The 72,089-nt window shown below is 45.6% G+C and overlaps 1 long non-coding RNA gene across 1 annotated transcript; it reads right to left on the reverse strand.

Annotated features, from left to right (window-relative positions):
• Window positions 1–14,127: 14,127 nt before the first annotated feature.
• Window positions 14,128–49,119, reverse strand: LOC136591271 (uncharacterized). Its single transcript, XR_010787949.1, has 5 exons — window positions 49,020–49,119; window positions 45,955–46,248; window positions 43,469–43,754; window positions 30,025–30,084; window positions 14,128–14,170 (listed from the first exon to the last, which is right to left on the reverse strand). It is a non-coding gene; the product is annotated as an uncharacterized lncRNA (long non-coding RNA).
• Between the last annotated feature and the right edge of the window lie 22,970 nt (window positions 49,120–72,089).

Genomic DNA, 72,089 nt, shown 5'->3' on the forward strand with positions numbered 1-72,089 from the left:
GCGCTTGCGCAGTCCGGGTCTTCTTCTTTTATCAATGGGGCTCCATGTAGCTCCGCCCCGTCACGTGCCGATTCCAGCCAATCAGGAGGCTGGAATCGGCAATGGACCGCACAGAAGCCCTGCGGTCCACCGAGGGAGAAGATCCCGGCGGCCATATTCAGCAGGTAAGTAAGAAGTCACTGGAGCGCGGGGATTCAGGTAAGCGCTGTCCGGTGTTCTTTTTTAACCCCTGCATCGGGGTTGTCTCGCGCCGAACGGGGGGGGGGGGGGGTTGTAAAAAAAAAAACCCGTTTCGGCGTGGGACAACCCCTTTAAACATGACATTACCTCAGCTGTGATGGGCAATGCAATGGGATATATTTATGTACCGCCGTTGGCTTCCTGGCACCCACCCATGCTGTCGGCAGATGGCACACAGCAGAGCGGAGTAGACACTGGAGGAAGTAAGACGTGAGGGTCACTGCAGGAGCACGGCTCGCATCCCACTGTGAGAATTCTCGCAGCGGAATCCGACCCAGCACTCTGCATGAGGCCTGATCATCGCTCAGTGAATGGAGGTGTAGGCAGCTGGGGATCTTTCCGGCCCACGCGCCTCCATTCACAGTAAATATGCAGTAATTCATAAATGTCGGTGCATGCACGTACACTGAACGATAAGCGCCAAAATACTCACCAATGTACTACAACACCCAGACAGATGGAAATATCTAACAAGTTAGTACACACAAGGGATTGTATTTTGGCCAGAATACGTAAGCCCAAAAAACCACGTTGTCTATATGGTGACAGGCAGGAACACACACTGAACTGGACAATTCACACCTAATGTGTAAACACCTACATACAGACTTTGAACATGTCACTGTTCACACAAACAAAGAGACAAGGGAATCCTACCCAGAACCTCATGTGTGCAATAACACCAAAGCAGAACGTGCATGATGCCAAGCTCCACAGTTCTGAGAGGGAATGATATAAATGACAAATTACTAGAACCCTCTAGTAAGAGGGGCTGGTATATATGTGCAACAGACCGATGGAGGTTGGCTAGCTGGAGCAATATACACCCAGCCAGCTCAATCATCCCACACTTCTGGAAACGTGCTGCTGGAAACCCGTAGCACTACAGGTCCCAGTAGCACAACATGACAGACGCATGCCGGTGTCAATATAGGTAATTCCTGCACTCCAGTATAGTAGTGCATTAGAAAGCCTATGAGGTTAGTAGAGGCTGAGCCTCCTCGGCCACAGACCTGGAGGCTACATCCAAGCTTCTGGGTTCCATAGCAACCCACTGAGACCTCGTAATCACATTACGGGGGTCCAATGGGTGACAGAGGGAGCCCCCTTCCTTTTTCTGCTTCTTATATTCCGCGGTTACACTGCAACGTGCAAAGAGTTAAATAGCGTGTAACAAAAGGTATCTTCAGTCCCCACTGTTAGAACAAATGCTCAGCCATTATCTGACAGCTGAGCACCCGCTCCCTCTGGCAGAAGAGACCTGCGACGGACTTCTAATGCAGCGCCATATTTCTACGGCGCTGAAGAGAAATAAAACAGCTTTAAATGGCTGTATCTGGAAGCGGGAATGCTGCATAATTTGCCACATTCCACAGCATTTCCGCCAAGTATAAACATAACCTAAGTCAGCTTAAGGTATTCTGCAAAGTGGCATCAATAGTAATAGTGCTTGCCCTATATCAGCCCCAGTAGTAATATTGTCCCCCACAATGGCCTCAGTAGTAATATTGTCCCCCACAATGGCCTCAGTAGTAATATTGTCCCCTATATCAGCCCCAGGAGTAATAGTGACCTCCACAGTGGCTTCAGTAGCAATAATGTCACCTTTATTGGCCCCAGCAGTAACAGTAGCCTCCACAGTGGCCTCATTAGTAATACTGTCCTCTGTATCGACATCAGTAGTAATAGTGACCCCCACAGAGGCCTGAGTAGTAATACTGTCCCCTGTGTTGGCCTCAGTGGTAATAGTGACCCTCATAGTGGCGTCAGTAGTAAAAGTGTCCGCTACATCAGCCTCAGTAGTAATAGTGTCCCTTATATCAGCCCCAGTAATAATAGTGACCCCCGCAGTGGCTTCAGTAGTAATAATGTTATATATATATATATATATATATATATATATATACCGTGTTTCCCCGAAAGTAAGACAGTGTCTTACTTTCTTTTTATCCCCAAAAGCCAGACTATGTCTTACTTTCGGGGTATGTCTTATAATAAAAAAAAATCATTACTCACCTCCCCCGGCGTTCTGTCGCGCTCCGGCAGGATGTCGCTCGCTCCTCGTCCCCGGCGCAGCATTGCTTTCTGAATGCGGGGCTTGAAATCCCTGCCTCCAGAAAGCTAATACACACGCCGTCAGCCAGTTACAGCCATTCAATGACAGCATTGAATGGCTGTGATTGGCTGAAGGCACACGTGGCTTCAGCCAATCACACTATTCAATGACATCATTGAATGGGTGTGATTGGCTGAAGCCACGTGCGCCTTCAGCCAATCACAGCCATTCTGTAACTGGCTGACGGCGTGTGTATTAGCTTTCTGGAGGCGGGGATTTCAAGCCCCCGCATTCAGAAAGCAATGCTGCGCCGGGGACGAGGAGCGAGCGACATCCTGCCGGAGCGCGACGGAGCGCCGGGGGAGGTGAGTAATGATTTTTTTTTTCTACGGTATGTCTTACTTTCGGGGTACGGCTTACATTGGCCGACCCCCCTGACACCCCCAATACGTCTTACAATCGGGGGTGTCTTACTATCGGGGAAACACGGTATATATATATATATTGGCCTCAGCAGTAACGGTAACCCGCACAGTGGCCTCAGTAGTAATACTGTCCTCTATATTGACATCAGTAGTAATAGTGACCTCCACAGAGGCCTGAGTAGTAATACTGTCCCCTCTACTGTCGCGCTTAGTAATAACAGTGACCCTCAGTGGCCTCAGAAGTAATACTGTCCCCTCTATTGGCCTCAGTAATAATAGTGACCCTCAGTGGCCTCAGTAGTAATACTGTCCCCTGTATTGGTCTCAGTAATAATAGTGACTCCCCACAGTGGCCTCAGTAATAACAGTGACCCGCACAGAGGCCTCAATAGTAATACTATTACTGCTGGGGCTGATACAGGGGACACAATGACTAATGAGAATGTTTAGAATTTTAAGAATCATAAGATTTTTTGGTGACCTTTAAAAAAGAAAAGAATTGGTCACTAATTGTATTTAAAAAAAAAATCCCTAAAATCCTATATTTTCATACTGATCATCAGCCCAATTTTTCCTGTTCTGTACGGAAAACTTTTCAGCAGTCACTATTATCACAGGCAGGATTGCAATGAAAGGTAACACCTACAATACATGTAGATAAAACAGGGTGTACCATTTAAAATAGGTAATGGTCACAGCTCACCTCTTCCCCCTCCCTGCGAAATTACCTTTGAACATATCAAAGCACATGTCTAGAACAGTCTCCCATAGAAGCAATGAGTCCCCTTCTGTCCGTTGTGTAAATGATCCATGAGGCTGCTGTAAAGAGTATCTCTAAATGCTGTTGAATGCAGAATGGGCACCCCCATAGTCATGCACTGATAATAGAATTGAAGAAAAATCTACAAATCGGAAAATAAAAACAGATTACAAAAATAAAATGTGCTATTATTGGGTTTTAATTAGTAAAACCCTTTAAGGAACAGGCTGTTATGCACCTTAGGGACCAGACACTTTTTAAGGAATTTACCCATGTGCTGGTTTTACTGCCCTATTGTTTTTCCTTCAGCTACCAACATAATTTTTCCCCTGACATATAGGGCTATTTTTATATCTTTTTTCAATGACTTTTTTTTTCTATTTTTTTTTTTGTTTTATTGGCGGTAAAAATCTAAAAAAATGATTTCTTGAAATTTATACCTGTTTTTTTCTTAGTATATTTACGCTTAAATAAAGTACAGGAATGGGTTCCTCATTTTGTTTTGGATGTTTAGATATATATTTTTTGTATAGCTTCGGATTACAGGATGCATACGATGACGGTTTGGGTTGGTGTCGGCTTTGGGTCATTTTCTTTTTTACGTGTATAATTTTATTGTATTGTTTTGTTCTTTTACCAATTTTTAAAATAATTTTTGTTTACTATCTATGATAGCCATGCGTCGTGTTCACGACCGGCGGATATATGCTACCATCTGAGCTGTCTTCCACTTTCCCTCCCCCTTCCCGACTCACGCCCTCTCCTCTCCTCCGGCTGTTTGCAATGGCTGTGGAGAACAGGTGGGGAGGGGGCAGCAGCTTAGCTCCACCTCCGTCTCACCCCTCCCATTGCAAACAGTCAGAAGGGAGTAGAGATGTAGAGAGCCGGTGAGAGGGAGGAAAAGGGGAAGAAAGCTCAGATGGTAGTGTATATCGCCGGCCGTGAAAACGGCGGCCGATATACGCTCCTGTGAATTTTTTTTGCTCGTACCAATGGTGAAGATTAAAAATATTGCAGCAGGTTCTATTTTGAGTGATTTTGTTTAAGAATGCCCACTATTTTCTGTGGGTGCATGAAAAAAAGGCCTCTGGCTTCCATGACACCTGGACGGCTCCAGCTAAGATTGTCAGAGCAGAGGCGTATTCTAAAGTGATAATGCGCTAAAGGTCAGTTTATTTGACGGTCACATACCTTGCAACCTTTGCATCACATTTGCGATGTCCCTGGTGCTTCTGTTCGCGAGCCGTGAGGTGGCCATGTTGACTCTTCAGGGTATCCTTAGCTATAGGAATGTTGACTCCAAGTTTAGCTCTTAAGATGTCACACCATATCTTGCACGGCTCTCCTGAAGCATGCTCTACCTCCTATTCCCACTAGGCGGCTGATGCTTGAGTCACTGGCACCAAAACAACAGCAGACCACTCACGACTGCACTGCCGCTTTCAATCTCTTCTCATGGGTCCTGTCCTTAAGCTGCCTGAAAAGACAGAGAGGTAGGATTTAGAAGAGACTTGCATGCTTTCTTGCAATGCTAAAACCTGTAAATCTCATTAGCAATTCTGACAAAGATTGGCAGGCCAGGATATGCAGTATTATTTATGCCAAGCAGACAATTACTGTTGAAAGCGCATTTCCTGCAGCCGCGGTGTATAGAGTGAAATATCCGTAAATATAGTCATCCGTGTGAGCGATGCGCCAGTACTTTATATATCGAAGACGTAACTGCTACCTAGTACTATCCAAGATGCTTCTAATATACTCTAACCCCGGACTTGTACGAAAGGCAACAAAACCATCAGCAAGAACACTATAAACGTTCTAAACAGGTAAATGCTGTATAATGGGTTTAATCATTTCAAGCCTAATGCCCTCTAAGATGATTAAATACTGCAAATATATATACACCGAGGGTGTGAGAGCAGTGATCCCCGTAGAGGGACTGTCCATATAGCTGCTGTATGATCCGCGCCGGGAAAAGTCATTCTACACGCCAATATCCCGGTCTTCTGCTGTGTTAGGGCATGTAAGGGGTGTAAAAGATATTAAAGACCTCTGTGCAGGAAGATATGGGTAACTTCTAAGATATGATTAAAGGGAATGTCCTAGGGATAAAGAATAAGCATCTGATTGGCAAGGGTCTGACTGCGTGGATCCCAATGATAAAGAAATCAGGAACTTTCACATGTCCATGAATGTTCGGACCGGTGGTCATGCGTGTGCACTACCTCTCCATTCATGACAGCCAAAGATACTAGAGCGATTGGCTTGTCGATGTGACTACCACAGCCATGTGACCACTACAACCAATCACTGGCCTCGCTAGCATGTATGGCACATGTCTACTGAGGCCTCGGATTGGCTGAGGTTGTTAACCAGAAGTATAGTGCATCACTGCACCAGGAGAATAAAGAATGGCTGGGACCCCAGGAGCATCGGCACCAGAGCGCTGGGTGATTTAACGGAAGTGTAATGATTGCTATTTTTATAACATTTTACTGTTAGCTTTATTTCTTAAATTCTTGGACAATCCCTTTAAGAGACTGCAAAAGTGAAATTGACCAAACATAAACCCCTGACTATAATCTCTATGGATGTCATAGAAGGTGGCTCCCGGCTCCGGATCCTTCTGTATGTGTGTCGCTGTATAAGATCAATTTCTGCATTGGCAGCACAACCCATAAATACATGACATTACCGGGCATCAGAGCAGCCGGATCAGGGCTGATCACAATTGATTTCTATAAAAAAAAAAAAAAAGGGATAGTCTACCGAAGACAGATGTTTTAAAATTGAACACCTTCACCATAAAGGGCGTATATATACGCCCTCCTGGGGAAGGTTTGTGTGGAGCGGGACTGGGAGCCAATTTTACTCCAGAGATGGTGAATACCGACTTTTTTTGACAGCTGATAATTCACCACAACTGCCATGATCAGCGTGAGCGCTAACACCGACGGTTAACCCTATAAATATCCAATCGGAGATTGAGAGTCCCGAACGGCGCCCTCGTGATGAGATTGCGAGGTGCTGTTCGCTTGTCATGGCAGCCCAAGGCCTTTTGAAGCCCTCAGGGCTCCCTGTGGCCCGTCATAATAGAATGCTGATAAAAATATCATATACAGCAATAAGTATTCCATCAAATGTTAAAGTCGATTAAACAACCTCAAGTTCAAGTACCCTAAGGGGACAAAAAAAAATTTATTGTAAAAAACATACTAAAAGTTAAAAAAAAAACAACTTTTCTTGTATTTATAATTAAAAAATACAAGCAAAAAAAAAAACCCAAATATATTTGGTACCGCCACTGATGTAAAAGTCTGATCTAAAAAATAATGCATTATCTATCCTGCAGGGTGGACGCGGTCAGAAAAAAGAAATTACACAATGCCACAATTGCGCCTTTTTGGTCACTCTATGTCCAAGAAAAAATCACTCTGCATTTCATCTAACATTTTATTTTCTTGTGTGAATGCACTGGGGAATAAACCTTTTAACAGATTTGCTTTCTCCCCATCACCCTCTACCATTCTTACAGGGCCTACACATTCCATTTTAATCTGTTTATATACTGTTTATAGGAGAAGGGGCTAATAGATCCATTTTGGTGCACAGATGAATTATTGATTTACTTGTACTTGTAACACATAATCGTGTTATTACTAGTTGGGAATATTACCAGACTTGGCAGTCCTGGAGGTCACTGTTTGGCCTCAACCCATTAGTCCAGCCGTGAATCAACTCATCCACTCGCTGACGATTTGTGTCAGTGGTCGCAGCTGATGGTCTCCCACTGTGTGGTTTGTCTTCAGTGCTGGTTTCACCTTCTGTAAACCTCTTCATCCACCTGTGAACATTCCTCTTGTCAATGGTGTCATTCTGCAGCCTTTTGTGGATGTCGGACAGCCTTCATCCTTCCTTCATCAAGAACTCTATGACAGCACGTTGTTTCTGTTTGGAATCCATTACTGACCTGCAAGGAAGAACAAGATTCTGAAGGCCCCGTATAGAGGAAGAGTCCCTCCAACTACATGTGCAAGTTGAACAATCTACATCAATTAATAAAGAATTTATGACCACTTCTGCACTTTCGGTACAGCCCGCAGAAATATATACGTTTTTTTTTCTTTACTAATTTTAATAATAAAATGTCTTCTTTAATAATATAGTATTTTCTGTTGCCGTCCTCTGACCGCCATAACTTTTTATCTCTTAAAAAGCCGAGTCACAAGTATAGATCCATGATGGGAGGTGAAACTTTTTAAAAATCTTGATCGCCGTTATCCATTGGATAGCAGCGATCATGTGACCAAGGACCACGGCCCCCTGTGGCATCTCCAGACTCTCGGCAACGTTTGGTAGCCAAGAGCGGGGGGATTTTATATTATCCCGGCTTTTGTGCATGCGTCCGCTATTTTGGCGAGGGGCGCGTCCGCAACAGCCAGGGTAATATCCGCATATAAATCCGAGGGCCGAACGTAATCTCATCTCCCCTTACGGACATAATCCATGAGGGGAGAGCTTTTCTTTTACACCTTTTTAAAACTTTTACATGGTCGCTGTTATCCATTGGATAACAGCAATGAAGTGACCGGGTACCACATACAGCAGCTTCCGGTGACAGCTCTGTGCTCTCGGCTACTCATACTATCCGGGAGCAGGGAGTTTCTAATGCCATGCGGCCCGCATGCGCAGACACCATCGTTGGGTCCTAGAAGACGAGAAATAAAACAGCTTTAAATGGCTGTATCTGGAAGCGGGAATGCTGCATAATTTGCCACATTCCACAGCATTTCCGCCAAGTATAAACATAACCTAAGTCAGCTTAAGGTATTCTGCAAAGTGGCATCAATAGTAATAGTGCTTGCCCTATATCAGCCCCAGTAGTAATATTGTCCCCCACAATGGCCTCAGTAGTAATATTGTCCCCCACAATGGCCTCAGTAGTAATATTGTCCCCTATATCAGCCCCAGGAGTAATAGTGACCTCCACAGTGGCTTCAGTAGCAATAATGTCACCTTTATTGGCCCCAGCAGTAACAGTAGCCTCCACAGTGGCCTCATTAGTAATACTGTCCTCTGTATCGACATCAGTAGTAATAGTGACCCCCACAGAGGCCTGAGTAGTAATACTGTCCCCTGTGTTGGCCTCAGTGGTAATAGTGACCCTCATAGTGGCGTCAGTAGTAAAAGTGTCCGCTACATCAGCCTCAGTAGTAATAGTGTCCCTTATATCAGCCCCAGTAATAATAGTGACCCCCGCAGTGGCTTCAGTAGTAATAATGTTATATATATATATATATATATATATATATATATATACCGTGTTTCCCCGAAAGTAAGACAGTGTCTTACTTTCTTTTTATCCCCAAAAGCCAGACTATGTCTTACTTTCGGGGTATGTCTTATAATAAAAAAAAATCATTACTCACCTCCCCCGGCGTTCTGTCGCGCTCCGGCAGGATGTCGCTCGCTCCTCGTCCCCGGCGCAGCATTGCTTTCTGAATGCGGGGCTTGAAATCCCTGCCTCCAGAAAGCTAATACACACGCCGTCAGCCAGTTACAGCCATTCAATGACAGCATTGAATGGCTGTGATTGGCTGAAGGCACACGTGGCTTCAGCCAATCACACTATTCAATGACATCATTGAATGGGTGTGATTGGCTGAAGCCACGTGCGCCTTCAGCCAATCACAGCCATTCAATGATGTCATTGAATAGTGTGATTGGCTGAAGCCACGTGCGCCTTCAGCCAATCACAGCCATTCTGTAACTGGCTGACGGCGTGTGTATTAGCTTTCTGGAGGCGGGGATTTCAAGCCCCCGCATTCAGAAAGCAATGCTGCGCCGGGGACGAGGAGCGAGCGACATCCTGCCGGAGCGCGACGGAGCGCCGGGGGAGGTGAGTAATGATTTTTTTTTTCTACGGTATGTCTTACTTTCGGGGTACGGCTTACATTGGCCGACCCCCCTGACACCCCCGATACGTCTTACAATCGGGGGTGTCTTACTATCGGGGAAACACGGTATATATATATATATTGGCCTCAGCAGTAACGGTAACCCGCACAGTGGCCTCAGTAGTAATACTGTCCTCTATATTGACATCAGTAGTAATAGTGACCTCCACAGAGGCCTGAGTAGTAATACTGTCCCCTCTACTGTCGCGCTTAGTAATAACAGTGACCCTCAGTGGCCTCAGAAGTAATACTGTCCCCTCTATTGGCCTCAGTAATAATAGTGACCCTCAGTGGCCTCAGTAGTAATACTGTCCCCTGTATTGGTCTCAGTAATAATAGTGACTCCCCACAGTGGCCTCAGTAATAACAGTGACCCGCACAGAGGCCTCAATAGTAATACTATTACTGCTGGGGCTGATACAGGGGACACAATGACTAATGAGAATGTTTAGAATTTTAAGAATCATAAGATTTTTTGGTGACCTTTAAAAAAGAAAAGAATTGGTCACTAATTGTATTTAAAAAAAAAATCCCTAAAATCCTATATTTTCATACTGATCATCAGCCCAATTTTTCCTGTTCTGTACGGAAAACTTTTCAGCAGTCACTATTATCACAGGCAGGATTGCAATGAAAGGTAACACCTACAATACATGTAGATAAAACAGGGTGTACCATTTAAAATAGGTAATGGTCACAGCTCACCTCTTCCCCCTCCCTGCGAAATTACCTTTGAACATATCAAAGCACATGTCTAGAACAGTCTCCCATAGAAGCAATGAGTCCCCTTCTGTCCGTTGTGTAAATGATCCATGAGGCTGCTGTAAAGAGTATCTCTAAATGCTGTTGAATGCAGAATGGGCACGCCCATAGTCATGCACTGATAATAGAATTGAAGAAAAATCTACAAATCGGAAAATAAAAACAGATTACAAAAATAAAATGTGCTATTATTGGGTTTTAATTAGTAAAACCCTTTAAGGAACAGGCTGTTATGCACCTTAGGGACCAGACACTTTTTAAGGAATTTACCCATGTGCTGGTTTTACTGCCCTATTGTTTTTCCTTCAGCTACCAACATAATTTTTCCCCTGACATATAGGGCTATTTTTATATCTTTTTTCAATGACTTTTTTTTTCTATTTTTTTTTTTGTTTTATTGGCGGTAAAAATCTAAAAAAATGATTTCTTGAAATTTATACCTGTTTTTTTCTTAGTATATTTACGCTTAAATAAAGTACAGGAATGGGTTCCTCATTTTGTTTTGGATGTTTAGATATATATTTTTTGTATAGCTTCGGATTACAGGATGCATACGATGACGGTTTGGGTTGGTGTCGGCTTTGGGTCATTTTCTTTTTTACGTGTATAATTTTATTGTATTGTTTTGTTCTTTTACCAATTTTTAAAATAATTTTTGTTTACTATCTATGATAGCCATGCGTCGTGTTCACGACCGGCGGATATATGCTACCATCTGAGCTGTCTTCCACTTTCCCTCCCCCTTCCCGACTCACGCCCTCTCCTCTCCTCCGGCTGTTTGCAATGGCTGTGGAGAACAGGTGGGGAGGGGGCAGCAGCTTAGCTCCACCTCCGTCTCACCCCTCCCATTGCAAACAGTCAGAAGGGAGTAGAGATGTAGAGAGCCGGTGAGAGGGAGGAAAAGGGGAAGAAAGCTCAGATGGTAGTGTATATCGCCGGCCGTGAAAACGGCGGCCGATATACGCTCCTGTGAATTTTTTTTGCTCGTACCAATGGTGAAGATTAAAAATATTGCAGCAGGTTCTATTTTGAGTGATTTTGTTTAAGAATGCCCACTATTTTCTGTGGGTGCATGAAAAAAAGGCCTCTGGCTTCCATGACACCTGGACGGCTCCAGCTAAGATTGTCAGAGCAGAGGCGTATTCTAAAGTGATAATGCGCTAAAGGTCAGTTTATTTGACGGTCACATACCTTGCAACCTTTGCATCACATTTGCGATGTCCCTGGTGCTTCTGTTCGCGAGCCGTGAGGTGGCCATGTTGACTCTTCAGGGTATCCTTAGCTATAGGAATGTTGACTCCAAGTTTAGCTCTTAAGATGTCACACAATATCTTGCACGGCTCTCCTGAAGCATGCTCTACCTCCTATTCCCACTAGGCGGCTGATGCTTGAGTCACTGGCACCAAAACAACAGCAGACCACTCACGACTGCACTGCCGCTTTCAATCTCTTCTCATGGGTCCTGTCCTTAAGCTGCCTGAAAAGACAGAGAGGTAGGATTTAGAAGAGACTTGCATGCTTTCTTGCAATGCTAAAACCTGTAAATCTCATTAGCAATTCTGACAAAGATTGGCAGGCCAGGATATGCAGTATTATTTATGCCAAGCAGACAATTACTGTTGAAAGCGCATTTCCTGCAGCCGCGGTGTATAGAGTGAAATATCCGTAAATATAGTCATCCGTGTGAGCGATGCGCCAGTACTTTATATATCGAAGACGTAACTGCTACCTAGTACTATCCAAGATGCTTCTAATATACTCTAACCCCGGACTTGTACGAAAGGCAACAAAACCATCAGCAAGAACACTATAAACGTTCTAAACAGGTAAATGCTGTATAATGGGTTTAATCATTTCAAGCCTAATGCCCTCTAAGATGATTAAATACTGCAAATATATATACACCGAGGGTGTGAGAGCAGTGATCCCCGTAGAGGGACTGTCCATATAGCTGCTGTATGATCCGCGCCGGGAAAAGTCATTCTACACGCCAATATCCCGGTCTTCTGCTGTGTTAGGGCATGTAAGGGGTGTAAAAGATATTAAAGACCTCTGTGCAGGAAGATATGGGTAACTTCTAAGATATGATTAAAGGGAATGTCCTAGGGATAAAGAATAAGCATCTGATTGGCAAGGGTCTGACTGCGTGGATCCCAATGATAAAGAAATCAGGAACTTTCACATGTCCATGAATGTTCGGACCGGTGGTCATGCGTGTGCACTACCTCTCCATTCATGACAGCCAAAGATACTAGAGCGATTGGCTTGTCGATGTGACTACCACAGCCATGTGACCACTACAACCAATCACTGGCCTCGCTAGCATGTATGGCACATGTCTACTGAGGCCTCGGATTGGCTGAGGTTGTTAACCAGAAGTATAGTGCATCACTGCACCAGGAGAATAAAGAATGGCTGGGACCCCAGGAGCATCGGCACCAGAGCGCTGGGTGATTTAACGGAAGTGTAATGATTGCTATTTTTATAACATTTTACTGTTAGCTTTATTTCTTAAATTCTTGGACAATCCCTTTAAGAGACTGCAAAAGTGAAATTGACCAAACATAAACCCCTGACTATAATCTCTATGGATGTCATAGAAGGTGGCTCCCGGCTCCGGATCCTTCTGTATGTGTGTCGCTGTATAAGATCAATTTCTGCATTGGCAGCACAACCCATAAATACATGACATTACCGGGCATCAGAGCAGCCGGATCAGGGCTGATCACAATTGATTTCTATAAAAAAAAAAAAAAAGGGATAGTCTACCGAAGACAGATGTTTTAAAATTGAACACCTTCACCATAAAGGGCGTATATATACGCCCTCCTGGGGAAGGTTTGTGTGGAGCGGGACTGGGAGCCAATTTTACTCCAGAGATGGTGAATACCGACTTTTTTTGACAGCTGATAATTCACCACAACTGCCATGATCAGCGTGAGCGCTAACACCGACGGTTAACCCTATAAATATCCAATCGGAGATTGAGAGTCCCGAACGGCGCCCTCGTGATGAGATTGCGAGGTGCTGTTCGCTTGTCATGGCAGCCCAAGGCCTTTTGAAGCCCTCAGGGCTCCCTGTGGCCCGTCATAATAGAATGCTGATAAAAATATCATATACAGCAATAAGTATTCCATCAAATGTTAAAGTCGATTAAACAACCTCAAGTTCAAGTACCCTAAGGGGACAAAAAAAAATTTATTGTAAAAAACATACTAAAAGTTAAAAAAAAAACAACTTTTCTTGTATTTATAATTAAAAAATACAAGCAAAAAAAAAAACCCAAATATATTTGGTACCGCCACTAATGTAAAAGTCTGATCTAAAAAATAATGCATTATCTATCCTGCAGGGTGGACGCGGTCAGAAAAAAGAAATTACACAATGCCACAATTGCGCCTTTTTGGTCACTCTATGTCCAAGAAAAAATCACTCTGCATTTCATCTAACATTTTATTTTCTTGTGTGAATGCACTGGGGAATAAACCTTTTAACAGATTTGCTTTCTCCCCATCACCCTCTACCATTCTTACAGGGCCTACACATTCCATTTTAATCTGTTTATATACTGTTTATAGGAGAAGGGGCTAATAGATCCATTTTGGTGCACAGATGAATTATTGATTTACTTGTACTTGTAACACATAATCGTGTTATTACTAGTTGGGAATATTACCAGACTTGGCAGTCCTGGAGGTCACTGTTTGGCCTCAACCCATTAGTCCAGCCGTGAATCAACTCATCCACTCGCTGACGATTTGTGTCAGTGGTCGCAGCTGATGGTCTCCCACTGTGTGGTTTGTCTTCAGTGCTGGTTTCACCTTCTGTAAACCTCTTCATCCACCTGTGAACATTCCTCTTGTCAATGGTGTCATTCTGCAGCCTTTTGTGGATGTCGGACAGCCTTCATCCTTCCTTCATCAAGAACTCTATGACAGCACGTTGTTTCTGTTTGGAATCCATTACTGACCTGCAAGGAAGAACAAGATTCTGAAGGCCCCGTATAGAGGAAGAGTCCCTCCAACTACATGTGCAAGTTGAACAATCTACATCAATTAATAAAGAATTTATGACCACTTCTGCACTTTCGGTACAGCCCGCAGAAATATATACGTTTTTTTTTCTTTACTAATTTTAATAATAAAATATCTTCTTTAATAATATAGTATTTTCTGTTGCCGTCTTCTGACCGCCATAACTTTTTATCTCTTAAAAAGCCGAGTCACAAGTATAGATCCATGATGGGAGGTGAAACTTTTTAAAAATCTTGATCGCCGTTATCCATTGGATAGCAGCGATCATGTGACCAAGGACCACGGCCCCCTGTGGCATCTCCAGACTCTCGGCAACGTTTGGTAGCCAAGAGCGGGGGGATTTTATATTATCCCGGCTTTTGTGCATGCGTCCGCTATTTTGGCGAGGGGCGCGTCCGCAACAGCCAGGGTAATATCCGCATATAAATCCGAGGGCCGAACGTAATCTCATCTCCCCTTACGGACATAATCCATGAGGGGAGAGCTTTTCTTTTACACCTTTTTAAAACTTTTACATGGTCGCTGTTATCCATTGGATAACAGCAATGAAGTGACCGGGTACCACATACAGCAGCTTCCGGTGACAGCTCTGTGCTCTCGGCTACTCATACTATCCGGGAGCAGGGAGTTTCTAATGCCATGCGGCCCGCATGCGCAGACACCATCGTTGGGTCCTAGAAGACGAGAACGATGCAGGAAAATGCGGAAAACAGGGGGTGAGTATTCTCAGCATTCCTTACGGATTCGATCCGTAAGGGGAGCTGAAACTAACTTTTTAAAACTTTTCATTGACCTTAATGTGATCATGGGTTATCCGGGCGATACTGGCGATCGTGTGACTGTGGGAAGGGGGCTTCCTGCGGCCCCCCATGACAGCTCCAGGTTGTCGGTTACCTCCGGGAGCTGGCAGCCAGGAACTGCGTTGTCCAGAGCCTGCAGGGCTTTAATCCCCAGAGGAAGCATGTTTTTACGTCCCCGGGAATTACATCACTTAGGCAGGACGTAAAAACACTATGGAGTGGTCACTAAGGGGTTAACAGATTAGCATTAATTGTGAAAACATGTCTCTAAAAATTACCAAAGAAGTATTTTAGTCAACTTAACTTCCTGGCAGAGGATAGGATAGGAATTCTTCACTTTCACCCCAAAACATTCATAGCCACAGTGTTGTAAAAGTGCTTGGGCTTCGCTATCGCGTTTCAAGTCATACAGGTGTCACACGGGTGTATTATTATTGTGCATGCGCACTTCTCCTATATGCAGCTCGCGATGTCGTTACCCCATTGACTTGTATTGGATCGCTAACATCTGCGGGTTTTCACACGTGTATTACTGGTGCAGAGAATAAATCCACAGCATGTTCTTTCTGGACGTGTATTACGTGTGCGTGTGGATTGGCAGGCGCAGCGAGTATGAATGTCACTGTGTGAGCCCGGCCATATACTCAGCATACATAAAGGGGTCGTATGACATTAAAACACGGACAGCGTTGTCCATGTCCTTGTCCTTGTCCACACGGGACAGCGAATCCGTCGCGGCAAAGCCAGCTAAGCCGGTGCTGCGGCGCGGATTCGCCAGCCAGGCCGCTTCAAAACCTGCGGCAAAGTGCCGCGGGTTTTGAAGCAGCGCTTTTCCCGGAGGAAATCTCACGTTTTTTCGCTGCAGCCAAACCGCGAGATGTGAGAACCCAGCCTTACATTACAGGACCCTGAGGGGCGGAATACAGCAGGATTACTTCATGTCCCTAAACTGTTAATCTAATTCTATGCTAGTCATCATACCCGCTCAGCTCCATGCGAGCCCTCACACCCTCCTCACCTCCATGCCAGCCCTCATATCCCCCTCACGTCCATGCCAGCCCTCATAGCCCCCTCACCTCCATGCCAGCCCTCATACCCCTCTCATCTCCATGCCAGTCCTCACACACACCTGAACTCCATGCCAGCCCTCATACCCCCCTCACTTCCATGCCAGCCCTGCTACCCCCTCACCTCCATGCCAGTTTAAAGCAAGACCATTTTTCCATAACCCCGCATGGCAGGGTGGGCAGGGGCGGGGCTTTGGTTATATGGGGGTGGGGTCATGCAGTGCTACTTAGCAGCGCTATACACCAAACAGCGCTGTAGACCGGAGGTGCTGGCAGGACTTCGGTGTACAGCACTGTAGCCCAGGTCCCCGCCAAGAGCTATGCCTGGAGCCACGACACTGTGGCCAGATTGCCTCCCCACCGTGCCCCACATAATGTGCTGTGTCGGGAGCCGTGTCACAGAGGTCTCCCCGCCTCCCCGCATAATGTTCTCTGCTAGGATCCGCGTCTACTGATGCCAGCCCACACAGTGTGCTCTGAGCCCCCGCAGGGCAGAGCACATGGTCAGTGTTTAGTGCTGATCTGTGGCGCCGCCTCGGACCAGCAAAAAAAACCCAACAGCCCGGTCCTAGTCCACGGACCAGTGGTTGGGGACCCCTGTATTAGAGTACATAAAAGGGTGAATAAATAATGATTCTCTATAAGGGGTTGTACCAAGATTAACTTATATCACCTATACACAGAAATAAATCTGATCGGAGGAGGTCTCACTGCTAAGACCATCACTAATCCCGGTCGGGGTCCCATGTCCCCCAGCTGCACCCCGCAGTCAGGAAGAGACTAAAGTGAGTGGTGTTTGTGCGTGCGCAGTGGTACTTCATTCATATGCAATGTGACTGCCAGACACGGCAGAGTACAAGCACTTGTACTTTGCTACTTCAGACCCAATGAGATGAACAGAGCGGTGGCCACCCATGCTCGGCACCCGCTTTATTCAATCTGATGTGACTGCTAGTGGCTGCAGCATTTGGGGGGATGGCTGGGGGTCTTAGCCGTGAGACTTCCACCAATCAGACTTTTATCACCTACAAAACATAAAGGTCATTGCAAATCATGTGAAAGAGCAGGAAGTATTTGAGTAAGCAGCTTCTTAGGGCGTGAGAGTGAGTGAAAACGCAGAATTATGAAACCTATGATTTTCAATAGTTTCATTCCCATGTGGAGTGGAAAAAAACGCAGCATGTCCGATCTGTCTGCATTTTGCAAATTTTTTATTTCCCATGTTTTCTTACGGAGTCTCCTTTTTGCACAAACTTTCAACTCTCGTACGATGCAATGCGTTTTTAACATTAGGAACTCCTATTCACTTTCACGCGAAAAAATCGTCTTCGGCGGCGATGCGAGTCCCTTACAAGGTGAAGGTCTGAGTGTGAGAATAGCACATTTCATGACTCTTGTCTATGAACTAGCCCAGCTTCCCATTTCCCATGTAGAGCTGGTCAGACATGTATGCTTTTCCTCCATGGAAATCTATGGGCTATAAGGAAACAAGTGATAGGATTTCATAAATCCCGCTGATTTCTCTGGAGAGCTGACCGCACATATGCATTCACATCTTCACAGCAAAAAAGGAAAATACCTATTCTGGAGATTAGTGGTAAGCCCTATAAAATGGGGAGTTCGCAGCCACAGCCCTGCTGACTCCATTGTTGTCTATTGTCCCTCATTTTCCCTATAAAGGCTCTTCTTAGCTTCATTTCCCAGAGTTGTGAATGTGTCAAGTGGGCGGTCTGCACTGCCTGCTGTCAGTGGGTTATGTCGGAGTTGATTGACGTTGAACAGCAGGGACCGCCCACTTGACAAATTCACGCTGAAACTAAGAAGTCCGTATGGGGGAACAGGAGAGAGAAGAGCGAATAGTGAGACGTCATCAGAGTCAGCAGGGCCACAATTGCAAAGGTATGCAGTCAGCCCTACTGACGAGGGAGGTTGTCTTTAACCCCTCCCCACCCAAGGGTGTAAATAAACTTTTCTGAAAGTATTTAAGGGGTCTGGTCCGGGGTCTAAGTTAAGTTAGGTGTCTGCGATGTGTTATAAATATAGGAGAGGTTGGAATATATTTAAGGGGTCTTTTCTGGAGTCTGATATTAATATAAATATATATGTAGGGAGTCTGAATATATTTAGGGGATCTGGAGTCTGAAATGAAATCAGTGGTCTGATCTGGGGTTTGATATTAATAGAGAGGATCCAAATATTTTTAGCCCCGTTCCTTTATATAAGACACCCCCCCCTTGGGAAGGACACTCCCAGTTTGCCGTGATCATCTTCTCAAGTATCACCCTGTGAAGGGCTCTCTGCGGCTAACATCTCTGTTAAAGAACAAGGCAATGCTCATGTTGCATATTGTTGGCCAACTTGAAGGGTGCCTTTACACTTGCGATTGCGATATCGCTGTGTTTTTCTCTAACGTGAATGTCAATAGAACATTTTAATGTTAAAAATGCATCGCACAAAAATCGCAAAGCACAAACTTGCGATTTTTCTGTGATGCGTTTTTAACATTAAAATCCTATTTACATTTGCGTTAAAAAAAACACAGCAATATTGCGATCGCCAGTGTGCAGGCACCCTAAGCCAAAGACGTGATGCATTTGCATTTATGATTGCTATATGACATTTACAAAAACTTTTGATCCCCGTGTAACTGCAGCCACTGCTGAAGCCTCGTTATGTAAAGAGCTGGCATATTCCACAGTGCGAATATTCACATAATGTGCGCCCCGACCATCAGAGTCATACGCCTGCCAGCGTCAATATCCTTCAATCACAAGCTGATGAATAAAAAAGCGCCGGCAAGCTCTGATTGGCTGAGACAGTCAATGAAGGGCTGTGATTGGGCATCAAGCAAGCACCGACAACCAATCACAGCACTCTATTGCCGGAGGCAGGGTTCTCAAACCTGGCCTCCGGCAATAGACTTGGGAGTGCCGAGGAAGCCCGGATCAGCGACAGAGACCAGCGGCCGCGACCCAGACTGCAGCGGCTAGGTGAGTATTGCTTTTTTTTTTTCTTTTCAGCATTCTTGGCTGCGTTTTCAGACGAGCTGAAAACGCAGCCAAAACGCTGGCATAAAGTATGCCAGCGCTGCTGAAACGGGGCAGAATCTGCAGTAACGCAGCGTTTTTCAACGCTGCGTTTCTGCAAACGCCCTGTGTGAGGGGGGCCTAAGTGATGTGGACAATACTACAGTTGAGCTGGTTATTCCAGATCAGGACCATGGACAGTGCCACTGCTTATGTGATAGCGGTGTTGATCCTCCTTTACCCGGCCTTGCATTTAGCAGGAGGCGGTCTGACTAGTGGGTAGTATACAGCGCTGGATACATTCCAGCGTGATGGGGTGGGCATTAGATTCATCGCGTTGCTTCCATATTCAGCTGATTTGCAGTTTCTTGTCCTCTGAAGCCGTGCCTCGGTTCAGACTGACTAGGTACTTGAGAGATAGATGGGAAGACATACCAATCTAATAATCAGTCCCTCTGTCACTTACACAGCGAATGAGGAAGACTGAATGGTTTCTGGTTTGAATGAGTCAACGACGGATCTGCTGTATAAACAGACGAGCGAGCGCTGACATTGTTCGCTTGTTGGAACGATAATCTTTAAGTGTAAACGGACCCCAAGTGGTTTTACAGAAAGATCAAAAAGTCAGATATATTCTACCTGAAAATGGTACCAATAACCAATAACCGTTGTCCCACAAAATACAAGGCCTCATGCAGCTCTGTCAATGGAAACATAAAAATGCTATTTGTAGAGGTTTTTGTCAAAAAAGTTGTTCTCTACTGTAAAAGGTACTAAAACACAATAAAACCTGTAGAGATTTGTGTTATAATCGTAGCGACCCGTAGAATAAAGTGATCCGACTATTTGTACCACAAGGTGAATGATGGAAAAACATTGGGGAACTTGCTTTTTCTTCCCCATTAAAAATTACTAAAAAAGTTATTCCAAACATTATATTTATCCGGTATTAAGCCGGGTTTAGACACGATTATCGCTCAAAAAATCTTCTCAGTGATTTTTGAGCGATAATCGTGTGCTTTTTTTACAGCGTAAGGTGATTGTTTAAACATTGAGCGATCACTTTGCGCTCCGAGCGGAAGATGCAGAAGACAAGCGGGGCCACTTGTCTTCTGAATCCAGCTGTTCCCCGCATGGAGCGCCCAGCTGTTTTATAGCCGAGCGCTCCGAGCAAAGGATGCAGAACACAGCTGGACAGTTGTGTTTTTCATACCCCACCGGTCTTCAGGGAGCAGGATACAGCTGAAACAATAGTATCAGCTGTATCCCGCTGTGAATTCCTGATAAGGCTCATCATTGTCTTTCAGCACGCTGAAAGATCAGCGATGGCTTAACGAAAACTGCACAATGTCAGTGCAGTTAGACACAACGATTATCGCTCAAAAGACAGGTTTGAGCAATTTTTGAGTAAAAATCATCGTGTCTAAAAGGGCCTTTAGTTCCTATAAAAACTAGTTCCACAATATACAAGCCGTCATACGGCCACATTGATGAAAAGTAAAAACAATTATGACCGCTGGAACAGAAAAGGGGAAACGATTTACTGGTTCTTATGCCTAAAATTAGTGAAGTCATTAAAAATGTAGGTAATTCGGCCGAGTTATGCGCCAAATATATTTACATGAGACATAAATTCAAAATCTACAATAAAGAAGTTACATTTTCAGTAGGACTTTTCCAGTTTTAGACTCATTCACACTAGAATATGTTCATCGCGGCCAAAAATGGAATCCAATGCTTCACGCAGTTGTGATTTTCAGCTGTTTTATAGCGGCAATATAGATGCATACCGAGCTTGAACGTGGTGAGGAGCTGAATTTAGGCCTCTTTCACACAGGCTACAAAACACATGTGTGTGAAGCCCTTGGATTCCAATTGGTTTTTTCACATGAGGGATGTTGCAAATTTGGTAACAAAGCCATTTTGTAGCGATGCTTTTGTAGCGTGAAAGAGACCTTACAGATGTCTTATGGACACATTAGCGTCATGGAGTCTCATTTTTTCCTTATGTCAGAGTAATGAGTCAGAAGCATACAGAGGGGTGATTCTTATGCCCCCTCAACACCGGCTCCCCCCAGGGGACCTTAATATCCTGCACTTTACCCTGGCCTTTCGATCCGGACTACCTCCCTGACGGATTGAAATTAATCAACATACCCTGCTGCAGTGGCTGGCTCGAACCAAAAGTCCTTCTTGCCCCTGAACCGGCGTATACAGCCCTGAGCCTGCACTTGGCGATTGACATGTCCTGCCCGAGCACTCCCGCTGGAGCATTGCTGCACACCGCTCCCTACCTCTATCACTGTCCGGTGAGTGATCCTCTTCTCACCCGGTCTCAGGTGCCGTCTGGGCGGGGCTGGTGGAGTTCACCGCACTGACTACCCGGCTGTGCTGAATCCCCTGGTGGGCAGGCCTTGCTGTCAATGGAACCCAGCAGTGCGCTTCCGCGGAGACGCCAGCCGAGCGGTGTGAATCTGATCCGGATCCTGGTCCCGGCGAGAGGCGGCAAAGAGTAAGTCCCTGGCGGAGGACGTGGAAGGACACTTTGGAGCCTACAGGGGCATTTGCATTGAAACTGTGAATGCTGTAATGTAGGCCCCGCAGCAGTAGGCCCTCTATACATACCTGGCAAACCCCCCTCCGGCCACCAGGTGCCATTTTGTGACTGTGATAATTACTGCTGTCTCTCTAAATGGTGGCAATATACCCAGCAGTATTCTAACCAGCTGGATGCTATAACTTGAGGATCCCCTCTGTACTGAAAGTCTCTGCTGGGCCCCGCAAAATTGTTCTTCCACAGTGGATTTTGCCCTCTGCGGACCCTAATCTGTGGACACAGTGGATTGTTGAGTCACCCCTTACTCCCATGCAGTTGGACAGGACCGACGCAGAATCTGCTCTGATGATGATTTGAGACCTCATCCTGTACCCTAGGCTGGTAACCATAACTTGTGAAAAAGACGGACTGACTCTTGGTACTTAACCTACCTTAAATCCCAAAGAAAGTTTTACGCGGTAACACAGAAACGCTAGTGCACATTCTGTTATCAGTCTCTACCTTGCGAGCGCTTATCATGAGCACTCGAGCTAAAGGTTGTACCGCTGCGGAGAAAATAAAGGAATTCTCTAGTGTGGAGATGTCCGATCATACGCCGCACTCATCGTGGACTGCCGGGCGCCCCACCGCATCCATTTTTGGCACGAATTCTGAACTGCAGAGATCGAGATGCCGCTTTGCACCAGGCCAGACTGGAAGGCCCTCTTAACCTCTTAACGACCGCCCCATCGGGAAACTACGTCCTCAGAAAGTGGGCCTTAATCCTAGAGGACGTAGTTTTATGCATCCTCTTTGGATTGATGCCCACTGGCCTGAGGACGTGACAACTCCATGCTGTTGGTGCCCGCAGGTAGCCGACAGCATGGAGCTGTCATCCCAGGATGCGGGCAGTCCCCCCCGGTATTGCAATCGGCGCTATAAAATGAATAACGTCGATCGCAAAAAAGTAAATAAAACAGTGTAAAAAAGTAGTAATTCAGCTGCTATGATGGATCGGATCCATCACGGCAGCTGAAAATACTCACACGGCTTGTCGGCGGTGTTCCCCGGAGATCTGGTCCTCCCGGACCCGCCGGCGGCCTTCTGCGCATGCGCGCCAGACGATGACGTCACGTGCACGCGCAGAAGCCCGGGTGTCCCCAGCAAATTTAAAATCTCCTGGCTCCCGGCTCCTGAAGGTAGCCGGGAACCAGGAGGTGTTACCGGGGACCACTGTGAGCGGTCCCCGGGCCCGCGATCACCGCTATCCATTGCGATAGCGGTGATCGCGAAAAAGTTGAAAAAGTAAAACAAAAGTAAAGTTTCACCTCCCCTCATGGATCGGATCCATGAGGGGATGTGAAGATACTCACCCCCGGTCCTCTGCGATGTCCCGATGTCCCGGGACCCGAAATCCCCGTCTGTGCATGCGCGCCCGATGATTGACATCGGGCGCGTGCACAGAGGGGCTCGAGCCCCGGGAAATTCAAAATTGCTCTGCTCCTGGCTGCCATGTGTAGCCAAGAGCAGAGGGATGTCACCAGGGACATGATCACTGTCATCCAATGGATGACAGTGATCATGTAAAGTAAAAAAAAGTGCAAAAAGTTAAAAAAAAAAAAAAAAAAGGGGTAAAAGGTAAAAAAAAAAGTGCAAAAAGTTAAAAAAAGTTTTAAAAACTTAAAAAAAACCTTGCGTTTCATCTCCCCCCACGGATCATATCCGTGAGGGAGGATGAAATGACGTACCTAAGGCCTGCGGATTTATCCGCGGACCTCACCCCAGCTTCTGCGCACGCACCCTTCGCCAATGTGGCAGGCGCATGCGCAAAAGCCGTGCTTTTTTAAAATCTCCCTGCTCCTGGCTACAAAACTTAGCCGAGAGCCTGGAGATTTCACGGAGAGCCGCGGTGAGCGGTTCCTGATCACGTGTTCGTCGTTATCCGAAGAATAATGGCGATCACGTAAAAGTTAAAAAAAGGGGAGGTTCATCTCCCCTCACCGATGCGATCGGTGAGAGGAGATAAAACTTTTTACCGGAGGCCTCCATATTTGCACCCCGACGCAATCTTCTTACGTGAACTTTCCCGTATTCTGCGCATGCGACCGCCGGCAAAACACCGCACACATGCGCAGGAGTCGGGGAGCCCAGGAAACTTAATAGCTCCTTGCTCTCGGCGACCAACGGTCGCCGAGAGCCTGGAGCAGTGACGGGTGGCCTCGTTGAGCGGTCCCCGGTCACGTGATAAAAAGGTAGCAATCCACCTTTGGCCGGTCTCACATGACCGGATAGGAATTACGGATTCCGCATGCGTTTGATTAGCGGTAATACGCAGATCAATCGCATTGGATTACACAATTACGCTCACATTAGCGGGTTGGAATTGTGTAATCCACTCGCAGAAAAGAGAACGCAGCAGGTTCTATTTTACCGCGGATATCAGCAACATAGAGCCCATTGTGCTCCATGGTCGCGGATATACCCGCAGCCCATACGCAACTACGTTGTATACGGGCTGCGGGTACCCGCGTCATCGCTAAGCGACGGTGCGGGAAATACAAACAACAACAACAAAAAAAAAGTACTGCGCATGACCGCCCGTGTAAGTACGCAGTTATGCGCAGTACATTACGCGGCCGTACGCAGGGTCACAGCCGGGCTCACAGCCGGGATCCACCTACGGCTGCGTAAGCCCGGCGTTATTCAGACCGCTACCTGTAATACGCAATTTACAAGAAGCCCCGGGAACACTCGCCTTCCTGCAGTTCCAGGAGCACCTTGTTGAGCGCCTTCTGTGTGAGACCGCCGCACCTCGTCAAGCTTACGGAGACTCACGGAACGCCACTTTTTACACCCCATCCCCGCCACTGAGGTCAAAAAATGACCCCCAAAAAGCATGAGAGGAGGGGGGATACCAGATTTTATTGCCCTATGTGCCCATCCCAACCAGCCTCCATAATTACCCGTCTTTGGAAATACCACACAGTTCACATTATTACTTTTATCTAAGATTTGGGGAACGCCGAAAAGGGCGTGGAGGGGGGGGGGGGGGGGATTTTTAGGGAGTCAATTTTTATTCCGTACAAATGAGCAATGGGGCCTGGAATGTATTCAGTTGTGCCCTGCAATCCAACGGGTGTTCCCTCCATTACAGGCCTTGCCATGTTTCCTGTAAGTAGATTAGGGCCACAATGGGTATGTTTTTGAACACGGGACAAACGGGGGTATCCATTTTGGGGTGAAGGTCTTCATTCCTATGTACACTGTACAAAAAAAACCTGTTTTTAAATTGACAAAATTGCCAAAAAAATGAAAATCGTAATTTTTTCCTTCTGCTTTGCTGAAATTTATTCAAATACTGTGGGGTCAAAATACGCAATACACTCCTAGATGAATTCGTTAAGGGGTCTAGTTTTTAAAATGGGGTCATTTGTGGGGGTTCTTTATCGTTTTGGACGCTCAATGGCTCTATAAGTGGGCAATGGGGCCTGGAATTTATTCCGTTGTACCCTAAAATCCAACGGGTGCTCCTTCCATTATAGGCCTAGCCATGCGTCCTTTAAGTAGATTAGGGCCACAAGGGGTATGGTTCTGAACACGGGACAAACAGGGGTATCAATTTTGGGGTGAAAGTCTTCATTCCTATGTGTGCTGTACAAAAAAACAGTTTTTAAATTGATACAACTGCCAAAAAAATGAAAATTGTAATTTTTTTCCTACTGCTTTGCTTAGATTTATTCAAAAATTGTAGGGTAAAAATACACAGTACACCCCTAGATAAATTCGTTAGGGGGTCTAGTTTTCAAAATGGGATCATTTGTGGGGGTTCTCTGTCGTTTTGGCAGCTCAAGGGCTCTACAAGTGGGCAATGGGGCCTAAATCACCTTCATGCTAAATTTCTATTCTGAAAGCCACCGACTTTCATTTTGGGCCCCGTTGTGCATCCAGACATAAGATTAGAGCCACAATGGGTATGTCTCTGAACACGGGAGAAACAGGGGTATCCATTTTGGGGTGAAAGGCTTCATTCATGTGTGTGCTGTACCAAAAAAGCAGTTTTTAAAACGACAGAATTGCCAAAAAAACGAAAATCACAATTTTTTCCTTTTGCTTTGCTTCAATTCATTCAAAAACTGTGGGAACAAAATGGTCAGTACACCCCTAGATAAATTCGTTAAGGGGTCTAGTTTTCAAAATAGGGTCACTTGTGGGCGTTCTCTTTGATTTTGGCCGCTCAAGAGCTCTACAAATGTGCTATGGGGCCTAAAACGCCTTCAAGGAAAATCTATGTTCTGAAAGCCACCGACTACTCCTTTCGTTTTGGGCCCCATTGTGCATCCAGACAAGAGATTAGGGCCACAATGGGTATGTCTCTGAACACGGGAGAAACAGGGGTATCCATTTTGGGGTGAAAGGCTTCATTCATGCGTGTGCTGTACAAAAAAAGCTGTTTTTAAAATGACAGAATTGACAAAAAAACGAAAATCACAATTTTTTCCTTTTGCTTGGCTTGAATTCATTCAAAAACTGTGGGGTCAAAATGGTCAGTACACCCCTAGATAAATTCGTTAAGGGGTCTAGTTTTCAAAATGGGGTCACTTGTGGGGGTTCTCTTTGGTTTTGGCCACTCAAGAGCTCTACAAAAGTGCTATGGGGCCTAAAACGCCTTCAAGCAAAATTTATGTTCTGAAAGACACCGACTACTCCTTTCATTTTGGCTCCCGTTATGCATCCAGACATGAGATTAGGGCCACAATGGGTATGTCTCTGAACACGGGAGAAACGGGGGTATCCATTTTGGTGTGTAAATCCTCATTTTCATGGGCTCTATAGGAAAAAAATATGTCTTTAAAATGACATATTTGCAAAAATATGAAATTTTATTTTTTCTCCCCTAAATTGAACTAATTCCTGAAAAAAACTGGTGGGGTCAAAATACTCATGACCCCCCTCAGTGAATACACTAAGGAGTGTAGTTTTTAAAATGGGGTCATTTGTGGGTGTATCTATTATTCTGACACTTATGAGCCTTTGCAAACTTGCCTTGGTGCAGGAAAACAAAGTGCTCCTCAAAATGCTGAAAAGTAATGTTAAATGTGTACGTCCTCTAAATGGTAAAAAAAAACACAAAAGTTTTTCAAGTGTGCATTCAGAATAAAGTAAACAGATGGAAATACATATCTTATCAAAAATTTGTACAGTATGTTTGGACATATTTGAGATATTACGGTTGTAAATGTGAAAAAATGACAATTTTTTCAAAATTTTTCCAATATTGGTACTTTTAATAAATATACACAAATTATATCGGTCTATTTTTACAATCTAAATGAAGTACAACATGTGGCGAAAAAACAATGTCAGAATCACTGGGATATGTAAAGCCTTTACGGAGTTATGCCACGTTGAACGACGCATGTCAGATTTCCAAAATTTGGCTCCACCACTAAGGCGCAAACAGGCTTCGTCACTAAGGGGTTAAATATAACAACTCAGTGAGATCTATTTTCCCTGATTTTTCGGCGGATCTGCAGAAACAAAGAGCCACCTTCGTGGAAATAAAAAAGAGATTCAAGGATAGAGGCATTCCATACTCTATGGCATACCCGTCCCGTTTACGGATTGCAGCAAATGATAAAGTGATCTTTCTACATTCCCCTACTGAAGCCATGGAGTGGCTCCGTATGCACCTTGCGTCATCCGACGTTGCATAGTCCCGAGTTCTGATCTATGCAATGTAAATTCTGCAAAGAACATTTGGGCCCATGATCCATTGGCCTATGGTTGATACTGTATATGGCTGGGATGAAGAGATATGTCACCTAGCCTTTACGCTGTCCCGGATTGTGGGCTCGTCCCCGGGTAGCCACCGCTGCGGCAATAGCCTGAAGCCATGCTTAAAGGGAAAAAAATTTTTTATCACATAAACCAATCCCCGATAGGCCATTGGAATGTCCCCCACTCACAACAACTGCTACTTTCAAAATAGATTGTAGCTTACTCTTTTTTTTTAGACACCTGCGACACATTATTGTTAAGCGGGATGTCAATTCTTAGTTGTTTAAGCTGTTACAGTTTATTTTAAGTTACAAGTAGGTCTGTGCTTATATCCTTCTTTCTAATATGGGTAATATGCTCCCCTACTTGGAAAACCCGACTGTGCTATATGTCATTATGTCTCCCAATGTCGCTGTCATGTCTTAGTTGGAACATGTGAGGCCTGGGCACCGCTAATAAGCGTAAAGCAGTTTTGTCTTATACTAAGCAATTTAATCCCCAGATTGTGGGTTTGCAAGAGACTCACCTCACTATAGATAAAGCAGATACCCTTAAAAAAACGTGGGTACAGTGGACATGTCACTCCTTTCATACTTCTTTCTCCAGATGAGTCTCACTCCTTATTCACAAATCATTAAGATGGAACCCCATAAATGTCAGAAGGGACCCTGAGGGCAGATTCGTATTTGTATACGCAGAAATTGATTCTAAACCCTATGTCATTTTATGGTCCCGGCGGCAGCATTGCACCACATGCTAGGGGCACGCGATGCGAGGTCTCCCATTAAAATCAATGTCAGAAACTCCTGTCCGTCACGGCGGAGGTTTCCGGCATCCCTGAAGTGATACGAGGCTGTTCTCACGTGACAACGCCTCACATCCTCAGGGATTTGACATAGCGGAGAGTGTGATATAGGGGTGGGATTCATGGCCCCATATTGCGCTCGCCCTTTTTGTGAAGTTAGCCTAAGTGAGTAAAATGCTTCTCAGGTTGCTGCCCACCCAACAGGTGGCAATTGTTTTTTTTTTCACCAGAGGGCAGCAACCTCCTCCTTCTGGGGTCCTACAAACTGCTGCCTCACGGTAGGGGCCCCCCTGCTAGTGCGTGCAAGAATGTTTAACGTAAAGAGAGTATTAAAGGCCCACTCCAGTGAATTCATTTCTCATTCATTATGTAACTAGCCCCCCGCCACCCCACCCCCAGTATATATTGTTTAAAGTGCACATTAATCACACCAGATCTGTACCTTCTCATATGTATGAGTGTATATATGTATTCCTCTTCACATCTATTTCATTAAGCCAGAGTAGGTTTGAAAGCTCGCTAGAACATCATGTCTTTTTGTTAGCCATTAAAAGGTATCATATCTCCAAGATTACATGGTTTTCTTGCTGGGAACAATCACATTTTGCTCTGCTGGCTAACACCGTACCAAACCTTTTTTTGTTCCTCCTATTACAGTGACTGATGATGATCACACGGCTCCTGTCAAAAAAAGCAGGCGGACTATAGGTAGTATTAACGCACGAGAATCCCGCTAGTAAAAACAAAACCTGAAAAAACACGTCCATCCGAAGATGTCCTCGCTGCGTATCTCATGCATCAATAGAGGACATGCTGCGTCTTTTATCATGTGTGCCTGAATGGCGCAGTGTAAATGGGCTTTTAGTACTGTGTATTACACATGTAAAAAACAAGTGTAAATCACTTACATTTTATTAAATATTAAAATAATAAAAAGGTAATAAAAGTTTAAAAAAAAAAAACCTTTTACCAGATGTATAATAAAAAAAATCTACATAAAAAGACAAAAATCTATTTGGTATTGCTAAAAAATAAATGAGGCCCCACAGAACTATGTCGATGGAAAAATAAAAAAAAGGTATGGCTGTCAGAAGATTGCGGAAGAAAATAATTTTAAAAAATAAAATATCTTTGGAAAAAAAAGTGGTAAAGCAAAAAATAAAAATAATTTTTTATGTTAGTAATCGTACTGACCCATAGAATATAGTTCTCACGTCATTTTTGCTGCACTGTGTACGCCGCAGAAACAAGATGCACCAAAAGATGGCAGAATTTACACTCAATATCTGACCACCTTTGCAAAATGGCGATCGAGCCACAAAACAGAAAAAGGTTGAATATGTGGCATGCGCCAAAATGTGTCACCTTTTTACACCAGAAACCCGGCAAACATCAGTTAATACATTTCCCCTACAACATCCTGATAAAGTAGTGTAGAAGGAGGCCAGACTAACGAGAGAAGTTCTAATTACTGTAACAACTATAAGGGCGCAGTCAGACAAGCAAATTTTTCACGCATGTAAAAAAAATAAAAGCACATGGCATGTAGAAAATAATCACGTGACCGGGTGTATTTTCACTCGCGTCCTATCTTTTGTAGGTGCGCATTTTAAAGAATTCTAAAAAACGGACATGTGACCGCTTTCATTAGAAAGCATTGGTTCTAATAGATTCGTTTCGGAAACGCGCCTATACATGCAGGAAAACTTTGCTGGTGTGACTGAGCCCTAAAGCATGTGGAATGTCCTCTTACACAATGTAACTACATGACCAGCTACCTTGGCCAAATGGGAATTCATCCACTTGGTAAATGTTCTCTTGAACGGCTTCTTGCTCATCTGAAAAAGAAAGATTAGAATTACGATAGGATATTGGGCATTGTGGCATTATGGGGCCAATGCTACGGCTTAGGCACAATGCCCACGGACGGAAATTCTGCAGCGGGATTGGCACGCTATCATAGGATTGCGTTAGTTTATGCACTCTAAGGGCGCCTACCCACTGGCGTTGCTGATTTTCGTGCGTGAAAAACGCAGCGTTTTTCGCGGCGTTTTTCGTTAATTTCCATTGACAATCATGGGTGCATTAAGGGGGTTGTCTCACGCCGAAACGGGTTTTTTTTTAATTCAATAGGCCCCCCGTTCGGCGCGAGACAAACCCAAGGGATGGGTTTAAAAAAAAAAAAAGTTTATTACTTACCCGAATCCCCGCGCTCGCGGCGACTTCTTTCTTCCTTTACCAAGATGGCCGCCGGGATCTTCACCCACGATGCACCGCGGGTCTTCTCCCATGGTGCATCGTGGGCTCTGTGCGGTCCATTGCTGATTCCAGCCTTCTGATTGGCTGGAATCGGCACACATGACGGGGCGGAGCTACGAGGACCAGCTCTCCGGCACGAGCGGCCCCATTCACCAGGGAGAAGACCGGACTGCGCAAGCGCGTCTAAAAACGCCAGAAGACAGCGAATTTAGACGGATCCATGGCAACGGGGACGCTAGCAACGGAGCAGGTAAGTGAATAACTTCTGTATGGCTCATAATTAATGCACGATGTATATTACAAAGTGCATTAATATGGCCATACAGAAGTGCTGAACCCCACTTGATTTCACGAGACAACCCCTTTAAGAGAAAAATAAGGAGACATATGCAACTGACAGTTCCTATGTGAAAAATTGCAACGCAACGAAAAAAAAACAACAAATGGACAAGAACACATTCTATGCTAATTGCTCTTCAGAAAAAACGCAAAACGCAATTTAGCATCGCAGGAAAAAAAAAAAAAAAAAAAAATCGCCAGTGGGTAGGCGCCCTAATGCTGGCTTATGATAAATCGCAGCATGTCCTAATTCTGTGCGGCCCCACGCTGGATGGGTAAGTATGAGACTCTATATGAATACACATATATTATATATATTCTAAACACACACATTTTATATAAATATACAAGGGCAACATCACACGGGCTTATGCACAACTACGATCGCCGGTACGGAGCATAGTTGCGCATTAATGGAGGGTTTTTCCCCCTTCTCGGCCCGTTCAAACTCCATGCCATTGTGCAGAAGGCTGAAAATAATTGGGGGAAGATAGGTGCGACGTAGTATTCACTCCCGAGAAAAGAGCTGAAATCAATTGTCTCGTGATTATCACGGCCGCTTAAAGGAACAAAATCATGTGCATGTGTTCAAACCCCTAGTAATACAGTATGCTAGGCTGAAGAATGACACCAGGGGTGCGGATTTTGACTGTTTTTGGTTGCAAAAATGCTGCATAATTAGCAGCAGAAATTTCTACCGTGGACAGTCTGCAGCACTTCTGCCACCTGTAAGCATACAGTAAGTCAGCTTGAGGTATGCTGCCACATACAGAGTGGCGTCAGTAGTAATAGTATCCCCCAGAGTGGCTTCACTAGTAATGGGGACCCCACCCCCACAGAGGCCTTGGTAGTAATAGTGTCCCCCCATATACTTACCCTTCTCCTGGTCTACAGAGCTCTCTCTTCTCAGCGCTGCTGCAGGCAGAAGTGTGTGCACCCAAAGCAACACCTCCTCCCTTCTCCTCTCCTCCTGTGGAACAAATGAGGATCGGTCAGGGGAGAAGGATCCTGGATGCACACACTGCCGTCCGCAGCGCCACTGACTGATTACAAGCCAGGGAGCTTGGACCCTAGGAAAGGCAGGACACAGGGTCCCAAAGTGGGACTGTCCTGCCTAAATTGGGACGTCTGGTCAGCTTATATAAGGGCTTAAACAGATGAGTGCGATATGTAGAGAATAGAACCCATTGATTGCAAACGGGCTCATTGCGGCTGTATTTGCCCTATCTTGTGCGTGTTTGTGCACCATAGAGTCCCACGTGAGGTGGGCAAGCGCGCACATCTGCCTACGCGGGTATGCACTAAGTGCAGTGCAGATCTGCAATCATCCACGTTAGGCAAATTAGCTTTTTAAATCAGGGTGCGGTGATTCCACTGCTTGTGTGAACGAATGGAGCCTGCGGACATACACTCCATATTTGCACAGGCGTGAATGTTAAATACACTCGTTCACTGCGCAAAAAATGTGCAGGAGTGAGCGTGTTACGTTACACGCTCGTCTGTCGTTGCCCTAAACCTGACTATATCTTGCACACAACCTCTTATTCTCCCAGACTTTAGATTGCACTCACAAGCTTGTCTAATAAAATAGTCTTTATTGTCTCAGTGTAAATAAAAAGTCCTATAATACCGTATTACTGCGCCAATTTGCAACCCCCAACAATAACTCACACAGCAACCGTAGATTTATAACATCCTCCTAACATTTCTGTATGACCCCTTTCTATCATTTGACACCTCAGCATTAATCCCCATTGTGGATAAATCCATCTATGACCTCCATAGAAGCATCTCCGCCCGCTACACCCAGATCTGCACTGGCGAGGGCGCTGCCCGCTGTAACATATGGAGATACACATCATGTATCTGGATGATGGACACTTATTAAATGACCTCTCACAAGACTTTATTATTCCTCTCATTAGTACAATTTATGTTTTTTCCTCCGCCGGGTTCATTTCAATTTCCAATCAACCGTAAGTTTTATAAAACTCCAAAAGTTTCTGATGAACTATGGGCACCACTGCCAACCCAGACATCAAGTGCCATCCCTGCCCATCTACTAATAATGTGGCACTGGAAGAACCAGCTATGATTTTCTCCATTTCCCTGGGCACTAGACCATCACTCATGGTGGCCACATCACAGTGTATATGGCAGAGCAGGGTACTGGCAGGCAAAGTACTGGCAAGCCTGGTACTGGCGGCTTCACTGACCTTTGACCTCCAATCGGCCAACTGCCATTTCCTTTCAACTGACGACGGCAGCGGTTGGATCGAAGATTACAGGACTGAGAAAAATGGAGTCCAATGGACAAAAAGGAGACGTCGAAAAGCGCAAAAGAGAAGACGAGAGCGTGAGCGGACTCACAGCTATAAAGAGGAGGAGGAGTGGAGAGGATGAGGAGCCAAGACCAGGCACCAGCCAGGACCTTCTACCATCAGACCGCGGATTTGACATCAAGCGCTTCACCGCCCTTCAGATCTTGGGCAGAGGAAGCTTCAGCGAGGTAAGTTATATGACTGTTATTTTCTGGGAATGGCGCAGTGACGGCTCCTCCACATATCAGTATTTTGCTCCCTTCTTTTTACGGTTTTTGCTGCGCAAAATTAATAGTTTGCTCAAATTATAGCACAGCTCATTACAGACACAATGATACCACATGTGGGGGGTTTCTTAATTTTTTTTTTCATACAAATAGGGGAAAATGAGCAAAAAAAGGCTTTTTAAAATGTACTTATTTAATTTTGCTTTTTGACACTGTTTATGTCCCTGAAGGGGACCTGATCCATAGCAGCTATGATTACTATTACAACCTTATCGATTGTAAAAACAATCATAGGCAACAGTAAAGCAAGACGCCTCTATCTAGCATCCTGCCACCCATCGCAACCCATCGGCCCTCCGCGATTACATCGCAAGGGTCCAATGACATCACAAGGAAAGCGCCCTTCCTCTGTGAATCCTTTAATTTGCCGTGATCTACATAGATCGTGGTATGTAAGGAGTTAACAGCAGGGGTCACTGTCCTTCTGCACCCCGGCTGTCACAGCAGGAGGCCGGCTATCAGAAACAGTCAATGGGAAACCTCGCATCACACGCCATACAATCTGTTTTCCTGTCCCATTGAAAACAATAGACAATGGATTTTGAGGAACATGCAAAGAAAACATGCTGCAATTTTTTTTCCTTGCACCAAGATGCGGTGCGGGACAAAAAGAGAAAAACGCTCATGTATATGACTCCATTCAAAAGAACGGGGTTCTAATTTGCACAATCTTCTTGGCCATGTGAAAGCGCCTAGTGATAAATCCACCATGTGATAAATATATATGATTTTCCCTTCTGGCCGCTGTCAGTGATAATTTCTTATCTGCTTTCTTAAGGTGGTCCTGGCATCTTTTCCTGGAAGGAACACCTTCATGGCCATCAAGGTTGTTGACAGAGGAAAGAGCAAGGCAGACGTCATAAGGAGAGAGCGGCGGATACTCCTGAAGGCCCAAGACTGCCCCTTCATCTACCATCTGTATGCCGCACAGCAGTCTGCAGACCGGGCCTACTTCATCACGGAGTATCTGTCCGGAGGAAGCCTGGCGGCGATGATCAGGATGTGCGGCAGTTTGGACATCAACCATGTCAGGTGAGTAAATGACTAATCAGGAGACGGGGGGATACTGAGGGCGACATGACAGATATAGAAGAGTGGAGGGCGTACAGGTGACACTATGATGGTGACATGACGTCGGGGACTTATTTCATGTCATTGATACTACACTCTTTTCTCAGATTCTACACAGCGGAGATTGCATGCGGCCTCCAGTTCCTGCACCGACGCTACATCATCCATCGGTAAGCACAACTTTCCCACATCTCCCTGTTTCCCTGGTGAAGATAATGTACCCAGCTTTCCCAGAGTCCTGAATTAGGACTGGTTAAGCTGTGGTACATTATTTCTCTACTACATTATTACTGCATCACTCAACAGATTAACCTTTTTACTTTTCTTCATTGTAGTGACATAAAGCCGGCGAACATCATGCTGGACGGAGATGGACACATCCGCCTGATTGACCTGGGGCTGGCCCAAGACGGCGTCGTCCCGTCTAAGAAGATCAGCGGAGTGACAGGCACTTATAGATTCATGGCCCCAGAGGTGCTTCGTGAGAAGGACTACGACGCAGCAGTCGACTGGTGGGGCCTGGGGATTGTCGTATCCTGGATGGCGACAGGACAGTCCCCCTTCTACCACGGCTCCTCCAGGAGAAAGATCATCAAGTCCATCACCAGAAAGAAGCCAAAATTCCCATCTTGGCTAGATGCTGACGTAAAGCATCTTCTGAAGAGACTGCTGCGGAAGAAGCCAAAGAAGAGGCTGGGTGTCCACAAGAATATCAGAGGTCACCGATTCTTCAACACCGTGAATTGGGAGGAGCTGGAGATGAAAAGAGCAGAGCCGCCATTCAAACCCTTCAGCAGAGTTCCCAGGAATCGAGACCTGCCGTGGCCGGAGGGTGGTACACCCCTTCACCCTGTGGACGGATTCTCGTACACTTCACCAAGCTGGACCCGGTAAGATCTTCCTCCTCTAGGGTTGATGTTCTTCAGGCAGACCTCTGTGTTGATTATCATTGTTCCTCTGGTGTCAGACAGCTCAGGAGGTCATATAATAACATTATTATTGCTCCTGTAAATACCATGTCTCTACTTCTTCTTAGGATGACGAGAAGAATCCGATTGTGAAGGAAGCCACGACCATCTGGTAAGTATCCTCTATACACACTCACACATACATATCTGTACACCTATACACACAGGACACCTACAATCATATCCATACACTGTAGCAAAACTTCACATACCGTAGAAAGCTTAATACATAAACCATTTCCTCTAACATAGCAAAGGACTTTGGGGAAAATATATTAAGACCAGCAATATGGCCTCTATTATGGCTTCCACAATCACAAAACTCCCAATACCTCATAGTAAAGACACAGTTGCAGAAAATAACTTTTTTATATCAGATCCCAATCAGATCCTGATACAAGTCATCATGTTACAGTAGTTCACTGGTTTATATCCACAACTGGTAACACTGACAATTCCTTCTTATGTCTTGTAGGCTCGGCCCACGACAACTGTCTGCTGAACACACGACTCTGCTGCTGTAGAAGACCCCGGCTTACCAACAACATCCTCTCTCCACCAACTGCATCCTGCGTATTACCATCATGCTACCCCGACCTTGGCATCCTTCGGCTGGCATCGAACATCATCCTCTCCTGAAGACCCTCTACGCCCCCAGGAGCGGCCTGTGCTTGATTGGTAACTGGCGAGTTCAGGAACAATAGCCCGAGTGACTATTATCCCTGAACTCCTGGTTACTAGTAAGACCTCGGCACAGGCCAGGTAAGCAGCACGCACCACATACATGAAGGTTAGACACTAGTGTAGACACTAACACATACATAGACACAAATATACACACAGATAGGTGTAGATGTCGGCTTTGATCTTGGGACTTGCTCTGATCGCCATATTTGGGGTCAGGAAGGAATTTTTCCAACTTGAGGACAATTGGCTCATACCTCAATGAGGTTTTTGCCTTCCTCTGGATCAACTCACAGCCTTAAATAGGGTTAGGTCTTATTTATAAGGAATCAGCCACATAAATAACATAATATAAACATAAAGAAACACAATCTTTAGCTGACATCACATACACCAAGGAGGTGAGCGGCTGGCGTTTGATCCTGAGATTTATTCTGGTCGCCATATTTGGGGTCAGGAAGGAATTTTTCCCCCTTAAAACAGGATAATTGGCTCTTTCCTCAAGGGGGTTTTCGCCTTCCTCTGGACCAACACAGTCTATAAACAGGTTTAGTTCAATACACTTTAGATTCCCCACAAACAATAAATGGTAAGAGATTTATTTAGATTTCTGACAACAAGAATACATTCTAATAAGTCAGGTCAGATGTCGGCTTTGATCCTGGGACTTGTTCTGATCGCCATATTTGGGGTCAGGAAGGAATTTTTCCCCTTTATACAAGGATAATTGGCTTCTTCCTATCAAAGGGTTTTCGCCTTCCTCTCGATCAATAGCCTCAAAATACCTCATAATAAAATCTACCATTTCCTACAGCTAGAAATAAAATGTTCTTTCTCCCTCCATAAACCTTTGTGTCAGTGTCTTTATTTCTATTGGATGTCTTAGGCCTCATGCCCACAGCCGTGGCGGACTCCGCTAGTGGAATATTGCAACGGAGTCCACCACGGCGCCCCGGAAAACCCTAACACTCAGCTTCCGGTTCCGCCATGCTGTTACCGTCCTTCGAGCCGGTGCGCATACGCAGTACAGTGCATGATGCGCCGGCAGTGCCAGATGATGCAGGTAGGCACGCGTTTTTACGCGATACTTCCGAAGGATAGCATGACGGCTATGTCAATGGAAGCCGGCCACGCATATTCCCATGGCAAATAGAGCATGCCACCGTTTGTTGCACGCTGCGGAATTCTGCAGCGTGAACATTTAGCTGTTAGGTTCAATAGAACCGAATAGCTCCGGGGTAACGCCGCGGATTTCCGCCGCGTAAAACGTGGCAGAAATTCGGCAATGGGCATTAGCCCTTATTTAATGTTCTCTCAGACAAAAATGAGCGATAATCGCTACATGTAAACGCAGACATTGTGTACTTTTAATTTGATCGATGGATTTTAGCTAAACTTAAAATTCATCATGCAGCCGCTGAAAGACTGAGCAAAAATACTCAGTTTGAACGTATTTTACTCATCCTTCAATAGACTGCAGGATGTTCTCCCTGTGGTATGTTTACACTAGCCAGGAGGAGAATAATGGAATGTGCAGGCAGCTGTTTGCACAGCTTGGAGTGTATTTAAACACACACTGGTCTCTGCAAACAACTTCTAGAGGTTCTTTTACATGCAAATGAAGCTGATAAAGTGTTAATGTCCATTAACACTTTATACAAATAGATTGCTAAATCTTTCAATGTTTCAGTCCTTTGAAAGATTACCTTTGCACATAAAAGGGCCTGTAGTTATGCCCCTTCAACCTTCAGGGCTCAGACAGACAGACATTTTTTACATGCGTATATTCGCGCATAAAAAAAAAACATGTGACCACATCCATTGACACCCATATGTTCTTTTGTACGTGTCAATTTTATGCACATGTAAATATCGGACATGTGACCGCTACCATTGAAAAGCATTGGTTCTATATAGATGCGGATCGCAAACGCCAAAAACATTCTCAGCAAAAAACACCCGTCTGCCTGAGCCCTCAGATCACATCTGTCTTTTTGAGTTCTAAGGAGAATTGATGGATCATCAAGAGTGCATGTACCACAGGGACACCACTTAGGCTGGGTTCACACAGGGCGGATTTACAGCGAAATTTCCCTGCAGAATTTCGCTGTGGCCGCTAATACCAAAATTAGCCAGGCATGTGGACGAGACTTGTCAAAAATCTCATCCACACGGGGCGGACAATCTGTTGCGGCAAAACCAGCATTAGCTGGCGCTACGGCGCCGTTTCCTTGGATGCAGCATATCAATTCTTTTTTTCGCTGCGGCCTTGATCCTCTCTATGGGAGAGCTGGACGCAATGGAAAAGCATGTGGCTAAGCCGCTCCAAAACCCGAGGCTAAGTCCTGTAGGTTTTGAAGCTGCACTTATCCCGCAAAAATCTGGCAGTTTTTTGCTGCGGCAAAACCGTGAAGCCGTCCTGAGGAAACCCAGCATTATGGTGTGAGAAGAAGACAACACAATATGATTAAAAAGAGCATCGCTATTAAGGTATTGTGCTTTACTGCCAAGGACTTTTAGTTCGGGTCATTATATCGGTGGTCAGGAGTAGAGATGAGCGAACATGTCCGTTACGGACACATCCGCACCCGGACACCGGCTTTGCCGAACACTGCAGTGTTCGCGCGTAAAGGTCCGTGTGCCGCCGGGGGGCGGGGAGATGCGCGGCGGCGCGGGCGGCAGTAGCGGGGAACAGGGGGGAGCCCTCTCTCTCTCCCTCTCCCCCCCACTCCCCGCCGCGCTGCCACGGCGGCCCCCGAACTTTTTTCGCCCGAACACTGAAGTGTTCGCAAAGTTCGGTGTTCGGGCGAAAAAGGGGCGGGGCCGAACGTGTTCGCTCATCTCTAGTCAGGAGTCCTATGCGTCACCAAGATTTCTGGTTCCATCTATTTTAGGCCGGCTGCACACGACCGGGTCTGATTGCAGATGTGGATCCTGCACCATGACCTGCCCTGTGCCCGGCCGGTGACACCGTGTACCTGTCTCTTCATCTTCTATTTTGTACTGCGGATAGTTCGTGCGTGTCGACATCAGACACGTGCACTACAGTTTTTTATACCTCTGCTTTCCCCGCATCACCGCCTAGCAAGGACACGGGAGCGGACAATGTGAGCGGACATGCGAATGTTCTATTGGCTTGAATTGGTGCAGAATGCTGTGGATTGTCCGTGCAGGAGGCGACTGCAGATTCCGTAATTCAAACCCCATTATGTGCACAGCAGAGCCCGGTTATGGACCTATTTGGCAATATGGCTATAAATTCCTTAGTACAAAGGTTTATAGCCCCTGTACACTATTGTGCACGTCTGTCGGGAACGGTATACATGGAAACATTCTCCAAGAAGCTGTAATCTTGTCATGTGAATGAGCCCCAAGAGAACCAGGGAGTTTAAAGGGCTTTTTCTCTGCTTTGGAGTTTTTAGGAAGAACTGTTGAAAAGGCCTTGGTGATTGGAGTTAGGGTCCTTTTACACAGTGATGATCATTTCTGCGCTTTTAGGGTAAATGCACACAGGCGGAAATTCTTCAGCGGGATTTCCCACAGAATTTCCGCTCGTGCACGCTGCCATAGGATTGCATTAGATAATGCAATTCTATGCAGACTGCCGCGATTTGACCGAGTGAAAACCCGCGCGGTAAACAAATCGTGTCACCTCTGGCGCGCCGCCTCTGCTCTGCACATGTGCCGGCTGGGCGGAAGACGGCACACAGCAGAGCGGAGTAGACGCTGGAGGAGGTAAGACGCGGGGGTCACTGCAGGAGCACGGCTCGCATCCCACTGTGAGAATTCTCGCAGCGGAATCCGACCCAGCGGTCTGCATGAGGCCTGATCATCGCTCAGTGAATGGAGGTGGAGGCGGCTGGGGATCTTTCCGGCCCATCTGCCTCTATTCACAGTAAATATGCAGTAATTCATAAATGTCGGTGCATGCACGTACACTGAACGATAAGTGCCAAAATACTCACCAATCTACTACAACACCCAGACAGATGGAAATATCTAACAAGTTAGTACACACAAGGGATTGTATTTTGGCCAGAATATGTAAGCCCACAAGCCCACGTCCTCTAGATGGCGACAGGCAGTAACACACACTGAACTGGACAATTCACACCTAATGTGTAAACACCTACATACAGACCTTGAACATGTCACTGTTCACACCAACGAAGAGACAAGGGAATCCTACCCAGAACCTCATGTGTGCAATAACACCAAAGCAGAACATGCATGATGCCAAGCTCCACAGTTCTGAGAGGGAATGATATAAATGACAAATGACTAGAACCCTCTAGTAAGAGGGGCTGGTATATATGTGCAACAGACCGGTGGAGGTTGGCTAGCTGGAGCAATACACAACCAGCCAGCTCAATCATCCCACACCTGTGGAAATGTGCTGCTGGAAACCCGTAGCACTACAGGTCCCAGTAGCACAACATGACAGACACATATCGGTGTCAATGTATGTAATTCCTGCACTTCTGTATAGTAGTGCATTAGAAAGCCTATGAGGTTAGTAGAGGCTGAGCCTCCTCGGCCACAGACCCGGAGGCTACATCCAAGCTTCAGGGTTCCATAGCAACCCATTGAGACCTCGTAATCACATTACGAGGGTCCAATAGGTGACAGAGGGAGCCCCCTTCCTTTATCTGCCTCTTATATTCCGCCGTTACACTGCAACGTGCAAAGAGTTAAATAGCGTGTAACAAAAGGTATCTTCAGTCCCCACTGTTAGAACAAGTGCTCAGCCATTATCTGACAGCTGAGCACCTGCTCCCTCTGGCAGAAGAGACCTGCGACAGACTTCTAATGCAGCGCCATATTTCTACGGCGCTGAAGAAAAAAAAGAGCTTTAAACGACCGCACCTGGAAGCAGAAATGCTGCATAATTTGCCACATTCCACAGCATTTCCGCCAAGTATAAACATAACCTAAGTCAGCTTAAGGTATCCTGCAGAGTGGCATCAATAGTAATAGTGCTTGCCCTATATCAGCCCCAGTAGTGATAGTGTCCCCCACAATGGCCTCAGTAGTAATATTGTCCCCCATAATGGCCTCAGTAGTAATCTTGTCCCCCACAGTGGCCTCAGTAGTAATAGTGTCCCCCACAGTGGCCTCAGTAGTAATAGTGTCCCCTATATCAGTTCCAGTAGTAATAGTGTCCCCTATATCAGCCCCAGGAGTAATAGTGACCTCCACAGTGGCTTCAGTAGCAATAATGTCACCTTTATTGGCCCCAGCAGTAACAGTAGCCTCCACAGTGGCCTCATTAGTAATACTGTCCTCTGTATTGACATCAGTAGTAATAGTGACCCCCACAGAGGCCTGAGTAGTAATACTGTCCCCTGTGTTGGCCTCAGTGGTAATAGTGACCCTCATAGTGGCGTCAGTAGTAAAAGTGTCCACTACATCAGCCTCAGTAGTAATAGTGTCCCTTATATCAGCCCCAGTAATAATAGTGACACCCACAGTGGCTTCAGTAGCAATAATGTTATATATATATATATATATATATATATATATATATATATATATATATATATTGGCCGCAGCAGTAATACTGTCCTCTATATTGACATCAGTAGTAATAGTGACCCCCACAGAGGCCTGAGTAGTAATACTGTCCCCTCTACTGTCGCGCTTAGTAATAACAGTGACCCTCAGTAGTAATACTGTCCCCTGTATTGGTCTCAGTGATAATAGTGACTCCCCACAGTGGCCTCAGTAATAACAGTGACCCGCACAAAGGCCTCAATAGTAATACTATTACTGCTGAGGCTGATACAGGGGACACAATGATTAATGAGAATGTTTAGAATTGTAAGAATCATAAGATTTTTTGGTGACCTTTAAAAAAGAAAAGAATTGGTCACTAATTGTATTTAAAAAAAAAAATCCCTAAAATCCTATATTTTCATACTGATCATCAACCCAACTTTTCCTGTTCTGTACGGAAAACTTTTCAGCAGTCACTATTATCACAGGCAGGATTGCAATGAAAGGTAACACCTACAATACATGTAGATAAAACAGGGTGTACCATTTAAAATAGGTAATGGTCACAGCTCACCTCTTCCCCCTCCCTGCGAAATTACCATTGAACATGTCAAAGCACATGTCTAGAACAGTCTCCCATAGAAGCAATGAGTCCCTTCCTGTCCGTTGTGTAAATGATCCATGAGGCTGCTGTAAAGCGTATCTCTAAATGCGGTTGAATGCAGAATGGGCGGCCCCATAGTCATGTACTGATAATAGAATTGAAGAAAAATCTACAAATCGGAAAATAAAAACAGATTACAAAAATAAAATGTGCTATTATCGGGTTTTAATTAGTAAAACCCTTTAAGGAACAGGCTGTTATGCACCTTAGGGACTGGACACTTTTTAAAGAATTTACCCATGTGCTGGTTTTACTGCCCTATTGTTTTTCCTTCAGCTACCAACATAATTTTTCCCCTGACATATGGGGCTATTTTTATATCTTTTTTCAATGACTTTTTTTTTCTATTTTTTTTCAAAAGATTTTTTGAAATTTATACCTGTTTTTTTCTTAGTTTATTTACGCTAAAATAAAGTACAGGAAGGGGTTCCTCATTTTGCTTTGGATGTTTAGATATATATTTTTTGTATAGCTTCGGATTACAGGATGCATACGATGACGGTTTGGGTTGGTGTTGGCTTTGGGTCATTTTCTTTTTTACGTGTATAATTTTATTGTATTGTTTTGTCTTTTTTTACCAATTTTTAAAATAATTTTTGTTTACTATCTATGATAGCCATGACGTCGTTTTCACGACCGGCGGATATATGCTACCATCTGAGCTGTCTTCCACTTTCCCTCCCCCTCCCCGACTCACTGCCTCTCCTCTCCTCCGGCTGTTTGCAATGGCTGTGGAGAACAGGTGGGGAGGGGGCAGCAGCTTAGCTCCACCTCCGTCTCACCCCTCCCATTGCAAACAGTCAGAAGGGAGTAGAGATGTAGAGAGCTGTTGAGAGGGAGGAAAAGAAGAAGAAAGCTCAAATGGTAGTGTATATCGCCGGCCGTGAAAACGGCGGCCGATATACGCTCCTGTGAATTTTTTTTGCTCGTACCAATGGTAAAGATTAAAAATATTGCAGCAGGTTCTATTTTGAGTGATTTTGTTCAAGAATGCCCACTATTTTCTGTGGGTGCATGAAAAAAAGGCCTCTGGCTTCCATGACACCTGGACGGCTCCAGCTACGATTGTCAGAGCAGAGGCGTATTCTAAAGTGATAATGCGCTAAAGGTCAGTTTATTTGACGGTCACTTACCTTGCAACCTTTGCATCACATTTGCGATGTCCCTGGTGCTTCTGTTCGCGAGCCGTGAGGTGGCCATGTTGACTCTTCAGGGTATCCTTAGCTATAGGAATGTTGACTCCAAGTTTAGCTCTTAAGATGTCACACAATATCTTGCACGGCTCTCCTGAAGCATGCTCTACCTCCTATTCCCACTAGGCGGCTGATGCTTGAGTCACTGGCACCAAAACAACAGCAGACCACTCACGACTGCGCTGCCGCTTTCAATCTCTTCTCATGGGTCCTGTCCTTAAGCTGCCTGAAAAGACACAGAGGTAGGATTTAGAAGAGACTTGCATGCTTTCTTGCAATGCTAAAACCTGTAATCTCATTAGCAATTCTGACAAAGATTGGCAGGCCAGGATATGCAGTATTATTTGTGCCAAGCAGACAGTTACTGTTGAAAGCGCATTTCCTGCAACCGCGCTGTATAGAGTGAAATATCCGTAAATATAGTCATCCGTGTGAGCGATGCGCCAGTACTTTATATATCGAAGACGTAACTGCTACCTAGTACTATCCAAGATGCTTCTAATATACTCTAATCCCGGACTTGTACGAAAGGCAACAAAACCATCAGCAAGAACACTATAAACGTTCTAAACAGGTAAGTGCTGTATAATGGGTTTAATCATTTCAAGCCTAATGCCCTCTAAGATGATTAAATACTGCAAATATATATACACCGAGGGTGTGAGAGCAGTGATCCCCGTAGAGGGACTGTCCATATAGCTGCTGTATGATCCGCGCCGGGAAAAGTCATTCTACACGCCAATATCCCGGTCTTCTGCTGTGTTAGGGCATGTAAGGGGTGTAAAAGACATTAAAGACCTCTGTGCAGGAACATATGGGTAACTTCTAAGATATGATTAAAGGGAATGTCCTAGGGATAAAGAATAAGCATCTGATTGGCAAGGGTCTGACTGCATGGATCCCAACGATCAAGAAATTAGGAACTTTCACATGTCCATGAATGTTCGGACTGGTGGTCATGCGTGTGCACTACCTCTCCATTCATGACAGCCAAAGATAGTAGAGCAATTGGCTTGTCGATGTGACTACCACAGCCATGTGACCACTACAACCAATCACTGGCCTCGGCAGTCATGCTAGCATGTATGGCACATGTCTACTGAGGCCTCGGATTGGCTGAGGTTGTTAACCAGAAGTATAGTGCATCACTGCACCAGGAGAATAAAGAATGGCTGGGACCCCAGGAGCATCGGCACCAGAGTGCTGGGTGATTTAACGGAAGTGTAATGATTGCTATTTTTATAACATTTTACTGTTAGCTTTATTTCTTAAACTCTTGGACAATCCCTTTAAGAGACTGCAAAAGTGAAATTGACCAAACATAAACCCCTGACTATAATCCCTGTGGATGCCATAGAAGGTGGCTCCCGGCTCCGGATCCTTCTGTATGTGTGTCGCTCTATAAGACCAATTTCTGCATTGGCAGCACAACCCATAAATACATGACATTACCGGGCATCAGAGCAGCCGGATCAGGGCTGATCACTATTGATTTCTATTAAAAAAAAAGGGATGGTCTACCGAAGACAGATGTTTTAAAATTGAACACCTTCACCATAAAGGGCGTATATATACGCCCTCCTGGGGAAGGTTTGTGTGGAGCGGGACTGGGAGCCAATTTTACTCCAGAGATGGTGAATACCGACTATTTTTGACAGCTGATAATTCACCACAACTGCCATGATCAGCGTGAGCGCTAACACCGATGGTTAACCCTATAAATATCCAATCGGAGATTGAGAGTCCCGAACGGCGCCCTCGTGATGAGATTGCGAGGTGCTGTTCGCTTGTCATGGCAGCCCAAGGCCTTTTGAAGCCCTCAGGGCTCCCTGTGGCCTGTCATAATAGAATGCTGATAAAAATACCATATACAGCAATAAGTATTCCATCAAATGTTAAAGTCGATTAAACAACCTCAAGTTCAAGTACCCTAAGGGGACAAAAAAAAATGTATTGTAAAAAACATACTAAAAGTTAAAAAAAAAACAACTTTTCTTGTATTTATAATTAAAAAATACAAGCAAAAAAACCCCCCAAATATATTTGGTACCGCCACTAATGTAAAAGTCTGATCTAAAAAATAATGCATTATCTATCCTGCAGGGTGGACGCGGTCAGAAAAAAGAAATTACACAATGCCACAATTGCGCCTTTTTGGTCACTCTATGTCCAAGAAAAATCACTCTGCATTTCATCTAACATTTTATTAACTTGTGTGAATGCACTGGGGAATAAACCTTTTAACAGATTTGCTTTCTCCCCATCACCCTCTACCATTCTTACAGGGCCTACACATTCCATTTTAATCTGTTTATATACTGTTTATAGGAGAAGGGGCTAATAGATCCATTTTGGTGCACAGATGAATTATTGATTTACTTGTACTTGTAACACATAATCGTGTTATTACTAGTTGGGAATATTACCAGACTTGGCAGTCCTGGAGGTCACTGTTTGGCCTCAACCCATTAGTCCAGCCGTGAATCAACTCATCCACTCGCTGACGATTTGTGTCAGTGGTCGCAGCTGATGGTCTTCCACTGTGTGGTTTGTCTTCAGTGCTGGTTTCACCTTCTGTAAACCTCTTCATCCACCTGTGAACATTCCTCTTGTCAATGGTGTCATTCTGCAGCCTTTTGTGGATGTCGGACAGCCTTCATCCCTCCTTCATCAAGAACTCTATGACAGCACGTTGTTTCTGTTTGGAATCCATTACTGACCTGCAAGGAAGATCAAGATTCTGAAGCCCCCGTATAGAGGAAGAGTCCCTCCAACTACATGTGCAAGTTGAACAATCTACATCAATTAATAAAGAATTTATGACCACTTCTGCACTTTCGGTACAGCCCGCAGATATATATACGTTTTTTTTTCTTTACTAATTTTAATAATAAAATGTCTTCTTTAATAATATAGTATTTTCTGTTGCCGTCTTCTCACCGCCATAACCTTTTTATCTCTTAAAAAGCCGAGTCACAAGTATAGATCCGTGACGGGAGGTGAAACTTTTTAAAAATCTTTTACGTGATCGCCGTTATCCATTGGATAGCAGCGACCATGTGACCAAGGACCACGGCCCCCTGTGGCATCTCCAGACTCTCGGCAACGTTTCGTAGCCAAGAGCGGGGGGATTTTATATTATCCCGGCTTTTGTGCATGCGCCCGCTATTTTGGCGACAGGCACGTCCGCAACAGCCAGGGTAAGGTCCACATATAAATCCGAGGGCCGATCGTAATCTCATCTCCCCTCACAGACATAATCCATGACGGGAGAGGTTTTCTTTTACACCTTTTTTAAACTTTTACATGGTCGCTGTTATCCATTGGATAACAGCAATGAAGTGACCGGGAACCACATACAGCAGCTTCCGGTGACAGCTCTGTGCTTTTGACTACTCATACTATGATCATGGGTTATTCGGGCGATACTGGCGATCGTGTAACTGTGGGAAGGGGGCTTCTTGCGGCCCCCCCATGACAGCTCCAGGTTGTCGGTTACCTCCGGGAGCTGGCAGCCAGGAACTGCGATGTCCAGAGCCTGCAGGGCTTTAATCCCCAGAGGAAGCATGTTTTTACGTCCCCGGGAATTACAGCTCACTTAGGCAGGACGTAAAAACACTATGGAGTGGTCAGATTAGCATTAATTGTGAAAACATGTCTCTAAAAATTACCAAAGAAGTATTTTAGTCAACTTAACTTCCTGGCAGAGGATAGGATAGGAATTCTTCACTTTCACCCCAAAACATTCATAGCCACAGTGTTGTAAAAGTGCTTGGGCTTCGCTATCGCGTTTCAAGTCATACAGGTGTCACACGGGTGTATTATTATTGTGCATGCGCACTTCTCCTATATGCAGCTCGTGATGTCGTTAGCCCATTGACTTGTATTGGATCGCTCACATCTGCGGGTTTTCACACGTGTATTACTGGTGCAGAGAATAAATCCACAGCATGTTCTATCTGGACGTGTATTACGTGTGCGTGGGGATTGGCAGGCGCAGCGAGTATGAATGTCACTGTGTGAGCCCGGCCATATACTCAGCATACATAAAGGGGTCGTATGACATTAAAACACGGACAGCGCAACGGCTTTCTTAGGCTGGGTTCGCACAGGGCGGATTTCTCAGAATTGTTGTCCACACGGGACAGCGAATCCGTCGCGGCAAAGCCGGCAAAAGCCGGTGCTGCGGCGCGGATTCGCTGGCCAGGCCGCTTCAAAACCTGCGGCACAGTGCCGCGGGTTTTGAAGCAGCGCTTTTCCCGGAGGAAATCTCACGTTTTTTCGCTGCAGCCAAACCGCGAGTTTTTCGCCGGGAATCCGGCATGTGAGAACCCAGCCTTACATTACAGGACCCTGAGGGGCGGAATACGGCAGGATTACTTCATGTCCCTAAACTGTTGATCTAATTCCATGCTAGTCATCATACCCGCTCAGCTCCATGCCAGCCCTCACACCCCCTCACCTCCATGCCAGCCCTCATATCGCCCTCACGTCCATGCCAGCCCTCATAGCCCCCTCACCTCCATGCCAGCCTTCATACCCCCTCTCATCTCCATGCCAGTCCTCACAGACACCTGAACTCCATGCCAGCCCTCCTACCCCCTCACCTCTATGCCAGCCCTCCTACCCCCTCACCTCCATGCCAGCCCTCATACTCCTCTCACCTCCATGCGAGCCCTCATACCCCCCTCACTTCCATGCCAGCCCTCCTACCCCCTCACCTCCATGCCATCCCTCACACCCCCCTCACCTCCATGCCAGCCCTCATATCCCCCTCACCTCCACGGCAGCCCTCATACCCCCCTCACCTCCATGCCAGCCCTCATATCCCCCTCACGTCCATGCCAGCCCTCATAGCCCCCTCACCTCCATGCCAACCTTCATACCCCTCTCATCTCCATGCCAGTCCTCACACACACCTGAACTCCACGCCAGCCCTCCTACCCCCTCACCTCCATGCCAGCCCTCATACTCCTCTCACCTCCATGCGAGCCCTCATACCCCCCTCACCTCCATGCCAGCCCTCATACACCCTCACCTCCATGCCATCCCTCACACCCCCCTCACCTCCATGCCAGCCCTCATACCCCTCTCACCTCCATTCCAGCCCTCATATTCCCCTCCCCTCTCTGACAGCCCTCACACCCCCTCGTGCAGGGCTTCCCTCCGCAGCCTCCTCTCCTCAGGCAGCCTTGTGTTGTGGCTGACAGTCCTGCTCCTTGGTAACCAAGTACAACAACTAGTCCGGGCTGCATGCTGACTAGACCAACTTGTTACCCCCGTGCCGTACAGCTGACATGTCCTCCCGACCCCCATGCACACATACAGTATATACACACAGCAGTCTGTCTGTCTGTCGGGATATACACGATATCACTGGCGTACATATAGGGGGTGCTGGGGGTGCGGTTGCGACCCGGCCCCTGAGCCCCAGGGGGCCCACGGGGCTTACTTTGCAGTCAGTCAGGCGACACTGACTGACTGCACTTACTTTCACTATGGTCTCTGCGCAGGCAGGAAGCCTCTCCGGGCACATCGGCGCTCCTCCCAGGACCTCCGCTCAGACCCCTCCCCCATCTGGTTCTCCAGCACAGAGATCATCAGAGGGGAGGAGTCTGAGCGGAGTTCCTGGGAGGAAACGCCGATGTGCAAGAGGGGCTGCCTGCGCAGAGACCATAGTGAAAGTAAGTGCAGTCAGTGAGAGGGAACGTCCTCGGTTTGATTAAGAGGTGGGAGGGGGGTGAGTGAGGGGTGTTCTGTGTGTGATGGTGAGTGGGGGAAACGAGGGGTGTTCTGTGTGATGGGGAGTGGGGGTGAGTGAGGGGGGTTCTGTGTGATGGGGAGTGGGGGTGAGTGAGGGGGGTTCTGTGTGATGGGGAGTGGGGGGTGAGTGAGGGGGGTTCTGTGTGATGGGGAGTGGGGGTGAGTGAGGGGGGTTCTGTGTGATGGGGAGTGGGGGTGAGTGAGGGGGGTTCTGTGTGTGATGGTGAGTGGGGGAAACGAGGGGTGTTCTGTGTGATGGGGAGTGGGGGTGAGTGAGGGGGGTTCTGTGTGATGGGGAGGGGGTGAGTGAGGGGGGTTCTGTGTGATGGGGAGTGGGGGTGAGTGAGGGGGGTTCTGTGTGATGGGGAGTGGGGGTGAGTGAGGGGGGTTCTGTGTGATGGGGAGGGGGGGGGTGAGTGAGGGGGGTTCTGTGTGATGGGGAGTGGGGGTGAGTGAGGGGTGTTCTGTGTGATGGGGAGTGGGGGTGAGTGAGCGGGGTTCTGTGTGATGGGGAATGGGGGTGAGTGAGGGGGGTTCTGTGTGTGATGGTGAGTGGGGGAAACGAGGGGGGTTCTGTGTGATGGGGAGTGGGGGGGCGAGGGGGGTTCTGTGTGATGGGGAGTGGGGGTGAGTGAGGGGGGTTCTGTGTGATGGGGAGTGGGGGTGAGTGAGGGGGGTTCTGTGTGATGGGGAGTGGGGGTGAGTGAGGGGGGTTCTGTGTGATGGGGAGTGGGGGTGAGTGAGGGGGGTTCTGTGTGATGGGGAGTGGGGGTGAGTGAGGGGGGTTCTGTGTGATGGGGAGTGGGGGTGAGTGAGGGTTGTTCTGTGTGATGGGGAGTGGGGGTGAGTGAGGGGGGTTCTGTGTGATGGGGAGTGGGGGTGAGTGAGGGTTGTTCTGTGTGATGGGGAGTGGGGGTGAGTGAGGGGGGTTCTGTGTGTGCTGGTGAGTGGGGGAAACGAGGGGTGTTCTGTGTGATGGGGAGTGGGGGTGAGTGAGGGGGGTTCTGTGTGATGGGGAGTGGGGGTGAGTGAGGGTTGTTCTGTGTGATGGGGAGTGGGGGTGAGTGAGGGTTGTTCTGTGTGATGGGGAGTGGGGGTGAGTGAGGGTTGTTCTGTGTGATGGGGAGTGGGGGTGAGTGAGGGTTGTTCTGTGTGATGGGGAGTGGGGGTGAGTGAGGGTTGTTCTGTGTGATGGGGAGTGGGGGTGAGTGAGGGTTGTTCTGTGTGATGGGGAGTGGGGGTGAGTGAGGGGGGTTCTGTGTGATGGGGAGTGGGGGTGAGTGAGGGGGGTTCTGTGTGATGGGGAGTGGGGGTAAGTGAGGGGGGTTCTGTGTGATGGGGAGTGGGGGTGAGTGAGGGGGGTTCTGTGTGATGGGGAGTGGGGGTGAGTGAGGGGGGTTCTGTGTGATGGGGAGTGGGGGTGAGTGAGGGGGGTTCTGTGTGATGGGGAGTGGGGGTGAGTGAGGGGGGTTCTGTGTGATGGGGAGTGGGGGTGAGTGAGGGGGGTTCTGTGTGATGGGGAGTGGGGGTGAGTGAGGGGGGTTCTGCGAGCCGGCACCTGACTTCACTATTAGAGGTATGCTAGAACCGAGCCGCTGTATTGGTGACTGAGGGCTCAATGCCACAGCTGTAAGCCTACAACACTGTGGGAGACCACCGGCATCTCACACATTTCCCAACCATGCACGCTGCCGGCAGGGACCACATATGGCCTTGTGTAGCACTGCACATGCACAGGGGGATTCTTTTTTTAATTCCCCACTCTGTTTAGAGTGACAATGCGTATGAAAACAATGTAATGTGTATGGGCAGTGTATCATACAAGTGTACAGGGCTCACGTTACGTGGTACGCAGAGAAAGAGAGCATGCTGGGATTACCACGTGTGCATAATACGTGGTGAAAACCTGGTCGTGGACATGAGCCCTAACATGTGATAAAAGTTAGCTCATGCTGTCTCCAATGTATGTGTGCCTGTATTATGTATGTGTATATAGAATTATTTTTTTCTTTCCTGAGGAAGCAAAGCGTGCCTTGAGGCTTGTGTTCTGGATGTTTTAAAAATCTAAAACCCCTGATTACTAATGATCCATTGATGGGTCATTAAAAAAAACAGTAATGTAGCTAAAAGTGATATACAAGGAGTAGCTGTGAAAAGGAGTGGTGGGTGGACGGGTCTGGAAGGGGGCCCCAAGCTAAACTTTTGCACCCGGGCCCATGAGCCTCTAGCTACGCCCCTGCACGATATATCACAGCTCATCCTCCCGTCTCCCCCGGCTTACCGTGTTTCCCGCATCCTCCTGTCAGCAGCCCGGCTCCCATCACCGGAGTAATGTCCTCCGTCCGAGACTGTAGCACTGAGGCGGAGAGTGAGGCAGCCGAGGAGGAGGGCTCTGCTCTGTCACCAGCCTGGAGGATGTCACGACAGGGGCCGTCTACAGAATACATGTCCCGACAGACGGCTGCAGTCCCCTTCCCACGGCCGTTCACACACTGCGGCAGCGGCCCCCATTCTGTAGGGAAGCAGCTGGTGGCCCTATTGGGGCAGATGAAGAAGCCATGGCTGGTGGCCGAAGGTCCTGCGATGGCTGTTACCTCACAGCCTGTCTCAGGGCTAGTCACACGTCCGTATGTTTACAGCGTATTACATGGGATCTGTACGCTGTGCGATACGCGGTAACTCAACATCACTTACATTGCTGTACGCTTATCAGAAGGAACTGCGTAATACACAAGCACCATTAATACGTGAGTTAGAGCCCATTATTCTCTATTGCCAAGCATATATACGCGTATGTATATACAATTACATGCATACGGGCGGGGGTATACGCATCATCACTAAGGGGAGTATAAAAAGACACAGGTGTGCTGCGCATGGCGGGGTGCGTGAGTACACAGTCATGTGCAGTAGGATTTTGCCGCCATATGCATGGTCACAGCCGGCTCCACGCTGCGCTTTACACTTTTGGCCGTGTGAGCCCGGCCTTAGAGCTTCTTCACACGACCATATGCAGAAAAACACTCGCCGCAGCGCATTATAGTGAATTAAGTATATTTGCGCTCGTGTTTGCGTGTAGTTCTGTACTTTGTGCGAACGCAGGGCCAGGTCACACGACACACCCCTCCGTGGATTAAAAAACCATTTAGCTTTAAAAGCTCCAGATGTGTTGTATTCCCCGTGTTTTGCGCAGTGTTTCACGCTCCCTCTTGCGTATTTGCGCTCCTCCCATAGACTTCTCTGGGGGACTTTGCTGCACAAACCACAGGAAAATACGACAGTTCCTACTTTTGTCCAAGTACGCAAAATCCTCGTGCAAAACGCACTCATCGGAGTAAATACATTGACGTTCTATTACACCTTTGCTTTAGGTACGTAAAAGCATGCGCAAATATGGTCATTATGTTGGCCATCGCTCCCGGGCCTGGCGTCAGCTGAAGGTCTTCCTCTCTTCCCTCAGGCGGCTGCAGCCTACCGGCCATGCTGGGGCCAAATGTATGAGCCCCCCAGGCAGGGCATCCCTCTCCAGGTAGTCGGAATAATGACAGCCCAGTTCCCTAAGGGCTCATGTCCACGGGCAAAAGAAGAATTAAAATCCGCAGCGGATTTTAACTCTTCTCCTGCCCGCGGATCCGCGTCCCATAGGGATGCATTGACCACCCGCGGGTAGATAAATACCCGCGGATCGTCAATAAAAGGGATTTAAAAAAAAATGAAGCATGAAAAAATCTGGACCATGCTCCATTTTCGTGCGGGTCTCCCGCGGGGACGGCTCCCGCGGGCTTCTATTGAAGCCTATGGAAGCCGTCCGGATCCGCGGGAGACCTAAAATAGGAATTTAAAAGAATTTACCCATCTGGAGCGGACCGGGAAGGTCTTCTATTCCTCACGGCCGGATCTTTCTTGCTTCGGCTCGGCGGATGTGCCCGGCGCATGCGCGCGGCACGCCGGCGACGTGCCGAGTTCATCCGCCGGCCGAAAAAGAAGATCCGGCCGTGAGGAAGAGAAGACTTTCCCGAACCGCTCCGGATGGGTAAATTCTTTTAAATTCCTATTTTCAGCGCTCATGTCCGCGGGGCAGGAGGGACCCGCTGCAGATTCTCCATGGAGAATCCGTAGCGGGCCTAATTTTCCCCGTGGACATGAGGCCTAAGGGCTCATGTCCACGGGCAAAAGAATTAAAATCCGCAGCAGATTTTAACTCTTCTCCTGCACGCGGATCCGCACCCCATAGGGATGCATTGACCACCCGCGGGGTAGATAAATACCCGCGGATGGTCAATAAAAGTGATTTAAAAAAAAAAATGGAGCATGAAAAAATCTGGACCATGCTCCATTTTCATGCGGGTCTCCCGCGGGGACGGCTCCCACGGGCTTCTATTGAAGCCTATGGAAGCCGTCCGGATCCGCGGGAAACAAAAATCAGATTTTACTCACCCGCTCCGTTTCTTCTCTTCGCCGCCGCGTCATCTTCTCTCAGTCGCGGCCGGATCATTTTGCTTCGGGACGGCGCATGCGCGGGGCACGTCACCGACGTCATCCTGCGCATCCGCCGGGCCGAAGAAAGAAGATCCGGCCGCGACGCAGAGAAGATGACGCCGCGGCGAAGGAAGTATCCGGAGCGTGCGGGAGGTGAGTTAATTCTGATTTATTCTGATTTTCAGCGCTCATGTCCGCGGGGCAGGAGGGACCCGCTGCAGATTCTCCATGGAGAATCCGTAGCGGGCCTGATTTTCCCCGTGGACATGAGGCCTAAAGGTGCCTACAGGCGGAGCGATTATCGTTCAAACAAGCGAAAGTGAATAAAAATCGTTCAGTCTAAAAGCGAGCCAACGACTGGACGACAAACGATATTCATTCGCGTTTCATTCATTTTCTGCAGGCATATACGCCACCATCGGCTCCTTCACTTATTGTTCCGTTTATACAGACTGAATGATTCAACAATGGATCTGCCTGTCTAAACAGAGAGCACAAGTGAACGAGGCCGCGGTGACGCCATTCGCCCGGTCGAACAATAATAGAATCGGCTCGTCTAAAAGGACCTGAAGACAACTTTATATTGAACAACCCGATAGCTAGGTTCAGTCTCCGGGGGACGGAGGTTGCAATTAGTTACAAACCCGCAACTAAAGAATAAGGCCAGTTTCACACGGCTGATAAGATCGGGTGAGATTTCTGCGTTGCGAGACGCACAAACATGAATCCCATTCATTTTAATAGGTTCATACACATGAGAGATATTATCCCACATGGCAGCACGGTGCTATGTGAGAAACAGATCGCAGCATGTTCTATCTGTCTGCGATATCGCCCATTGCTTATTGAAAGCAATGGGAGAACTCGGTCATCCTCCATTACAGCAGCGGCAGGAGATTCCTTCATCCTCTCGGGGAATCCCTTAAGATGTGGTGGGGAAATCCCTTCAGCCCTGACTGGGGTGAAGCGATTCCCTGCGGGGATGAAGAAATCCCCTGCTGCTGCTGTCACAGAGAATCTCCCAGAGTTCTCCCACTGCTTTCAATGGGGCTGGCGCTGCTGCCACATGAAAATGCCTCACATCCACAGGTCTTTCACATGACCTTCTGTAACTAGTGCTGCTTAGAGTATATACAAGATTACTACTTGTACCCATTAGGCCGTGTTCACATGGTTGGACCTCCTGTAACTAGTGCTGCATAGAGTATATACAAGATTACTACTTGTACCCATTAGGCCGTGTTCACATGGTTGGACCTCCTGTAACTAGTGCTGCATAGAGTATATACAAGACTAGCTGATATACCTGGCTTTGCCCGAGTTAATTTGGTACTGGTGTTTATCTGGTGTTCACACGGAAAATCTTACGAAGTCGTGGTTACTTTAGAGATACTGAAGAAAAACATATGTTCACCATTTTGCATAGTTCTCTGCGTTACCCAGGAAACACCACGTGGAGGAAACCATGCAACGTTTCCTTTATATAAAATGTCATCAGGAAGTGAGAGAATTAGATTACGTACATAAAATTTGGACACTAATTCTTTTGCGCTTAGAATTGACTAATCGAGTTGGGACCCATTAACTTTTCATATTTATGACACAATCAATGCTTGTGTCAAATTTCATGTTTTTATGACATTGGGAAGTGAGAGATTTTCATTATCTACGTAACATTTGGACGCTAATTCTTTTGCACATAGAATTGAATAATGGTGTTGGGACCCATTAGCTTTTCCTGTTTATGACATAATCAATGCTCGTGCCAAATTTCCCATTTCTATGACACCGGAAAGTGAAAAAATTACATTCCGCACGAAAAATTTTGAAGCCAATTCTTTTGCGCTAGAATTGAATAATCGAGTTGGGACCCATTAGCTTTTCCTATTTATGTCATAATCAATGCCAGTGCCAAATTTTAAGTTTCTATGACATTGGGAAGTGACAGATTTAGATTATGTACGTAAAATTTCGACGCCAATTCTTTTGCGCTAGAATTGAATAATCGAGTTGGGACCCAATTACTTTTCCTATTTTGGAGATAATCTATGCTCGTGCCAAAATTCATGTTTCTACGATATCGGGAAGTTGGAGAACGTTTGGCGAGTCAGTCAATCAGTCAGTGAGTCAGTGAGGGCTTTCAGCTTTATATATACAAGATTACTACTTGTACCCATTAGGCCGTGTTCACATGGTTGGACCTCCTGTAACTAGTGCTGCATAGAGTATATACAGCATTACTACTTGTACCCATTAGGCCGTGTTCACATGGTTGGACCTCCTGTAACTAGTGCTGCATAGAGTATATACAAGATTACTACTTGTACCCATTAGGCCGTGTTCACATGGTTGGACCTCCTGTAACTAGTGCTGCATACAGTATATACAAGATTACTACTTGTACCCATTAGGCCGTGTTCACATGGTTGGACCTCCTGTAACTAGTGCTGCATGGAGTATATACAGCATTACTACTTCTACCCATTAGGCCGTGTTCACATGGTTGGACCTCCTGTAACTAGTGCTGCATAGAGTATATACAAGATTACTACTTGTACCCATTAGGCCGTGTTCACATGGTTGGACCTCCTGTAACTAGTGCTGCATAGAGTATATACAAGATTACTACTTGTACCCATTAGGCTGTGTTCACATGGTTGGACCTCCTGTAACTAGTGCTGCATGGAGTATATACAGCATTACTACTTGTACCCATTAGGCCGTGTTCACATGGTTGGACCTCCTGTAACTAGTGCTGCATAGAGTATATACAAGATTACTACTTGTACCCATTAGGCTGTGTTCACATGGTTGGACCTCCTGTAACTAGTGCTGCATGGAGTATATACAGCATTACTACTTGTACCCATTAGGCTGTGTTCACATGGTTGGACCTCCTGTAACTAGTGCTGCATACAGTATATACAAGATTACTACTTGTACCCATTAGGCTGTGTTCACATGGTTGGACCTCCTGTAACTAGTGCTGCATAGAGTATATACAAGATTACTACTTGTACCCATTAGGCTGTGTTCACATGGTTGGACCTCCTGTAACTAGTGCTGCATGGAGTATATACAGCATTACTACTTGTACCCATTAGGCTGTGTTCACATGGTTGGACCTCCTGTAACTAGTGCTGCATACAGTATATACAAGATTACTACTTGTACCCATTAGGCTGTGTTCACATGGTTGGACCTCCTGTAACTAGTGCTGCATAGAGTATATACAAGATTACTACTTGTACCCATTAGGCCGTGTTCACATGGTTGGACCTCCTGTAACTAGTGCTGCATGGAGTATATACAGCATTACTACTTGTACCCATTAGGCCGTGTTCACATGGTTGGACCTCCTGTAACTAGTGCTGCATAGAGTATATACAAGATTACTACTTGTACCCATTAGGCCGTGTTCACATGGTTGGACCTCCTGTAACTAGTGCTGCATAGAGTATATACAAGATTACTACTTGTACCCATTAGGCCGTGTTCACATGGTTGGACCTCCTGTAACTAGTGCTGCATAGAGTATATACAAGATTACTACTTGTACCCATTAGGCCGTGTTCACATGGTTGGACCTCCTGTAACTAGTGCTGCATAGAGTATATACAAGATTACTACTTGTACCCATTAGGCCGTGTTCACATGGTTGGACCTCCTGTAACTAGTGCTGCATAGAGTATATACAAGATTACTACTTGTACCCATTAGTCCGTGTTCACATGGTTGGACCTCCTGTAACTAGTGCTGCATAGAGTATATACAAGATTACTACTTGTATCCATTAGGCCGTGTTCACATGGTGGAATCTGCATTAGTCTGTGTGCACACCTACCGTGTGTGCAAGTTGCGCCCGAGTGATTGGGGTTTACCTTGCATCGGACAACACGCGGAGACTTGTCCATGTGCTGTCGGACTCACTTGGATATAGCACATAGCCATGCATCAGCGTGATACGGACAGGAATAGAGCATGCGATGAGTTAGCGGTCCTCGTTAATCTGCATAGACCCATAGGCTATAATGGGGTCATGTGCTGCCCGGGATTTACCACAGACAGCACATGGCCCAAAGGCTTCATGGAAAGAAGAGAAGTGACATGTCCCTTGTTGATGTGGATTCCGCAGCGGTGTATCCACATACAGACTGAATGCAAGTAGTTGGTGTGCGTACGTACGGCAGCTCTAATCCAGATCCATGTCAGAGATCTACCGTTAACATGCAGATTTATGCCATGGATTTCCATTGAAGTCCGTGTTGGATGTTTCTGACGCTGAATATGGCCTGACTACTGGAAGACGGGGAACAAGGGGTCTGGTGGGACAACCGTCATCAGTGGGGGGCATCAGGAGACGTCAGCAGCAGGCACAAACTCTTCAGCTACTTGGTTTATGCAGGTTGAAAACAGACAAATATCCATCAAGTCCAACCTTACTAAGCGATTAAAATCACGCCCGCAAAACGTGACCAATGGTTTCACAAGCCGACATCCACAGAAGATCTGTACTTAGCTCTCCAAGATGTCTGGAACAACCTCCCTGCCGAGCTCTTTCACAAACTGTGTGCAAGCGTTCCTAGAAGAGCTGATGCTGTTGTGAAGGTAAAGGGCGGTCACACCAAATACTGATTTAGATTCCTCTCTTCACTCACTTTGCATTTTGGTTTTTGATGAAACTGAGAACACTTCTTCTCTTTCTGAAAGCATTCTCACTTTGCAGCATTTTTCACACCTGCCTACGGTCTCCCTCATAGAGACATTTTTTACCACGACTAGAGCGGCGTTTTCAGCATCGCGGTATAGCGCTCCCATTGTTTTCGATTAGACCGCTCAGACAGCCGCTCGATTGCAGTGACTTTTAGCGCTGTGATTTTCCAGCAGGGTTTGTTCTATTTTTGAGCGTTTCGCGTTCCTCATCAAAACTAAAGTAAAATGCTGCAAAGCCCCGCAATATAAATCGTAGCGCTTACCACAACGCCTGTGTGAGGGAAGCCTGAAACTACTGTTGTTGTATGTGTTACATTAAGATTAGAGATGAGCGAGCATACTCGGCCAGGCCCTTTTTTCGCCCGAGCGCCGCGATTTTCGAGTACTTCCATACTCGGGCGAAAAGATTCGGCAGGCGCCGTGTGTGAGTGGGGGGTTGCAGCGGGGAGTGGGGGGGAGAGGGAGAGAGAGAGGGCTCCCCCTGTTCCCTGCTGCTATCCCCCGCTCCGCCACGCCTCCCCCCGCCACCCGAATCTTTTCACCCAAGTACGGAAGTACTTGAAAATCGCGGTGCTCGATCGAGTAATTACTCAATACGAGTAGGTTCACTCATCTCTAATTAAGATCAAAATGTTTGAGATTCTAAAACATGAAATGACTTGGAAGTTCTGACAAACACATATATCCCACATACAAAACACGAGGCACAGGGATTACAGAATAAGGCCGCGCTCACACCTGCGTGACGGTCAGTTCACGGTTTCCATTTTTAGAGGAGAGAAAAAATGATTTATTACCCAAGTGATTTCAATGGGGTTTGAAAAATAACAGAAAGGCTTCTGTTTGCCTTCATTCTGTCAGGCCTACGTTTTTTAAACAGAAAAATCACGCTGCAGACTGCGCTATTTTATCATCCAAAGAAACGAAAATCTAATGAAATGGAAGCATACGGAAGCCTTTCTGCTTTATTGAAACCCCATTGGAATCAATGGGGAAAAAATGGATTCGTTGTTTTCTGTTTTATTTCAGTTTCTCTTCTCCAAAAATGGAGCAGAGAGACGGAAACCCTGAAGCGACCCCAACGCAGGCGTGACAGCAGCCTTATACTGCTAGAGAAGACATTTGTCACATCTTAGAGAAGCGATTCGAGGAGCATCTGAGACCTTCCGGAATCAGCAGTAGTAATACTATAATAATGCTGACTAGTAATACAAAGTATAAGGGCAGGATCAGAATCTCCATGATTTTGCTGTGATTTGGTGATAAATCCAGTCTCATGTAACACTATCTTGCTGCAGGTTTGTATTATATAGCATCTTGTAAGATCCCCGATGAATATCCTTGGTAAGGGCCTCAACACACGGGCCGTTATGTGGCCGCATGATGGGACGATACGAAACCACTGATCACTGGTTTAGTTTCCACTACCGGGACGCTCGCATGTTGTGTGCAAGAAGAGTTACGGCAGGACCCGTCTTTTCACGCTCACACACACTGGCGCGAAGTTCGAAGAGTCAGAATATGTTGGGGTTTTTCTTGTTTTTTTTTAAAACCCCGCTTCATACGCTAGAACAACAGGAGCTAAAATAATTCATGCAGATTAAAAATCAGCTTCATCCCTTTTAGCAGTGATTACTTGTGTGCAGTGACCTCTTCTTCTGCTTGTGTAGAGCTTGTTGACCACTAGACGCCTCTAAGACACACAGAAGGTTTTTCTTGGGATGTAAGAAGCTGGATGGTCATATTAAGGAATTGCCGACACCTGGACCGTTCTGACCAGACTGTTAGGAGGTGTTGGGACCAGTGGATGTGTAAGGGCACACAAGGGGACTGGGCTCAGGACCCCCTCGACAGACCACCAGTAGACAACATCATATGATCGTTCGACAAGTATGAGCAGTTCAGAAACGACCTGGCTATGTGCTAGGAAAGTAAAGGGTTTTAAAGAATACCAATACCCCTTCCCTTTTATCCATATGGCCCAGACTGCGATCATGACTTCTCCCAGTCACAACCTGTGTCTGCAGAATTTGACACATAGACATCTGTGACTCCTCAATTTTCTAGCCACCTGCCTTTGTTTTGCATACTTCTACATAATCTTCCTATCCAGAGTGGCCCAGATAGTAATAAAGCATAAGAGTATTCCCTTTTTGTGCTCTCTGTAGGCACCACAGAGTAAGTACCACTTTTAGTGCCCCATACAAAGTAAAAGTGCCTTCTTTTATACTCTCACTAAGTAATAAAATCCTATACGGGCTCCTTTAAGTAACAATGCCCCTACTGTCCCCGTTCAGTAATAATAATGCCCCTCATGGCCACCTTCTGGTAATAAAAATAATGCCTCACTTGTCCTTCTTTTGGTAATAAGAATACTCCTCCTGATCATAATAATAATATCCCCTTTGCCCCCTATTGTATGCATTAAAATTAAAAACCACATACACTCACCTGGGTTTCATGGTCACGTAATCGCTACGTCTAGTGCCAGTCCCTAGCATTGGTGAGGCTGGAGACTGATTGTAGCAACCACGTGACCGTGTAATGTGAAAATCAGTGCAAAACCAATGCTGAGTGAACTTCAGAGCCCATGAGCCGAGAAGACAGACCCAGGTGAGTAAATGTGTTTTTTTTATTTTATGTCACTTCTGCAGTCAAATTTAAAAAAAATTGTCACCCCCAGCACCGGCCCCAGGACCCAATCGACCCACTGGGAATTTTCCTGGTGAGTTCACTGGCCAGTCCACCCATGCCTATCATCAATAGAAGACCTGAGAACAAAGATCCCCATTTCAATTTTCTGGTTTCGCCTGTCGCTAGCTGGTAATTTGACTCATTTTGACCACTACATTCCTCACTGTTTATTAGCAAGAGCTAACCTACTGGCAGAAAGCTACACGATAAGATGTGCCGCTAAAGTAGAGGATGTATATATACATTGTAGCTGCATGAGGCATCAACAAATACAAATGCTGAAGGGGTTAATATTTGCAGTTTCAGTGCACTGGTGTTGATTGACAGTTCCTGATCAATTCTGAATTAAAAGGGATTTTAATATCATATAGCTACAAGAAAAAGTAAGTGAACCCTTTGTAATTAACTCTTTTTCTACATTAATTAGTAAAAAATGTGGACTGGTTGTTATATACAGGACAATTATAGACAAACAACTGTAGTTGCCTGAGGTTGGGGCCCCCACAGCTCTTGTTTGGCTATCTCATGTGGAATGTGTATGTGTGTATGTCTGTGTCATTGTTGTCCCAACCAACTTGTATGTTCTTGCACCCCTGTCACCCTAACCTGCTCTGTGTGTTGTGAGCGGTTTCTGTCTGGGTTAGGATTGATTGGGGGGCAGAGTTTAATGTAGGGAGAGAGACAGAGAAGAGAAGATGTGGTAGGAGAGATCGGACACAAGAGGGAAAGCTGAGTCTCAGACCAGCCAGTCTGAGCCAATCACAAGCCAGGGAGATAGTGATACAAAGATGGTGGACCCAGCCGTCAGAGAGACTTTTTCCTCCCTGCAGCAGCGAAAGTACGAGTCAGAGCAGACCCCACGGAATCTGGAAGGAACACAGGCCTAGGCATTGTGAGTGCAAATTATCCCAACTAGGTCAGAAGTCCAATAATATTTGTGTATATTTATTAAAAGCGCCAAAATTGGGCAATTTTTTTTTAAATTCTCATTTTTTCACATTTTCAATTGTAATATAATAAATATGTACAAACATACTGTACACATTTTTGCTAGGATATATATTTCCATCCGTTTACCTTATTTTGGATGCAGATTTGAAAAGCTTTCGTTTTTTTAACCATTTAGAAGCCGTACAAATTTAACATTGATTACACTGCCCAATGATGATTTTGTTTCGGGCTCAAAATTAGCGTATTCTTATGTATTTTCATCTGCTGAATTCAAAAATCAACATAAAAATGACCGATTAGCTCTTGCTTTGGAGATACAGTGACATATCATTTCTTAGAGTTTACATTCTTATTTTGTTGGAGTTTTTTTTGGGGTGGGGGTAGTTCTCACACCTCTCATCTGACATAACACAACGTTCTCCATATGTTTGTAGGTTATAAACATAATAAGTGTTGCTATGACTGAGTTTCATATTGTTTTTGCTTTACCTTTTCTCAGAATTTCTGGTTTTGGAGTGCCTTTGAAGTGTAACATTTTCTATATCAAAATGCCACAAAAATGTGTAAATTTAGTGAAGAATTTTTGTTACATTTGTGGTGAAATAACATTTTCGTCTCAGAAACGCAATCTTATAAAGACTGCCTATCAGCATTATTTTGGTATGAATGTAGGGGACCAGGATAAGTCATGGGCTCCACATATATGTTTCAACTCTTGCTCAGTTAAACTACGAGATTGGCTGAAAAATAAAAAATTATCTATGGCTTTTGCCGTGCCTATGGTTTGGCAGTAGCCTACAAACCATACAGATGACTGCTATTTCTGCTTGACTCAGCCTATAAAGGAAGGATTGTCAATGAAGAAAACAGGAACAGTTCAATACCCAAATCTTCCATCTGCTATTCCACATTCAGATAGTTGACCAGTTCCTATTCCACCCCAACATTATGAGTTTAAAGTAGAAACTGAAGAAAGTGTGGAAAAAGAAGAACTCAACAAGCCTTCCACATCCCATGACCCTGACTTTGAGGTAAAAGATGATACATGGCACAGACTGAGTCACGCGGAATTGAGTGATCTCATTCGAAAGCTTGACTTGTCAAAGGAGAAGGCGTAACTTCTAGGGTCAAGACTACAGCAATGGAGTCTTCTCCAACGTCAGGGGGATCTGCTTCTTTTTTTCGGAATAAAACCAATCTGGTTGCTTGCTGCGACGTTAATGGCTGGATAAAATGTTTGAATCTGAACCATGATCCAACTAAATGGAGGCTATTCATAGACTCCTCCAAGCTTAGTTTGAAAGCTGTATTACTTCACAACAGCAACCGTCTTCCTTCTTTTCCTGTTGGTCATGCAGTTCACGTGAAGGAGACTTTTATGCAAACATGACAGCCCTCCTCGACTCAATCAAATATGCTGAACACAAGAGGAAAATCTAAAAGTCATGGTTGTACTCTTAGGAATGCAACTGGGGTACACTAAATATTGTTGCTTTTTATGTATGTGGGACAGTAGGGATAGGAAAATATTTGAAAAGAGGTCTGCAGCACTTGGAGTAGGGATAGGAAATCAAATTACATTCAAGCGGACTGGCCTGCAATAAATCTTGACTCTGCCGAGAAAAATGTCGTTGCTGAGCCTCTTGTGGACCCAAAAGATGTTCTTCTTCTACCCCTTCATAAAAAGCTTAGTTTAATGAAAAAACAAAATGGTAAGAATTTTGCCATGGATTTTGGTGCAGTTTGCCTTAGGTCTTAAAGGTTGAATTCTGCTCTCAAAACCCACATACAGATTTAGAATCCGCCATGTACACTCATTGTCAAAAAGCAATCTCTCCCATAAGAGAAGTTGTTGGAATGGAATGAAACTTTCTCTCTGATATTTGATACAAGTAAGTGATTACAATATCAGTGCAAAAGGATAATTTATTGTGAAAAACTGACCCCTTGAAAGGAGGCTCTAGTACCCTGCTGTATCGTCTCTATCTTGCATACAAGATTTGATAAGGGGGAGCATGGAGGCTCTAGTACCCTGTTGTACCGCCTTTTGCTTGCATACAAGATGTCATAAGGGTGGGCATAGAGGTCTAATACCCTGTTGGGCCGCCTCTAGCTTGAATGCAAGATGTGATAAGAGATGCATGAAGGTTCAAGTACGCTGTTGTACTACCTCTAGCTTGGATGCAAGATATGATACAGGTGGCTATGGATGTCAGAGAAATTCTAAGTACAGCACCAATCAGGCCCACCCCACTTGCCCCGCTGCCGGCGGTAAAGAAGAAAACACCACACACGGAAGTCTGGTATAGTTCCTCACACGGGGACATGACTGCGCCGCGCGCTTTATTACAGATTACATGGGATCTTATACCCTTTGGTCTCATAACTAGAAATGGGTGATGAGCTCATTGGCTCAACTCCACCGTATAACCATATATGGAAAGTCCGGATTTCCGGCCTGAGATAGTGAAAGTTCAGATGCATAGTTGAACAGTCGTTATCTTGATATGGCGCCTCTGGCTTATGTACAGAAAATCACGTATTCAATTAACTCCAGTGCAAAGAATCACCCACTCAATTCTAAGAAAGCAGCTAAGCATGCATTCTCCATATCTCTTCTCTCCTTCACTTTAACCTTCATCCAGTTTCTTTGGACATTCTTTCTCTGTTTGCCTTGCAAAGCATCTTGTCATATCTGATGTAAGGCGAAGTATTGTTTTTCATAGAGTTAGTACATATGAGAATAAAGTTAGTATACATATAAAAAGAAAGGCACATAACTATATCTATATAAATGTATATATTCCAGTGTTTTCTTTTCTACCTACAAGGATATATATATTTCCTTCTCAAACCCCCCTAAAAACTTAATACGGAGATCAAGCACCAGACCTTGCACTCTTCCTCGGTCGCCTCTCCCTTGTGTCAGGGTTTCTCCACTGCCCGTAAGTCCCTACTCCTAGGAGGGGGGATCCCTACCTCACCTCAGAAGGAGGCCATGGATTCCCTGGGCTTATTTCCGGGCATCCATACCCTCTATCTGTACAAGTTAACACCCCACAGGGTGTCCCCTTGCCGGAAGCTAAGGTCTTCTGCACTATCCCTAGGCAAATGGGAAGTCCACTGACAGTTCATCTTAGGAGAGAATCTCTGGTGTAGTTTACAAATCTCTGCCGATTGTAATAGATATAATTCATCCAATCTACATTATTATTAACAGTGACAATAGCAAATAAGGACTCAAAACCTGCTTTAATCTGATCTCAAGAATTAAATTCATCCCGCACCCCCCTTGGCACTCCTATTACATCTATGTATACATGTGGATCAAAGTTACCACCTTGAGTGTCAACATCTCTCTTAGCACGATGCGGTGTTGGATTCTTACCCTCAGTGTACTCTTCATATTGCACATTTGATTGTATTAATTTGTTCTGAAACAGGGGGCTAGTGTACAGTAGTCAAAGGTGTGTGTTAGAGGAATTGTACCACATTATAGCATGTAAAGGATATGCAGGATCATGAGTTTTTTCAGTGCGAAGTGTGGATCCAAGTGGGCTTTCCTTCGAGCTTGACTGCAGTTGGGGTGGTAAGCAACATCTGGTAAGGACCTTTAAACAGGGTTTCTCTCTCAAACTTTTTACATAGACCCTGTCACCTGGGTTCAGATTGTGACACTCATCTGTAGGACCTGGGAGAAAAGCAGAGACTGCAGAATGCATTATTGACAATTCCTTGGAGAGACCTATGACAAAATTAACAAGAAAATCATTCCCCAAACTCTGATACTGTGGCATGTACCCTCCTAAGAAAAAGAAAAACCAATGGGAGACACTCAATTCAAGATTTGCCCGCTTTCTTCATTGCCTTTTGTATCTACTTTCCCACTACTCCGTGGATGGTAGGGTGTGTGAAAAGCCTGGAATATACCCAAAACAGACATGATGTGTTGCATTATTTCACCTGTGAAGTGTGTACCTTTGTTTGACTCAATCACTTCCGGTACCCCGTATCTGCGGATTACCTCATTCATGAGCTTCATTGCGGTTACCTGCTTATTTACTTTGGCAACAGAGTAGGTCTCCAACCTGAAAAACATCAACAACAACAACAAGCACATATTCATGCTTCCCAACAAGTGGGAGCTGAGTGTAGCCAATTTGCAATCCCTGAAATGGGTAGAGTGGTCTAGGCAAGTGTTATGTGGCAAATTTACTTCTGCCCTGTTGCTTACGGCAAAGATCATGCAAAATTGGACAAATGATGCAGCAGCTACAGAAAACCAAGGAGCCACCCGTCCTCGTTCATGCTTTGACATAGAGGTGCGTCTTTCCGTGCGTCAGCTGGGCCATCATGGGGCACAGGGACCGTGGTAGGCAAGTGCTGTTGACTGTTCACCATATGCCGTCCCTTTTTATTCCATTTTTCCTTTTCTTCCTTGCTGGCTTGTAACTGTAAAGTCTTTAGCATATCAAAGTTCAAAGTTTGTATCAAAGTCCAAATTCATATCAAAGTCCAAGATCATATCAAAGTCCAAGGTTTAGTCAAAGTTATTGTTAAATTCTTCTTTTCTTCTACGGCTTGAGGGCCGCTACTTTTGCTGTGTGGTCTGTGATGGTGTTGCCTCTTGCTTCTCCGGTGTAGGAATTGATGTGAGCTTTCCACTTTGTCGGGTAGAAGTAGGGCCTCCGTGAGACCGCTGCATCATTTTTAATTGGCTGTCCTGCTGAGGTAAAAAACTGTCTGGCCTTCCCTGTTGGGCCGTAATCATGAGCTATGCCAAATGCATACCGGGAGTCAGTGTAAAAGGTTGCCGTCTTACCTGTGGCCACTCTACTCGCCTCAGTGATGGCCTTTTTAGTTCCGCTTCTTGTACTGTGACATGCGGAGCATTCTGCTTTTAGGACATCTTGTTGTGTGACCACTACATATCCAGTGTGGAGTCGTCAATCACCCTGGTACCATCTATAAAAAACAACTCAAAATATGCATTGTTAACAAGGGCTTTCAGTAACTTTTTAAAACTTAAATTTTCTTGTTGCATCAATGCTAGACAATCAGGCTGATATTCTATTTCAAAAAGATCAGAATCTTGTTGCAAAAAATTTAAAAATGGCTGATTTGCAATACCTAGATCACCTATGCCTTCTCCTCCCCCCCCCCCCCCATTGAACCAGGATACTCAATTGTAAGAAGAGTAGCCGAGTTCAAGGTAGTATCACATTGTAAAAAGATTTGATGGATGCAGATAAGGCCTGTAAGATGTTAGCACCAATAACAGAGACATGAGTTACATCGGGGCAGAATAATCTACAAACATCTATTAATATTGGAAATGTGATATCCTTTAAGCAAATTCATTATTAATCTGATCCTGCCTGCAATGTCTTATCAAATTTGAGAGAGAGAAAAAAAAACAAAAAAACTTTTACTAGCTGCTCAAGATCCTCACCCCCTCCCTTGTGGACAAGAGGGATGAAACATTATGTCCTTTACATCATCTAGCTCCACCCCTTCGATATTGGTCGCTTGCGTCTTTTTTTTTTTCACACCTTCATTTCAGCTTAACCATCCAAGCATCCACATCACAACCAAGTAAAGTCCCATGCATGGGGGGGACCTCCATCCCTAGTCAATATCTGCATCACACATCCCACATTCATCACAGCCTGAGCACTGGGCATTAACTTTCATCCATCCATGCGCTCAAGTCTGCTCCGTCACCCCCTATTGAAGGTGTCCCAGTACACACAGACGCACAGACAAAAAAAAGTTTGACAAACAAACATACATCAGTTGAAAAACATTGAGGTGAGTGCTATAATGTTATAAAGTACATGATTCTATTGAGATGAGATTGTGAATGAGCGCTATCTTTGACAAATTATGTGAAAAAAGTTTGCTGAGTGACTGAGACATTCTCTCTTTCTTATTTACTGAAGCTATTATATGCTATATTAAACGCTAAAGTATTTTAGTTTCTGTGACCCTGAGTTTGGAGTGAAATCTGAAAGCCCCCACCTTTGTAAAACCAACTGTTATCTCTCCGAATATGCATTCACTGACTGAGTTGTTTTGCATTTTCAACCCCTGTATAAGTAAGAATATACCTTAGAAATTGCTATATTTCCTGCCTTGTAAGATAGTATAATTAATTAAATTCATTATAAGCTTTCATTCCATTTAAGCAAGCAAAGATATTTTCCAGGGTCATTATTTCATTCTCTCTACTTTATCGCTTGACCTTGAAAACTAAACACAAGCTCTGCAGCTTCATGTAAACAATCTTTCTCATCTAAAAGCAAGCTCAGTTAACCATTTGCACATACAGTATATACATATATACACATATATATATCCATCTAGTATGGATTATACATATTATACACCTTTTCCTCTCTCTTTGCCAACAAATCACATGCATTGTAACCTTCTTCTCGACTTTGCTTGTTCCCCATATTTCTCTCCCTACCTAACTGCCAATGTAACCTTCAATAGACACTCTCCCGACACCCTCTTGATCACTTACTGTACTTTCCAACATTTCACTTACGGATACTTTACTAAACAAATAATGTGTACATACTTAACTCTCTCTGACTGTCTCTCTCTCCTCCTCACTCCAGCACTTTCTAGGAAACCTTGGTCTTTCAAGGCACGCTTCTTGGTCCTAAAGACCTCCTCCCAGACACCATGCTGTAATCTACCGTGCGGGTCCTTGTTACACATTTTCATAAGTTTTCTTACATTTTACACATTGGAACTCCTGTCTCTCCTCCACCAATTGATCCGCACGGCGGCGGCCCATAAAGGGCTCTGTCTTCTTTAATAAGATCTTACGCATATTAGAACAACAACAATAATAATAACACGCTCCATAGAGTGCATCCCTCTTAATTCCAAATTGTCAGCCCCTTATATACCGGCAAAACAACCGAGGGTCCTTTCTCCTATGGAACCAGCCTCACAGAATGCATCTCTCTGAAATCAAATCGTTAGCCCCATATATAAGGCAAAACAACCGAGAGTCCCTTTTTCTATGAGACCTATCTCATAGAGTGCATCTCCTCCTCAGCTAAACCATTAACTAACTAAACTAAAATCGAGGGTCCCTTCTTCTATGAGACCTATCTCATAGAGTGCATCTCCTCCTCTGCTAAACCATTAACTAACTAAACTAAAACCGAGGGTCCCTTCTACTATGAGACAAAATGAAAAGTAAGAGGAAAAAAAATTCTGCAGATACAACAATCTCCACTATTGTTAAAACACTATGGACTTCAAAGTACAAATAGACTACAGACTAGTTTCTGGGTGAGCGATTGGTGCGCATATCACGGTCAGTGGTCCATGACGGCAAACCCGAAGCCCACACGAGTTACCGTGTAGAACTCTTAACCCAACCCGTCCGGTCACAAAACACAGATAGTCCCTCCTGCTGCAAGACTCGCAGTGTAAAACACAACATAAATATATGCTGGTCTTACCTGGAGTTCTGTGAGTTGATCAGGCTCGGTTTGCAGCAGGACGGCTTCCCCGTGGCGTGGATCCGGGTGGACAGGGCTGCACGGCTCCGGTTTTGTCGTCCCGGGTTTCGGCACCATTTGTCAGAGAAATTCTAAGTACAGCACCAATCAGGCCCACCCCACTTGCCCCGCTGCCGGCGGTAAGGAAGAAAACACCACACACGGAAGTCTGGTATAGTTCCTCACACGGGGACATGACTGCGCCGCGCGCTTTATTACAGATTACATGGGATCTTATACCCTTTGGTCTCATAACTAGAAATGGGTGATGAGCTCATTGGCTCAACTCCACCGTATAACCATATATGGAAAGTCCGGATTTCCGGCCTGAGATAGTGAAAGTTCAGATGCATAGTTGAACAGTCGTTATCTTGATATGGCGCCTCTGGCTTATGTACAGAAAATCACATATTCAATTAACTCCAGTGCAAAGAATCACCCACTCAATTCTAAAAAAGCAGCTAAGCATGCATTCTCCATATCTCTTCTCTCCTTCACTTTAACCTTCATCCAGTTTCTTTGGACATTCTTTCTCTGTTTGCCTTGCAAAGCATCTTGGCATATCTGATGTAAGGCGAAGTATTACGTTTTTCATAGAGTTAGTACATATGAGAATAAAGTTAGTATACATATAAAAAGAAAGGCACATAACTATATCTATATAAATGTATATATTCCATTGTTTTCTCTTATCTACCTACAAGGATATATATATTTCCTTCTCATGGAGGCTCTAGTAGTCTGCTGTACCACCTCTAGCTTACATACAAGATGTGATAAGGGCAGCATGGAGGCTCTAATACCCTGTTGTACTGCCTCTAGCTTGCATACAAGATGTGATAACGGTGGGCATAGAGGCTCTAGTATCCTGTTGTACGGCCTCTAGCTTGGATGCAAGATGTGGTACAGCATGCATGAAGGCTCTAGTACCCTGTTGTACCACCTCTAGCTTGGATGCAAGATATGATATGGGTGGCTATGGAGGCACTAGTACCCCGTTGTACCATCTCCTGCTTAGATAAAAGATGTGATATGGGCAGGCATGGAGGCTCTAGTACCCTGTTGTACCGCCTCTAGCCTGGATGCAAGATGGGATATGGGTGGGCATGGAGGCTCTAGTACCCTGTTGTACCACCTCTAGCTTGAATACAAGATGTGATACGGGGGCATTGAGACTCTAGTACTCTGTTGGGCTGCCTCTAGCTTGGATGTAAATTGTGATACAGGGGGGCATGGAGGCTCTAGTAACCTATTGGGCTGCCTTTAGCTTGGATACAAGATGTGATACAGGCGGGTATCCTGTTGCATCATTTGCAGGGAACGGGGCTTATGGCTGGCATCAGTATTGTGGAGGGAGTGTGGGGACTCCCACTGCTTCCCTAAAAGAAGCTCTGCAACTTCCTCCTACACCAAGTCCCTCCGGCTCCTGATATGGTACTCCACTCTCCTGATGTACCACAGGATGGGGTGCCCCTGCACCAGATAGATCAAGTGCTCCTCGTCTATATAAATGTATGTCGTGTTTTTGAAAGTTGCCAACAACTCCTGCCTCCACGCTGCTCCAAACAGGCCTCCACACTGCTAAGAAGCTGATGAGCACGTCCGCTTAAATTTGCATATATTCCCATAGCAATACGCATGAAAATGCATCACAGAAACATTGCAAGACAACACAAGGCAATGCGAGAATACAGAGGGTCCTTAGGAACACATGGGCAAGAAGACATACCATTCTGAAACAAGACAGGACATGCTGCGGTTTTTAATTCTCGCAGGATCACATAAAGAGAAAAGTCGCACATGGGAATAAACACATTGAAAAAAATACATTTCATAGTTGTGTCATTTTCCGGGCTCTTGCATCGCAGAAAACTGGCGCAAGTTTCTCGCCTGTGTGATTCCGGCCTTAGAAGTAAAGAGACATTCATGTCTGAAAATTATTTTGATAGTGTATATTTTGATGTTCTGCAGCAGCTGTGGCACAGCACTAAAAAATACACCCTGCAGCTGGTAGGATAACGGTGTGAGAATGGCATTTTTTGCCACATTTTAGAGTCCTAAGGAAAATGATCATACTATATACATTTAGAAGAACTTTTATATATGGCTTTAAGCTAAGCACAAAACTTTATATTCCCAGTAAAGTAATGGAGCAGCTTAGAGTTAAGATAAGTAGGTATATTTTCATAGATGCTAAATAAACAAAAATTAACTTCAAAGTCAATTAGTTTGAATTATTATGTTTAGTTTACCTGTTTGTACAACAGCTTCTTGGATTTCGCATAAACATTCATCTTGAGCTCCCAAAGCTTTTCTGAAATTTAATTTGTTTTAAAGGGGTTGTCCGAGGCAAAACCGCAAAATTTTATATTATTAGCCCATTCCCCCTGTCACCCCCCGTCATAAAGCAGCCCTTTTGAGCGGTTATAAACCGC

This window comes from Eleutherodactylus coqui, unplaced genomic scaffold, assembly GCF_035609145.1.
Source record: "Eleutherodactylus coqui strain aEleCoq1 unplaced genomic scaffold, aEleCoq1.hap1 HAP1_SCAFFOLD_206, whole genome shotgun sequence".
Classification (NCBI taxonomy): domain Eukaryota; kingdom Metazoa; phylum Chordata; class Amphibia; order Anura; family Eleutherodactylidae; genus Eleutherodactylus; species Eleutherodactylus coqui.